The 54,469-nt window shown below is 40.2% G+C and overlaps 2 protein-coding genes across 13 annotated transcripts; both read left to right on the top strand.

The window, feature by feature from the left end:
- Positions 1-1,927: 1,927 nt before the first annotated feature.
- fam53c.L (family with sequence similarity 53 member C L homeolog) lies at positions 1,928-25,358 on the top strand. Of its 9 annotated transcripts, none has more exons than XM_041586239.1 (6): positions 1,929-2,325; positions 5,234-5,332; positions 5,496-5,698; positions 15,737-15,794; positions 21,039-21,796; positions 22,323-25,358. In XM_041586239.1, exons 3-6 carry the CDS (start codon positions 5,621-5,623, stop codon positions 22,548-22,550), a joined length of 1,122 nt encoding a protein of 373 aa, XP_041442173.1. In that variant the 5' UTR covers positions 1,929-2,325; positions 5,234-5,332; positions 5,496-5,620; the 3' UTR covers positions 22,551-25,358. The 9 variants fall into 9 exon arrangements, with proteins under 9 accessions (XP_018107768.1, XP_041442173.1, XP_041442175.1 ...); XM_041586241.1 differs by lacking the exon at positions 1,929-2,325 and adding an exon at positions 3,113-3,185; XM_041586242.1 differs by lacking the exon at positions 1,929-2,325 and adding an exon at positions 3,182-3,269.
- A 14,691-nt stretch (positions 25,359-40,049) lies between these two features.
- ctbp2l.L (C-terminal binding protein 2 like L homeolog) lies at positions 40,050-51,626 on the top strand. Of its 4 annotated transcripts, none has more exons than XM_018252285.2 (10): positions 40,050-40,190; positions 41,689-41,754; positions 43,084-43,238; positions 43,349-43,493; positions 44,272-44,478; positions 44,569-44,783; positions 45,354-45,484; positions 45,565-45,692; positions 45,855-45,975; positions 50,767-51,626. In XM_018252285.2, the coding sequence occupies exons 2-10, from the start codon at positions 41,706-41,708 to the stop codon at positions 50,927-50,929; spliced, it is 1,314 nt and encodes a 437-aa protein (XP_018107774.1). In that variant the 5' UTR covers positions 40,050-40,190; positions 41,689-41,705; the 3' UTR covers positions 50,930-51,626. The 4 variants fall into 4 exon arrangements, with proteins under 4 accessions (XP_018107774.1, XP_018107776.1, XP_018107777.1 ...); XM_018252287.2 differs by having other exon boundaries at positions 40,080-40,190; positions 41,693-41,754; XM_018252288.2 differs by having other exon boundaries at positions 40,093-40,190; positions 41,634-41,754.
- Positions 51,627-54,469: the final 2,843 nt, after the last annotated feature.

A 54,469-nucleotide genomic window follows, 5' to 3' on the forward strand; every position in this document is an offset into this window, starting at 1 on the left:
GTCTGGACAACCCCCCTGGGAGACCCATTGTGTCGAATGTAGGATCACTTTGGCAACCTTTGGCCATATACATCGACATGTTTTTGCAAGAAATTCTGCCAACTCTGACACCCTGTTTAATTGACACCACAGACTTTTTAAACAGATTAAGCAACCTCACAATACCATCGAGTAAATTTTATCTTTGTTCTTTGGACGTTAAGGACCTCTTCACGTCCATACCACACACAGAGGGGATTGAGTGTATACGTGGCTATCTGAATGGCGAGGAATTACCTAATTATAAAATTAATTTTATTTGTGATCTGTTGGATTTGGTGCTGACTAAAAATTATTTCTTGTTTAAAAACAAATATTACTTACAGCTACAAGGTTGTGCCATGGATGCCAACATGGCACCAGCCTATGCCAACCTGTTTATGGACTATTTTGAGAAAAAGTTTGTTTTTGGAAATGAGGAATTTTGTCATTTTATTCATACCTACATGTGATATGTGGATGATACGTTTATCATCTGGACAGGCACCCTAGAGAAGCTCCAAGAATTTGTGGTTTATATTAACAGTGTTCATTCCACTATAAAATTTACAATGGAGGTAAATGAGACCGAATTACATTTTCTTGATGTAAATGTTAAGTATGTTGATGCCACCTTTGTCACCTCTCTGTACACGAAGCCCACGGATAGGAATAACCTATTAAGAGCCACAAGTTTCCATCCACAAGGCCTCTTCAAAGGGCTTCCAAAAAGTCAGTTTATGCGAGTTAAGCGGATTACCTCTACGGAGGAACTGTATGCACAGGAATCACTACATATGGTTTCAAAATTTGTAGAAAAAGGGTACAGTGCATCTAACTTAATGTCTACGCGCAATGAAGTAGCAGCCATTCCAAGAGAAACCACTTTGGTTAGAAAGACTAAGGGTAACTCCACCAATCAGCGCATTCCATTCATTTCATCATTTGATACCAATGCAAAATCTTGCAGGAATATCATTCTTAAAAATTGGGGAATATTGCAATCGGATGACAAATATGGAAATCTCTTCAAACAGCCACCAGTTTTTTCCTACAGAAGAGGTAAAACTATAAGAGATCTGGTTAAGAATAAGAAGGTAACTGAGCAAGGACCCCCCTTTTCTATAAAAACAAATGGCACTTTCCCATGTAGGAGTTGCGGACATTGTACGGGCATAATACCAGGAGGTTCAGTCACTCACCCACAATCAGGTCAGAAAATTGAACTTAATGGATTTTACACTTGTGACACCAGCAACGTCATATATTGTTTAAAATGTCCTTGCGGGTTAGCATACGTAGGGCAAACCAGTAGACCTATTAAAACAAGGCTGAACGAACACAAGTCCGTGATCCGTAATTATAAACCACCCTTGGTTGCAACAAATGCTAATACAAATAAAGAAAAGGAAACATCGAAATTTGAGAGAAACTTTATTGGGAACACATTTCTTTAACCATGGCCACCAGGTTTCGCAGATTCGGTGGCAAATTCTGGAAAAGGTCACAATGCAACAAGGTTTGGATAAAAAGAAAAGGCTATTACAGAAGGAATGTTATTGGATATGGAAATTGCAGTCTAGATACCCTAAGGGGTTAAACGAAGAATTCAATATGTCCTGCTTTCTATAAATATGACTAACCTTTTTTATACATCTTTTACAGATAACCAGCAATGAGAATATGCCACAGGGACAGATACTGTTCTCCTCTCCCCATTTGTGTAGGGTAAGATAGTACTTGAATTTGTATATTGTTACATTATATCAATTATGCTATTTATCTAGCCTTAAGCTATTACGTAACAACTTTGTAACAAAATGAATTCTGTTTCTTTTTTTTTTCTGTTTTTGGTTGCTGCACTGAATTTTTTCTGGACGCTTCCAATTTTCCTGGACATTTCTAATTTGCGTTATGGACAATTATGTTCTTGAACTTTTTTCTACAGTCAAAGAAAATTTTTTTTTCTATTTCACTGTCCTTTAGAATTTTTTCACTGTCTTTTGGATAAATTGGTTTTTTGAAAATATATAATGGAAAAGTCTTCAATTTATATGGACACTTATAAAATACACCAATCGGAATAATATTTTTTCCTGGGACTAAAAGGGTTAAATTGTACTCAATTAATTATGCTAATTAACTTGTCACACGGTGTTAAATAGTTGCCTCACAGTGTGTTTTGTATGCTTGATAAAGGGGTTCACCCTGAAACTTTGCACCTCTGCAAAATAAACTTAGCAAGGGCTTGTACCTGCTTGAAAGAACCTTCGTGTGCCAGTGAATTCTTCCTTCGTTTGCTCCCAGGTAAGAACATTGTCACATGATGGTGTTCTGGGATATGTTGGCTGTTATCAGATTGTTTTGGCTGAAAGTTTTTATTTACTTGTTTTTAACCTGGTATTTCGGTAAACCTTAATGTATGACACTGCTGTATAATTCACTAGTCTAAACCAGTTTTCTAATTATGAGCCATTCATTTCCACCCCCTTGCCCAGGTCTTAAAGGGTGGTTCACCTTTACAGTAACTTTTAGTATGTTATAGAATAGCCAATTCTAAGAATTTTCAATTGGACTTCATTTTTTTTTTCTCTTTTAGTTATTTGCCTTTCTTTGGATTCTGCTCGGCTTTCAAATGGGGGTCATTGACCCCATCTAAAAACAAATGTTCTGTAAAGCTATACATTTTATTTTATTGCTACTTTTTATTACTCCTCTTTCTATTCAGGGCTTCTCCTGTCCATAGCCAGTCTCTACTTAAATCAGTCCATGGTTGCTAGGCTAATTTGGACCCTAGCAACCTGATTCCTGAAATTGCAAATTTGGAGACCTGCTAAATAACTTAGAAACCACAAATAATAAAAAATGAAAACCAGTAGCAAATTGTCTCAGAATATCCCTCACTACATAAGTTGCAATAAATGAAGCATAAAGCAGGCACCATAGGAACGAAAGTTGGCTCTGGGGAGTTCTTTGAATGCAGGGCCACAGACAACGCCGCTTACAGGCTCCTAAACCGCAGGGAAACGCTCTGCTCTATTCTAATGGCTGGAAACTACATATTCCAGCAACCTTTGCTTTCGCATAAGCTCTCCGGCGTGGGGGGAGCAAAAGAGTCGCTTCGGCTACGGCGAACCGCCCACGCTTAGAGCGCCTCTGGCCACAAGGTATGATTAGGCGTTTTGCACGCATTATTACCTTTGGCGGAGCTGGTGCTGATGCTTAAACCTCATCCGCCTCACCGGTAGCCGGTAGGTGTACCGCTATTTGCCCCGTCTATGATGCTGGATGGTTTTTCCCACAATGGGGACGGGACAGCTCATATACCTGACAGGGATATTGGGCCGACTCCGGGATGCCGAGGTTTTCTTGACCATCATCTCTCTGCTCGTATCTCGGAATACTGGGGAAGTAGGCATCATTTATAAATAAATTAGCCTATTGTAACAGGGTAATGTGAATTTTATCTCCCAGTCTGTAATGCTGTGGACAGCAAGCTTCCCCTATTTTAGTGGTACATTCTGGGTGGTATTTAATGGCGCTGCAGGGCCGCTGCTGGCTCAGAGCTGCTCCGGGTCACAGGGAGGGTCGTTGCTGAAGCAGGTAATTGAGGAAGAACAGGTAGGGTGGTAGAGGGAAGGTGAAGGGGAGGTTGTTAGAATCGCGAGGCTTCTGAAAAGCGGGCGGTACGGGACGCGGCCCCAATGAAGGCGCTGGTCAGGCCATCTCCTGAAGAGGGAGATAAACAAGCCGTTAACTCTTCATTTTCCACACTTAGAGATGGGTGGGGGTCCACTGATGCCCTCAGCGTAGAAGCTTGATTGTGCACAATAATATGTTACTGAGCGGCCAGGACAACTACCTTGTTGTAAATGGGTGACATATACATTTCCCTTCCCATCATCCTTCACACACAACATGTCAGCTTTCTAGAGCATTCATAGAGTTAGCAGAGAATTCTGTTTAAGATAAGCCTACTACCGGTTGTATTCAGTAATATGTACAGTACACCCATTGCAAACACAGACATTTATAGTCCTCTTCTGCCATTCAGTGTTTGCCTGGCTTCTGAGGCCTATGTCATGTTGATCTAAACCTTGTGGTCAGGGATAGAACATTATAATGTCCATTAACTTGTATTTATAAAACTGCCAACATATTCAGTAAGGCTGTACAGTAGATACGTGTAGGGTTGCCACCTTTTCTGGAAGAAAATACCAGCCTTCCTTTAAATTATTCTTTTTTTTCCTATTAATAACATTGAGATCAATCATAATTTTTACTGGTCAGGCCGATAAAACACTGGCCAGGTGGCAACCCTATATACATGAAATATACAGATTACATACAAAAACCGATTGATGTCGGAGGTAGAGAGGGCCCATCTTATTAGAGCTTACTCTCTTAAATCAAGAAAAAAACATTGCAATTATATACAACGTTTACAGTAATGATATCTGGAAGGATGGCTAATGTACACAGATAAGACACAGACATGTATTTTGACCATATGTTATTTGTTACTAGCAGGTCACTCTGCACGAATGAATGAAGTAATTTATAAACCAACTTGTATTTTTTTTTAGGAATCAAGCAAATGATGTCCCTTTATTTTTTGACACGTTGCAGGGTCACAACTGTTTATATATATATATATATATATATATATATATATATATATATATATATATATATATATATATATATATATATAGTAACAGTCGAGTGGAACGCACAATATATATATATATATATATATATATATATATATATATATATAGTAACAGTCGAGTGGAACGCACAACCAAAATTGCAGTGAATGCCTGGGTGCCAGTCCAGTATAAAGTAATATAGAGATCCACAAGTGATGGCACACCGAGGGAAACAAAGGAGTCAAAAAAATAAACTAAAGCTGTTTTATTACTTCCAACGTTTCGGTTCTAAACTCGAACCTTCATCAGGGAAAAAAGTTTTTTTCCCTGATGAAGGTTCGAGTTTAGAACCGAAACGTTGGAAGTAATAAACCAGCTTTAGTTTATTTTTTTGACTTCTTTGTTTATTTCCCTCAGTGTGCCGTCACTTGTGGATCTCTCTCTCTCTCTCTCTCTCTCTCTCTCTCTCTCTCTCTCTCTCTCTCTCTCTCTCTCTCTCGGAAGGGTGTCCATCTTGCAGCCTTCCAACTCTTGTTTTACTAAAATTGTGAATATCCTTACAGCTAGATATCTCTCCGGTGAAGAATTCTAATTCAGCAGATGGAAGGAAACAAATTGGACGTTCCTGATCTGCTGGTTTACAGTCCAGATATTACTTTTAGGTAAATTACACATCTTAGTCAACAATCCTCTCTAGTTTCTGAACTAAATTACTAAAGTAAAACACTGTTGCGTCGTCCAAGAATGTCACCTATTGCTATTGATCTTAAATGTGTACAATTGTAAGGCTGTTGACTGATATGTATGTGTATTTGGCTCATGCAGGATGGAATGATGGGGTCGATCTAAGCTTCCTCTTGGGTCAGGCCCAGTAGATCCTGGCACTTAAGGGGCCATCATGTGCTATAACCGTTACTAAAACGACAAATGAGCAGCCAGACCTGGCCATCATGATCTCAATGATTACAGAACAATTGCAGAAACAAAGTCTGGAGGATCTAAAATGCAAGTCTTTCAGCATAAGTCTGGTAAGGTGTTCTATCAATCTTCCATGCTTCCATACTATATCCATACTGCGTTTTTTTTTGACTTGAGAAAAGCAATTGGATGAATTAAAGGGATTTCTATCAATTTCAGCACACTGTCTTTGTTGAAAATGCTAAATGCAGTGTTTAAAATAAACGTTTGAAAGGAAACCGAGATTAATAAATACCCTGTACCCAGCTTTTCTCAACTATCATACCTATATTAAGACATAAACCTGCCCTAAAACTGGACCTCTTGCTTCATAAGCTTGTCAGTATCTGTAGACTTAGAAATATGATTGCCTTGCTACCAGTTATGGTGCATTTATATATAAAACTCATAAAGTCAGTAATAAAATACTTGGTGTGATCTCAATTCAGTAATGTGAACTCCATAATCTAGTTTACAGCATCTAGTCCGTGTGTGGGGCCATCTGACGTGCTTCCAGATCGAAATCTCGATCGGGCAGGTTAAAAAAACACATCTGTGCGTGTATGTGGTCCCGCCAACCGACCGTCGTATCGGATGCATTATGATCCGATCGTTTGGCCCACAATTGGATCAGCCTGATATCGCCCACATCACTGTCGCCGGATCTCTACGTCTATGGCCATCTTTAGAATTAAACCTCTTCTGGTTGCTTGACTACAGCTATCATCATGCATTAACCTTTGATAATACGCTGGAGATTGTTGGGATTTGTAATAGAGCAGCATTGTGGGAGGTTTTAAGATCATTTATCTTCCTTTTAACTTTATGCTATCCCAGTTTGATCTTAACAGGTTTAGATGTTCAAAGCCTGTACATTAGTAAGTAGCAAGTTCATGTAAGAACAAAAATAGTAGTTAATTTTGGTGTGAGATCTTCTGGAATGAACTTGACATTAAAAGGATTGTTTACCTTCAAGTTAACTTTTAGTATGTTATAGAATGGCCAATTCTAAGCTACTTTTCAATTGGTCTTCCTTATTTATTTTTTATAGTTTTTAAACTGCCTGCTTTTTAAATGGGGGTCACTGACCCCATTTAAAAAACAAATGTTCTGAGTGGCTACAAATTTATAGTTATTGCTGCATCTTTCTTTCAGGATGCTGAAATTGCAAACTGGAGAGCTGCGGCGCAAAAACCATAAATAATAAAAAATGAAAACCAACTGCAGATAGTCTCAGAATATCACTCTATACATCATACTACATATTAACTCAAAGGTGACCAACCCCTTTAAGAGTGTCATGTAAATGGTTCCTTTGTGTATATGTGGGGTTCAGGAGGTGTTGTTACGTATCTTTGCTTGAAATTTGTGTCCGATTTATAGACAACACACACACGAGTACCTTTCTGTGTTTTTGCAATCCTTTTCTGGCAGATTACACTTTGCCTCCCTCCAAAAAAGTAATTAGAATTATTTTCAAGTTACTGCATTTTTGCTTTCCATTCAGACTGACTGCAATGAAATAATTCAGACCTTAACTTTGTGCCTTCTGCTTCATTTGTTTCGCTTCCTCTTTGTAGGAATATTCTCAACATAAGTAAATAAAATGTTTTTGTACCAGTTATCTACTGCTGATTCCACTCACTCTGTGGTGGTGAATGGAGTGTTTCTAACACAGTTGCAGTTTAGCATAGGCCTTGTGCAGTGCTGTCGATAGGACTGCCATCAGAAATCTTGGAGCCCCATACTACATAGCAGGGGCCCAGGTTATTAGCGCACCACCTTTCCCATTGGACCCTGCCAGATAAGTCAAATGGGGAGAAAATTGATCCAACCCTCTATGTGGCACTCTCAGGCCCCTGATTAGACTTCCCTGTGAGGAAGAGGCATTTTTGGTAGATTGTCTTTTTTTTTGCACTTTTGCCTTTTATATTCTCCTGAAATTTAAGGGGTTGTTCACCTTTGAGTTGACTTTTAGTATGATGTAGAGAATGATATTCTCAGACAATTTGCTATTGGTTTTCATTTTTTATTATTTATGGATTTCGAGTTATTTAATTTTTTATTCAGCAACTTTCCAGTTTGCCATTGCAGCAGTCTGGTTGCTAGGGTCCATTTATTTGAATAAGAGACATGAACAGGAGAGGGCCTGTAAAAAGATGAATAATCAAAGGTAGTGTGAGATTTCAGGTAGCAGGAATCATGACCACGGCACTTTTGTAGCACAGAACCAACACACAGAGCCTTAATTCAGTCCAATTCAGCCTGGGCTGCTTTATTTGAAGCCGTTCACACAGACAGCATAAACAGAAGGTTTCAGCAGGTTGAAATAAAGCAAATAAAACGTATCACAGTCCAGCACTTACTGATTCAGCTCAGTGTCTGGTGTGCAAAGCAATGGCTCCAGGCTTGTAGTTTAAGGGCTCTTACACATGAGCGTTTTTACCTGCGCTCCCCTGCGTTCCGTTTTCGGCGTTCAGCCGCAGGGGAGCGCAGGAATAGACGCATTTCATTATTTCAAATGGGGCTGTACTCACACAGGCGCGTGTAGGCGCCGAACGCAGGAAAAATGCAGCATGTTGCGTCTCAACCTGCGTTCGGCGCCTACATGCGCCTGTGTGAGTACAGCCCCATTTGAAATAATGAAATGCGTCTATTCCTGCGCTCCCCTGCGGCTGAACGCCGAAAAACGGAACGCAGGGGAGTGCAGGTAAAAACGCTCATGTGTAAGAGCCCTAAATAGGCAAATCTGTAGTGGTATTTCTGTGTCACTCTCAGCTTGAGTTCACAGCAAGCTCCTCAGCCCCTCATACACACTGGAATTAGACACCTGATTAATTTATGGGCAGGTAGCTAACACCAATCCCAGGTCAGTCTGGAGTGGAATGGAAGGCCCGCCCAGATCCTTCCCTCCATTCCAGCCATGGATACCCTAAAGAAGAATAACAATGCCGTTTCTTAACTGCAATATCCTTCATCCAGGGCCCTTAACCCCTGAACTAACATGCATTTTCCTTTTAACATATCACAGTAGCCATAACAATATATTTGTAGCCTTACAGAGCATTTGTCTTTTTAGATGGAGTCAGCCATTTGAACTCTGCAAAGAGTCAGAAGAAGAAGACAAATAAGTCATAAAAGTAGTTTAGAATAAACCATTCTATAACATAATAAAAGTTAATGTAAAGGTAAACCACCCTTTGAAATCGGTCTCTGCAAGTACTATTTACCATGTTTGACAAATTTTCTCTGTCATTAAATTAAGGAAATAAAAAAATCAACCTGTTAAAACAAATTGTTTAAGCTAGTCGTAAGTCATAAATTTGCAATTCTGCAATCTTTCCAAATGTCTGCTGTAGCAACACTCTGAATTTTCCAGTTTAGTACATAGTGAAATGGTTTCACAATTGAACAATTGCAGTAGTTCTTTATACACAGATGCTCTACATAAGCATCACATTTTTTGAGATTGTCAGTGCAACAAAATTCGACCAGCTAAATTGCTACTTAAAGGAGAATTAAACCTGAAAATAAATGTGTAGACATGTCCCATCTTACAGTCATATGAAAAAGTTTGGGAACCCGTCTTAAGATTTGGAATTTTGTTTACCATTGGCTGAGCTTTCAAAGTAAAAAGTTCCTTTTAATATAGAACATGCCTTATGGAAACTAGTATTTCAGCAGTGACAAGTTAATTGGATTAACATAAATTATGCAATATGCATCATCACAAAATTGGATGCATACATTTTGGCACCCCAACAGAGATATTATATTAATACTTAGTTGAGCCTCCTTTTGCAAATGTAACATCCTCTAGATGCCTCCTATAGCCTTTGATGAGTGTCTGGATTCTGGATGGCGGTATTTTTGACCATTCGTACATACAAAATCTCTCCAGTTCAGTTAAATTTGATGGCTGTCGAGCATAGGCAGCCTGCTTTAAATCATCCCATAGATTTTCGATGATATTCAAGTCGTGGGACTGTGACGGCCATTCCAGAATATTGTACTTCTCTCTCAGCATGAATGCCTTTGTAGATTTTGAAGTGTGTTTAGGGTACTTGTCTTGATGGAATATCCAAGCCCTGCGTAACTTCAACTTTGTGACTGATGTTTGAACATTATCCTGAAGAATTTGTTGATATTGGGTTGAATTCATCAGACCCTCGACTTTACCAAGGCCCCAGTCCCTGAACTAGCCACATAGCCCCACAGCATGATGGAACCTCCACCAAATTTGACAGTAGGTAGCAGGTGTTTTTCTTGGAATGCGGTGTTCTTCTACCACCATTCAAATCTCTTTTTGTTTTGACCAGATAACTAAATTTTTGTCTCATCAGTCCAAAGCACTTTGTTCCAAAATGACTGTGGCTGGTCTAAATGAGCTTTTGCATACAACAAGCCACTCTGTGGCGTGAGTGCAGAAAGGGCTTCTTTCTCATCACCCTGCCATACAGATGTTCTTTGTGCAAATTGCACTGAATTGTAGAACGATGTAAAGATACACCATCTGCAGCAAAATGTTCTTGCAGGTCTTTGGAGGTGATCTTTGGGTTGTCTGTAACCATTCTCACAATCCTCCGCATATGCCGCTTTTTTATTTTTCTTGGCCTGCCAGACCTGGGTTTTACAGCAAATGTGCCTGTGGGCTTCAATTTCCTGATTACATTCCTTACAGCTGAAACTGACAGTTTAAACCTCTGAGATAGCTTTTTGTAGCCTTCCCCTAAACCATGATACTGAACAATCTTTGTTTTCAGATATTTTGAGCGTTGCTTTGAGGATCCCATGCTGTTACTCTGCAGAGGAGAGTCAAACAGAAGCACAACTTGCAATTGGCCACCTTAAATACCTTTTCTCATGATTGGACATGCTTGCCTATGAAGTTCAAGGCTTAACAAACTAATCCAACCAATTTGGTGTTGCCAGTAATCAGTATTGAGCAGTTAAATGCATTAAAATGCAAATTTTTGCACAGCCTATGAGGACCGCAAAGCTAAAATCTCACAAACAACTAGTAGAGCAGTTGGTATTGTTGAAAGATGGATGAACTGTGACCTGATCTTTCTGTGTTTATTGTGGCCATGCTGGAATTAAAGTGATATATATTTGTGGCTGTGTATCCAATTTAACCTTTAGTAGTGATGTGCGGGCCGGCCAGATACCCGGGGTTCGGGCCGTCCTTGCACGCTTCTTTGCAACAATGCTTTTATGGATGTAGATCATTATGGCACAAAAAGTAGACCTCCCATTAGTAAAGTATGGGCACTCCTGTTCTGGTATGTAGCATCTGTTTTACCTCTTGCAAATCATGCATTCATGTATGTGCCTGATGACCTTAAATAATCCTTAAATTGGGGGGGGTTAAAATAAGGAATTTTAGAGTTTGACCTTGAATAAAGTCACAACTCGAGAGAGAACTTCACTTAAGCAGTTATGGGGGAAGGCATGCGAAAGTTTGTGGCCAACTGTTTAACCGAAACCATTCATTCTAATGCAGATAACTTTTTGTAGATGGCCAGTGATCTTCTTAGATCTTATCAGTGCAGTGGAACTTTGCTTCTGATGGTTAGGATGTAGAATAAGCAAAAATTAATCTACAATGAATTAACAAATGTGGCTTGTAATCTTACAAGATTAAAGGAACGTTTCAGTATAAAAATAAAAACTTGGTAAATAGATAGGCTGTGCAAAATAAAAAATGTTTCTAATGTAGTTAGTTAGCCAAAAATGTAATGTATACAGGCTGGAGTGACTGGATGTCTAACATAATAGCCAGAACACTACTTCCTGCTTTTCAGCTCTCTAACTCTGAGTTAGTCAGTGACTTAAAGGGGGACATAACAGTTCAGTTAGTTTGCTTTTGATCCTTAATACACAGGTCAGATAAAAATGCAAACCAATTGAACAGTAATGCCCCCTTTGCCCCCCTCAAGTCACGGATTAGTTACTAACTGGTAACCAATAAGAGAACTAAAAGCAGGAAGTAGTATCCTGGCTATTATGTTAGACATCCAGTCACTCCAGCTTTTATACATGGCATTTATGGCTAACAAACTATTGAAATGTTTTTTTTTCTTCTTTATTTTGCAAAGCCTTTCTATTTCCCAGTTTCATCTTTACCCTTTTACACTGAACATTTCCTTTAAAGTCACACAAGGTGGTTTCTCTGTCAAGTAATAGAAACTGTCATGGTTGATTTTCAGGCCAGTAGCACACTGGATCGTTTTCAGGTGAAAAAAGTTTAGAGGCACAGGCATTTCTCTACTTTGTGTGACATCGACTCTTCAGTCTTGTAGGGAAAATCAGCTGTTGGGTGATCCCAGGTTGCATTCAAATATAATCTCATAATTTATATTACTGTTTCCTTGTAAGTTTTACAATATCAACAGTCCACTGCTGCTGATAAAAGCATTTGGAGGCTACTGGCCCTTGGCCCTATTAGGTATTATGAGCGCTTGATGACTGCATTATTTTAAAAAATAAATGTTACACCAGGCCGCAGGAGAGGTTGTGTCAGCCCCTGCCAAGTATTTAGGTACAGGATATTCAGACTACAAGCTACATCAGCACTCTCTTCTCCCCACACTGCAGAAGTTTTTCAAAGAGTCTGATGTTCCAAGATACAACATTTTCATTACTCTTGTCATGACTTGATTATGAAAGCAATAAACAAAAATGCTGCAATTTTTTGTAACCCTTAAGGTACACATGCTGACTGAGTTTTCTCTCTGGCCAATTGTTATCAGGAGGTTAGCATAAATGTACCAATAATCAATAACAATATAGATATATTTATGGCCAGCTTTACTGACTTAGATTGTGATGGTTCAGGCTGAGGTATTGGTGCTCAATTCCTTTATGCCAGTCTGGCAGATGTACATAAGAAAACTTAGATAATAAATTTGTGTATAACCATTTTAATTTAAAATTATAGGTTGCATTGCACAGCTTGTGTAGAGTCATACAAAGGAGAGTATATGTCTAGCTGTGTGGAGTATGTGGCTGTGTGCCTGATGCCACATACTCCCACAACCGAGGTACCCAGAATTTTTCATGCTAATGCAAAAGAAGCATGAATAATACTAGGAACCTCGGTTGTGGCAGTCAAATGCACAGCTTTGAGACAATTTATTTTTTAAACTGCATGATCAAGTCAGAAAGTGTGATCCATAGAGGAAGTCCCGTGCACACTCGGGGGCCCTTCAGTAATGGTTCCACCTGGTGTTTAAACCTTAAGGGAGATGACACTCCCAATTACAAATAGCAAAAAGATAGGAACGGCACACAAGGCGATTCAAACAGGGGACTAGCCCCTTGTGCGTTTATTGCTTCACAACGTTTCAGGGGCGTTCCCCCTTCGTCAGGTGACCGGATTTTTTTTCAGAATGCATTAGTTAATAGTGTTGCTCCAGCAGAATTCTGCACTGAAATCTGTTTCTTAAAAGAGCAATCAGATATTTTTATATTTCATTTTGAAATCCCAAAGCCTCTAATAAACTTCAGTCACTCTTTACTGCTGTACAGTAAATTGGAGTGATATCACCACCCCCCAACCAGATAACAGCTCCCTAACACAAGATAACAGCTGCCTGGTAGATCTAAGAACAGCATTCAATAGTAAAATCCAGGTCCCACTGAGACACAGTTACATTGAGTAGGAGAAACAGCAGCCTGCCAGAAGGCAGTTCCATCCTAAAGTGCTGGCTCTTTCTGAAAGCACATGACCAGGCAAAATGAGCTGAGATGTCTGCCTACACACCAATATTACAACTAAAAAAAATACACTTGCTTGTTCAGGAATTGAATTATACATGGTAGAGTAAATTATTTGCATTGTAAACAGTGTAATTTAGAAATAAAAACTACATAAAATCAAGACAGAATCCCTTTAAACATTTGCATTCACATTAATAAACCCATGGGTTGCATAAGACTATAGGCCTTTGTCTGTCTAATGCATGGCAGTACCACCTTCTTTTAATGGCAACCAGGTTTAGGCCCCTGACCTGGAAAGATGCTGTTTGAGGGCACTTATGGGCTGTACATTTAAGTCTCAGGAAAACTTAGCTGAAGTGTATATATCTGCTTTTTTCCTTTAGTATCTTGGGAAATGTCTTGTCCTTTGCCCTCCTACTACTTGTCATGAGTGTGTTTCTGTAATCATCTGTGATACAGCACTGATACACGGATATTGATTTCTCATGGTGTGTTTAGAATAAAACATAAATCACACCTTAAATACATTAACCACCTTTTAAGTGATTATTAATGTTCCTATTGCAGAGCTTTCTTTTTTTTTTTTGCTTTAGTAAAGGTCATTTTAAAGCTCAGCAGGTGTCCTATTCATTCATCTATTTAATTTTGGACTTCGCCATTAACCCATGTGTGTAGGACCCCCAGTGAACAACTCAAAAGCAACAAACACTGTTTCCAATTATATAGCAACTAATATCCCTATGATCCGATAAGGTGGCAGTTAAGCTGACTAGTCATATTCGTGCAATTCTCAAGCTGTCTGGCCAGTTCGAATCTCACTCGAAATCTATTAGAATCTATCCAGTTTTAACTGAATCTGCAGATTTTTGTCTTGTCTTTAGATCTGTAACCATAATTCTCTATATCCCCTTCCACTACCATACTGGGTATGGGCATGGCCTCCTGCTGCTCCCTACCATGCAACTCTGAATGATGGGGGAACTCCTATGTGCTCCTAAATGGCCTGAAACAAGTTATACAATGTAGGATACAACCTACAGAGTGCAAAAAACAGTCAACTGCTGCCTTTATTCTGCACACTGCATCCTGTAAAATAGTGAATATTTGGCTGGTGGCATGGTAAAACTTGAAAAGCATTCAAACTAATGTAATTGCCACAGAAATGTGGTCCAAGTAACCTAGGCCATTAATGTCCGTATTTTGAATGCAGACCATAATGATGCTGTATCTTTTTTAAAAGGTAGCATTTTCAGCATTTTGACAGGAGAATAAGGTCTTGCTTATGATGCATAAAACATATATATCTTCACTGCATAATGAGTTTATCCTTAAAGGACATGTAAACCCTTCCCACAAATATTTATTCAGTGAACAGTCTCTTTGAAATCTTCAGATACCTGTCACTCTGGTTGTTAAAAAGTTAACAGTAAAGCTGCAGCATCCCCTTAATCACTTAGAAATCCTTCTCCTTCCCCAACCCACTCTGTCCCCTCCCATTTGAATTTGCTTTGGCTGTTGGCTCATGAACATGCTCTTCTTCTCTGCTCAGATTACTAAACACACCTTCCAGTCAGCCAATGAAGAGAGAGCATTTCTGGTTCCCATAGCTGCTCCTATTTTTTTCTCCTAACCACCTCTCCTTAGCTCAGCTTAACCATTACAGTGTTTAACTCCAACTTTTTATCAAAGTATGTTGTGCCTGTGTAAACCTGCATTCTGCATTCCATGAACTTTACAGCATACATGTCCTGTTTGCAGATGTCAATGTTACTGATGATGTGTCAGAGGGAAAATGGCCGCCTGGTGAAAGCTGCTATTTGTTTTAGGAAAATGTGATGGCGCTCGCAAATGGAGGAGGTATATGCAGTACAAATGATGTGGCTTGGGTGGGGAAGATGTGCCCAACTTATATACATGCTAGGAAAATGTAGGCTTTACATGTCCTTTAAGAGGGCTATAACACTTCTATTGGAGGTTTTAATCATGTAATAGTTATTTTTATTATGTTTTATCTACTTGCGGTATTCAAAATTCTTATTAGTGAGTAGAAATATGTTGAAAGCATGAGAAGGTTCTTCTAAACATATCCTTCTAAACTGACTTTAATAACTTATTAAAAACACCATACCGCTGTATTTAAAATGTTTTAACGTTAGTTTACCCTTTAGCCATAGCATGGAAGTGCACCCATAACTTGCTTTGGTCTAATTAACGGCCTTTTATACTTGCATGCTTGGCACCATTGGGTGATGGGGAGGATCAAGTCCCAGACCATCCAGTCTTTCCCATTATCTCAGCCCAACACTGCCTGTGTCAGCTAAATAATGTCTTATGTTATCTTTCTTGCAACTCTGATGTCTTTCTTTCTCTCTTTTATACTTTCTCAGCCATTGCCTGATCATCCAGATCCTGAAGGGTGCAGCAGCCCTTACCACTTTGTGTCAGGTAAAATATAGGTTCTTCGTCAAGTAAAACAAAAAGTGAAGAATGTTTGTGGTGGGGTGCACACTTTTTAGACATCAAGTAAAATGTAAATATCCAACAACTTGTATACAGTTTTATTGACAGTTTGCATGCTTTGCGTGAAGTGTTTGCGACGTTAGTATTTTTTAAGAAGGGATGCACCAAATCCATCATTTTTGGATTCAGACGAATACTGAATCCTTTACAAAAGATTTGCCCCGCATTTAATCTGAACGCTAATTTTGCAATTGTGAATAGAAAATTGTCATATTAAAAGAAGTCTTCTAGGGATTCTGTCGTGATTTTTATGATGTAGTTTTTATTTCTAAATTACACTGTGTACACTGCAAATACTTTACTCTACCATGTATAATTAAATTCTTGAACCAGCAAGTGTATTTTTCACAGGTCACTTTGCCTGGTCATGTGCTTTCAGAAAGAGCCAGCACTTTAGGATGGAACTGCTTTCTGGCAGGCTGTTGTTTCTCCTACTCAATGTAACTGTGTCGCAGTGGGACCTGGATTTTACTATCTACCAGGCAGCTGTTATCTTGTATTAGGGAGCTGCTATTTGGTTACCTTGTTCTATTGTTAGGCTGCTGGGGGGGAGGAGAGGGGTGATATCACTCCAACTTGCAGTAAAGAGTGACTGACGTTTATCAGAGCACAAGTCACATGACTGGGGGCAGCTAGGAAAATGACTGTCTAGTCCCATGTCAGATTTCAATATAAAAAAAAATCTGTTTGCTCTTTTGAGAAACGGATTTCAGTGCAGAATTCTGCCCGAGCAGCACTATTAACTGATGTGTTTCGGAATTTTTTTTCTTCCCATGACAGTATCCCTTTAAGCCTCATGACTTCAGGGTTTTTGATTTGGTTCGGCTGAACACTTTGGATACTTCCAAATCCTGTAAGAGGTTCTAGGATTTGGTAGAATTCTGAACCAAATCCTGGGTTCAGCTTTGGTGCATCCTTGTTTTTAAGCTTCCATGTGTTAGGACTGTACGTTTTAAACTTTGTGGCCACCCATGTATAGTTTCAGGTTTCTCTAGTGAGGACTGTCTAACAGTTGAATGTATTTCTAAAGCCCATTGATTGGAGAAGACTGTATGTTTGTGTGTGTGTGTGTGTTACTATGATCTGGCGGGCAGGTCTACAGGATGGCGTTCAAATTCAGTCTACATGGTCTGAAGTCACATGGTTTCCAGGAGTAATATGACTGCCTCCTGTGCTTGTACCCTACTGGGTTGTCTGTTGCAAGAACTTGCTGCAGCAGAGACTTGAGTCGCAGGGACAGGGAGAATGCATAGGTTAAAGAAAATGTAGATCCTATGTTGCTGGATTCTATATGTTTGGAATGGAAAGGGTTAAAACCCACTAAAGTGCTTTGGATTTGTTAAAATAAAGAATGTTCTCCTGATCTTTTTGGAAAGGAACATATGCAGATTACTTTTTTTTTTTTTTTATGAAAAATATTGAGTTTATTTATTGGTGGTTTGGGTTTTCATCTGCTATATCTGTAATGCTACTGCATTTGTGCTGTAGCTGTGTTATTATCCTGACATATTTACAAATAATGCTCCACTAGGGCAGGGGCTACCGTGAATAAAGTCTAAGATTCCTATCTCACACGCTATTGACAGGTTTTATCATATGCCTGTATGTTTTTGGAGTGTGGAAATAGGGCAGAGTACTCAAAAGTTGCAAGGCAAAAGTAATAGCTACTGAGCCACCATGCTGTACAACAATTACAGTACATTGAGGGTAAGACATGCTTATTTTAATAGGCCCACTCTTTTTAAACCTTCCCATTTTATAGTGTCTCCATCAGGTTTTAAGGGATGGACAACAGCAAGACTAAATCTTGAATTACTGGTATAGGATCCATCCATATTGGTGGCAAAACAATCCTATTGTATATTTAATGTTTAAATGATATTTTGTAGACTTACAGTCTGGTGATTCACATTCACAAAAAGATCCTTAATCCGGAAACCTCGTGTCCAGAGCTTTCTGGATAATAGAATAATACATGGTACCAGTATAGAATCTAAGTGCAGCAGACTTGGTGCACGCTCTGCAGATGTTATTAGAGTTCCATCCCCAAGTGCTTTGTAATCGAAAGTGGCTGATCATGGAAGCTTTATAGTGGCTTCCTCAGAATTGACTCAAATTAATGTTTTTAAAGCTTTTCATTTTTACTCAAAAGGGTTGAGAATCATTTTCAGTGGTGCATGAGCACACACGTAGCAAGCAGAAAGCAGTGAGTAAGGACATGACATATCTGTGGGATTTAGGATCCACTGTTGACATATAGTTTGTTCCAATACTGTCCACTGCCAGTTCCAGTTCAACTAAAAGGAAAATGTAATGACATAAAGATGCAGTGGACAGTGGCACCCCCTAGCACATTATACAATGAGAGATTCTACTCTCTCTACCCACTATTTTCTCAGTTTCCCTATTGCTCTTTTTTTTTTCCTTCTCATATCATTCCTCTCTACATTTTCCCATTTTGTTGCTCTCCATTCCACTCCAAATTTGTATGTATTTCCACTTTTCTTGTGGTCTTTCATTTCTGTTTTATTCATGTTTTGCCTTCTGCTTTTCTCTTGTCCCTGCATTTCTTTTCTATTCTTTAACCCAAAGGAAAATGTCCTTATTTTCCTCTAAAGCTGTCGTTTTGCGCACATGTAGCACAAACAATGGTACTAGTTTGCTATTATTCTATCTACTGTTAAGACCCATCTCAGTCAACCAGAAATGTAATAGACTGAATTTTGACAGATTGCACAGACTGTTATGCTGTGGTGGAGCAGAATTAATTACTATTATGTTACTTCTATCATAAATCATGTATACTGTATATATTGTGAGGCAGTTCCTAATGTCAGGTAACCCAGTGCATCTAATGTGAAAAGAATATGGAAAACTACTGACTGCTAAAGGCTTGTGAATGGCACTGAGCTGGTATAAAACTGAATAATATCGTACACTAGTGATGTATGGGTCAAGAAAACCTCGACCCGCCCGCACCCAGCTATTCCCCCTCCATTTATAGACCAGACCCATTGATGACATCACAAAAGGGGTGGGTGCATGTACAAGCCTATAAAACTTAGAAGCTAGCAGTCTTAAGAGGTCAGTGTAGGGAAAGGAAAAAATCAATTGAATTCTGTTTCCTGGTGGGAGCCTCCTTGTTTGTATTTAGCCAAGCAATAAGCAGGCGATTTTGGCACAGGGAGTCCTCGAGTTACACACACCCGACTTACATACAACTCATACTTACAGACAGAGGCTATTACAGTAACATACTGTGGTTTGCTTGACCTTTATTAGCATTTAGCTTTAATGAACCACCTGCCCCAATGCCCTCTTGTGTGTGTGGTCTACTGTGGAGCACAGAAAGGTAAAAATAAATACAAACAACTGCCTTGTTGCATTTAATAAGTAAATGTATATGTTTCAACTTACATACAAATTCAATTTAAGAACAAACCTACTGACCCTATCTCGTACGTAACCCAGGGACTTCCTGTATTCAGTTTATGGCTCGCCATTCTACTTACACTGAGAGTATGAATCTGCACTCACACATTTACACTATCTATTGCTAAATCCCAGTACTTCCCTTACTGCTGTCTAAACCCCAGTCATGTGGCACTGGATGACAAATTTTTGTTGTAATACAGCAAAATATCAAGATAATATATCCTTGATATACCCAACTCACACATGCAGTGCCTCAGCAGTATCAACTTTAACAGCTTTTCTTTTTTTGGGTAAGTTTTTTTTTCTCATGATTTGCACACTATTTGTAGCTGATTTTTGCTATTCTTTTAGGCATATTTGCTCCAGTCTGATTGATCAGACTCAATGATTAAACAGGGCCCCAGATTTTCAGTTGGATTGAGATTAGGCTTTGATTAAAACTATTCACCTTTTTGGGTTTGTCTATTTTAGGCCAAGCTTCAAGATTTTTTTTTCTTTTAAATATGCCTGAAAGAGGTTCTCTTGCATAAACCCCATATATTCTGCATAATGCAATCTTCCTTCAATACTAAGATCCCATAACCCTGCGGATGCACCCCAACAGTATGAAGCTACCACCACCATACTTTACTGTATGTATGGGTATTTCAACCATGAAATGAGCTCTATAAACCTTAAGGGAAGAGTGGCCTAAAAGATTCCAGGTGTGATGTGATTAAATGTTTTGCAGTCAAATGACTTAAAGGGGTTGTTAAAGACTTAATGGGGTGGTTCACCTTTAAGTTTACTTTTAGTATGTTAGAATGACTGATTCTAAGCAACTTCAATTGGTCTTCATTTTTTCTTTTTTTTGAATTATTGCCTTCTGACTCTCAACTTTTGAATGGGGGTCACTGACCCCATCTAAAAAAAACAATTGCTCTGTAATTTTGTAAATGCATTGTTATTGCTACTTTGTATTATTCATCTTTTTTTTAGGCCTCCTCCTAGTCATATTCCAGTTTCTTGTTTAAATCCATGCATGATTGCTTGTTAATTTGGACCCTAAAAACCAGATTTCTGAAATTGCAAACTGGAAATCTGCTGAATAAAAAGCTAACTCTAAGCCTACAAATAAGAAACTAGGAAAACCTATTGCAAATTGTCTCAGAATATCACTCTCTACACCATACTAAAAGTTAATTTAAGATGAACAATCCCTTTAAGAATTATGCGTGGTGCAAATTTAACACTGCCCACTCAACTCAAACACCATACAAAACATGGTGGTGATGCAAAATACATGTTAATACTGCAAGGGAGCTTGTTTAATTCTGCAGAAAATACAAGGCAAAGACAACACTGGAGTAACTCTTGAACAAATAAGTAAATATCCCATAAATGTCCTACTTAAAGCGCTGATCCTTCTGCGAAACTATTTGAAAATTGAGATACACAATCTTAATCTGACTAACCTGAACAAAAGTGAGGTAAATGCAACTGGTAAATATAAGAATTAAGTTGTGGCTTACAAATTTGTTTAGTTCAATGAGAGAATTGGCTACGTGTCTAAACTGTGATGCACTGTGTAAGTGTATGTATTATGAGGGCAAGGGGAGTAATTTATAAGTAGCAGGGCTGGGAAGACTGAAAACATATCAAAATGAAACATGTAACTATCATTATCATATAGTATAATGCACACTGGTTTACTAGTGCTATTACTGTTGCTAATAAATCTGTCTTATTTTGCAGAAGATCGTTCTTGGGGAGTTATTAGTCATTGTCCAGGAATTGAACTTGAGGACAGAATCCAACTTGGTTGCCATCACCATTCTAGTTTGAGCCTTCATTTTCCTGTTTTAAGCAGGGAAAACTCACCACACCATAGAAGCCCTTCCGAAATACCTGAGGCTGGGAATTCCACTGCTCCTCCAGCTCCACCTACCAAAAGACACTGTAGATCTCTTTCAGTGCCAGAGGACTTATCTCGCTGGAGGCCTATTTGGAGGCCTAGTGGCTCTAAAGTTTGGACTCCTGTCAAGAGGAGATGTAACAATGGTGGTGTTGGAGCAGTTCTGGGAGTGCAGACTCAAAGCCCATCCCAAGGGGTCTCCAGTCTCAGGTTTCAAAATGAACCCCGTGCCTCTATACGCTGTATCCAAGCCAACAGCCCCTACTTCTTCAGCCTGGCATTGTGCCGTGAGTCACCAGGCCCATATACCCTGTCACCCACCAGTGTTTTCTGGGAGAACTCAGAAGGGCCAAGCTGCTTCCCATTGCAGCGCCGGTTTTCACTTTCACCTGTTCTCATCAAAGAGGCAGGACGGTTCCTCCCTTCAACCAGCAGCTCTCCACCGTCAACACCGGAGTTGGTACGGCGGCAGCAGTGTCTCCAGCGCAGCCAATCGCAACCTTGTGACTTGGATACCAGAAAATGCGGAATTAAAAGGAGGCATGAGGAGGATACACGATGGCACCGCCCTTCTTTGGATTTTTACAAGATGAACCAGGTAAAGTACAATGAGAATTGGTTTTAGCATTCCAAATGTGTATGCATGTTAAAGGGGTGGTTCACCCCTAAGTTAACATTTAGTATGTTATACAATGGCCAATTCTAAGCAATTTTTTAATTGGTCTTCATTATGTTTTGGTTTTTTTTTTTAATTATTTGCCCTTTTCTTCTGACCCTTTCCAGCTTTTAATTGAGGGGTCACTGACCCCATCTAAAAAACAAATGCCCTATAAGGCTACAAAATTATTAATTACTTGTCTTTCTGTTCTAGCCTTCTCCTATTTAGTTTCCTCTCATTCAAATCAATGCATGGTTGCTAGGGTAGTTTAGACCCATATTGCCGAAATTGCAAACTGGATAGCTGCTGAATCAAAAGCTAACTAACTCAAAAACCACAAATAATCAAAAATGAAAACCAATTGCAAATTGGCTCCGAAAATCACTTTTCTACACCATACTCAAAGTTTAAGGGGAACAACCTCTTTAAATAAAAAAAGTGCATTAAAATTATTTTTGTTTTTCAGAATGCTGGTGCTATGTGTTTTTTGGACAACTCAGATGAAGGCAGCTCCTCTCCCTTCATGGCTTGTCATGGGGAGTCTCCTTGCACTTCTGGGAGTCCTGCTCCTACATGCACACTGGCACTTAGAGAAGAAGAGAGAGGCCGGAGAGATCACGCTTCCTGTCCCCAGCCAATGCTCTTCCAGCATGACTTTGCAGACCTGGATTTAAATTTAATTGAGGAGAATTAGCACTCTCAGGAAACTTCAATCTTTAAATGGATAAAGGGGATGTCTGGGTGAGAGTGTCTGGATGCCTGCTGGTGGCCAACTCTGAGACCTGCTCAAAGAGCATTCTACTGAGCTTCATAACAGATAGGAATTGTGTAGGGGAGGAGGGTAAAAAAAAGCTGTGTTTTATTTATTTTTTCTTAAAGAAAATCCTGGGGCTAGGTCATCTATACCACTAAGTACATTTCTTCTTTCCCCTGGAAAGCTGGAGCTGACAACCACCTCTTTAATGAGTTACAGAACTTTACACAAAGGGTGCTGTGGGATTGATTTATTTTTGTATTGATGGCTTTTGGAGAGATGTGCTGACCTGACCTTATGGGATGGGGGTTCACTTGCAAATGTTTGCTTGTGATTATGTCTTCTCATTTTAGAAATTGTGACTGTTGAGGGGAAAATGTAAACAAACAAACTAGGAAATGTATTTTTTTGTGCACAAGGCTGATGCTTTATATTCTGAACAAGGCCCACATTATAAGAAAAATTAGTACCATACAGCATTGGATCCAAACCAGTGTTCTTTTAAAAAAACAACCCAGATTTTCGCCAATTGATTCTGATTATAAAACGAAAAACTTTCTGTTGTTGTAGGGTTGTGTGGCTTATTCTTCTTATCCCATTTGGTGGCCAGTGAAAAGGGGATTCTAAGTTATTGTCTCTTTTGTCTGTGTATTCACTAGATTTCTGCATAGAGTAGATAATTTTGACTGCACTGAACCTCACAGTAAAGTATTCCACATCTGTTTAATCTAACCCTTCTTTCTTTCAACTTCTCTCTTCTGTTTGTTTCTCAGAAACACGTCTGTGTTATTTATATTAAAGGATCAGTAACACAAAAAAGTTAAAGGTATTATATGAATTTCAATATATTTTGCTGTTACTGATTAAAACTGTATTTGCTTCACAAGCACTACTACAGTTTTATCTAAATAAGCTAATATGTAGCCTTGGCAGCCATTTAAATAGAGTCTATAGGACATGCATTTACATAGCAGATAACAGATAAACTGTGTAGAATACAATGGTTTTAAGGCTAATGTCACACACTACAGATACTGCCTGTGCAGACTTATGGAAAACCATCTGTTGCTGTGCGTACAGTTCGATTTTAGTCTAAAAATATGCTTTCTTGAGTGTTCTGTGTGCTGACAAGATTGACATTAAACGAATGTCTGAGCAGGCAGTATTGGGCATTTGTCTGCTATACAGGCCACCATGTATGAAATTAGCCTTTTATGAAAAGCTAAATGGGTCAAATGCCATTCATGATTTCTACAGAACAATCGAAAACCCTTTTCACATATATTAGAATTTTTGTTTTGTGAATCAATAATTATTTATAGATGCTGGATGAGCAGATGCAGACTTAAACTATTAAAATAACTTTATGTGGTTACTGTTCCTTTAAATACAGACTGTGTGCTGCTGGAGGTGCCATAAAGGCACTGTGAGGAAGCAAAAAGTAGGGTAAAGAAGGCAGCCTGTTAATTGTAGGCTTGTAAGTACTAGAATGTTACCAGTGCATTGAAGCCATGAAAACAATCAACAGGGGCTATTTCTTAATGTTCTGCTTTTAACAGATAACTGGTCTGTCATTTATTTACCAAATGATCATTCATGTTAGATATCTGTGTACATTTATTTATATGTTTTAAAGTCATGAGTCTGGTAAGGCAAATGTAGTGTTTTCACCGCCGGCAGAGAAAAATCCATAAACCGCCCAATTCCACAATTGAGCATTTTCTCCGAAATCGTCTGACAGGCAGATGCTAATCATGACTGGAAGCACAGTTTAGGCATTTTCTCAGCCGGCAAAGAAAACTCTAAATGTGACCTTCTTTCTAACTAGTGTCTAATTTGTATAAGATAAGGAGGATAGTAGATGTTGAAAAACGTGTTCTTCGCCAAGAGCAAATGTCCAACTGTTAATTTAACGTTTTGGTTTATTGCTATGTTTCAAACATGCAATTTAAAAGATTTTCAGCCCATTCAAAATACTGATGTTTTATGGCTGTGATAATGGTAGGGCTAAGAACTCCACCAACATTTCCAAATTACCTACATACTATGTGACCCACCAGTCACATAACCTAATAACTATTCTTATGATGAGCTAAATACTTACTCCAATGAGTGGTGAGCATATCCTAGATGAATAAAAATTCCATATGGCCAGATATTATTTAAGTTTACCAGCCCCACTGAGGCAAATATCGTTGACAAGTCCTAACCAAAACATGCTGTCTCTGTAAGCAAGAAGCAGCCTAATTACCCTATTTAACATCATCGTATGGGTGGGGTGCTAGAAGCCACATAAAGGCTTTGTCAGCCGTCATACTAACATGTTCCATCTTAAGCAGAGTGTTAGAATATTGTGAAAAAAATCTAGAGATTGAGTAGTGTCCTTCACAGATCATGTTTCTCTGTTGACATGGTGCCATATGCATGACTGGTGCTTTTCAGCCTAAAAAAAATGCACAAGTGTGTGATTTCAGTTGAGGTATTTTCCATTCAGGCTCCAAATCTACCTTTAATGAGTGTTCACAGACAGCTACCATTGGAGGGGGAAATGAGCATGCTTTTTTTAGGGGTTGAAAAATCACAGGTGGAGAAATATTATATGTGCCATAATCTGACAGTACTATAGCCATCAACATAAGTGCTTTTTAAACAGGTTAACTCTAACCACCACCTGTCAGACTTATTGAACCGTATTAAAGAATATTTATTGTTGAGCGTGGGATTGCACATGCAGCAACTGGTTAAAAAGAACACGATCTTGATTGTTTAAAGGAAAACTTTACCCCTCATACAATGTAGGTCTCTATAAAACTATGTTGCATAAAACAGCTCATATGTAAATCCCTGCTTCATGTAAATAAACCATCTTCATAATAATATAGTTTTTTAGTAGTATGTACCATTGGGTAATCCTAAATGGAAAATTGCCATTTTAAAAAATAAGGGCCACCCCCTGGGTTCGTATGATTCACAGTGCACACAAACATACCAAACAAACCATACATGTTAGGTCACATGAGCCAATTAACAGACAGAGCACTGTCTTTTGCTTCCACACTTCATGTTAAAGTTAGGGGCACATTTACTTAGGGTCGAAGTGAATATTCGAATTCAAAAACTTCGAATTTCGAAGTATTTTTTGGGTACTTCGACCATCAAATAAGCTAAATTCGACTTCGATTCGAAGTGAAAATGCTTTGACTATTCGACCATTCGATAATCGAAGTACTGTCTCTTTAAAAAACTTCGACACTTCGCCTCCTTAAACCTGCCGAATTGCAATGTTAGCCTATAGGGACCTCCTATAACCTATAGCCAGTATTTGGCTACATTTTGAGAAGACAAAGGATTTTTTTTGTAAAATCGTACAATCGTTCGATTCAAATTACGATCGTACAATCTTAAAAAATCCTTCGACTTCAAATGTCGGACTTTCCTATTCGATGGTCGAATTTCGAAGTTTTTTTCACTTCGAAGTTCGACCCTTGATAAATGTGCCCCTTCGAGTTGTAGTATTTTTGGTCAGGTGATCTCTGAGGCAGCACACAGACCATCACGAAATGGGGGTTCAAGGCAAGAGATGTAAAGGGCAATTCTTTAATATGTCACTTTAATATGCTCAAGTATTAATTTTGGGGGTATTGTTTTCCTTTAACACACTAAATCCTTGTTGCCAGTCTCTATACACATATAAACATTTTCTCTCTGCTAGTCTTTTGAAATTATTAGTGGTGGAAAATAAATCAATTAATTTTAACTGGTGGTCATCCAATCAAGTGCTTTCCAAGGGAGCTACATCTTCTGCTGGTTTGGTCAGAAGTGTCTGTTCTGCCCAGTTTTAGCCAACACATTTTTCTCTGTAACATTCATTGATACTTTATTTGAACACAGCCCAATGAATTTATTTAAAATTAAACATTGTGGTTGATTGGGTATTGTTGCTGAGGCAACTCACTGTCTATTGGATCAAAGCATTGCAAAGCAACTGCACTTAATTCACTTAGTAAGATTGTAGATTTGAGTGGAATTTATTAAATGCACTGTGGTATGTCATAGTAGATGATTTCTGAATGTAAATAACCATCACTAGCTTCCTTAAAGATGATTATTCAGTTAGTCTGCCAACAACTCCCAAGTGATCATCCCAATTTCTTAATCTTGATTTCATTGGCCAGCATCCTATGTGTTGCCGTTACAGCTGAAAATGGTGTAAATGAAGGAACCTGCGATGGTAAAAAATCAGTCAAACATGACCTGCTGCGGTTTCTCTCAACTAAGCACATTCCTGAGAAAACGGCAATAGTGCATGTGCTGCATTGTTCTCATTAATACAAACAAAACCATACGTTTATAGAAAGATTGCCGCAACGTGTTGAGACAATAGAGAGGTGCTCTGACAGAAAAATAATGTCAAATAAAAGCATCTTTTAAAATAGGATCCCCACAATGGTTCCCACTTTCAGTGACTGAGGAGCTGGTTCTGTCAGACTGTAACTCTTTATAAAGAAGTGACCATTTTGGTGAAAATAATTCTGGAACGTGTTATGTATATTTTTTATGTATTAAATATGCATATGGTTCTATTTTGCAAGACAGAGCATAGATTGTAATCCCTATTCAAGTTCATTTCGTTTTTCTTTGTGATATTTTGGTTCTTTATTTTGTTTTTTGGACATTTCATTGGCACAAGCATTTGTTTCATTGTGTTAAGCTCATCCTCTGTGAGGGTTGGGTGTTTTCCACTTGGAAAATGTAGTGAATTTTATTTGTTTTTTTAACTTAAACTGTGCTTAAATCGTTTTGGAAATAACATACACATTTTGGTGATTTTCCTTTTCATTCTGTAAGCTTCTGTTGATCACCAGCATTGTTCAGGATGTAACATTTGTGAAGTACTTTGTTTTTCTTCTCCTGTTTCAGCTGCATTTAAATTGTTTGCCCCAAACTGTCATTTAGTATTGGTTGTAGAAACATTAAAATGTTTGGAATATTTATTATTTTATTTATCTTTTTTGCAGTATTGAAATCTATAGAGAAGTTTTTAAGCATGCCATAAGTTTGGCATAAGTGGTTGTTATCCTTGCAGCCTAATTGCATATTCAGGCCTAGAGTCCTTATGATGACAGAACCAAGAACTACAATATTTGTGGTAAATCATTTGCAACATGCGGCTTCTTTTTCTTTTTTTCTGGAGACCATTGCTTATCCTACATAATACTACAAGAAGACCACTAGAATGTCTTAGTATTTATGGCACTTGCATCTGAATTATTGTTTTCAACAGTGAGACTAAAAATTATAATAACCACTGAGACATTATATTTGGGGGGTAAGAATTACGTACTTCTCATAGTATCTCATAGTTTGCTTTGTGGGACCAAAAGGCATAAGGTAATAGTACTTTCAGTCAAAGGTTTCTGTTGCAGATGCTAATTGCATTACCTCTTAATGGGGAATAATCCCCTACTGGTATGTTTGAAGCAGTAATGTAACTAGGTAGTGAACAGATGTTTTGTGCATAATGTAAGCCCAACCCTGACTAATTAGGAAAAGTTACAAACTGCTGGAATCAGAAGTTTGAAACCTGTTAAAAGTAATTATTCATATCTAAGGATATGTGGCTACACAATGCTTTCCATCCAAAAACATATTAGAGCTTATAGCCAAAGGGGTTGTTGGACAGCGGGATTTTTTTCTTTTGGGGAAACAGGTGCAGATTGCTTCCTTTTTGTTGTACTGGGTTTATGGCACACATGAGAGAGGGCATATTCTAAAATGCAGAGTTATATTCTCTTATATGAGACTTTTTTTGTGAGCTGTAAAATAAATATTGCCCAGCACCAGTGGCTGCAGGCTTTATAGAGCAGTGACGTGCTGTTTATTTGAGCTCAGAGGAGGGCTGTATGTTAACTGGAAAACTTGTGTAACTCAACAGTGATAATGCTCTACTAATACAGTTATAAAAGATCGTTAGTTCTTTCTTTGGAGACAATGAACGCAAACCGTTTAATAAAAACGATCTATTCAGCCAACTAGCTAAAGAAAATAAGAAATCTGTTTTGCTTTGGAGAAGGCATTTTTAGGTTATTTTTAAAGGAATTGTGACAATAGAAAAAAATTAATGAGCTAAAAGCTGTTTTTGAGCTATTATGTTTCAACTAGAAAGCTGTCTGTAAGCACACCAGCAATGCAGCAGTCTGAGCTAATCCAGGCCAGGGGTTAAAGGAGAAGGAAACCCCCTGGGCACAAAACCCCTCCCCCTCCCCTGTGTTGCCCCCCCTGGCCTACCTGTCCCCCTGGGCAAATGCCCCTAACTTGTTACTCACCCCTCTGCGCAGGTCCTGTCCACGGAGTTCACAGTCGCCATCTTCTCCCACACGCATCTTCTTCCTGTTTTGACCGGCGTCTTCTGGCGCATGCGCAGTAGGAACAGTTACCGGTACGGATCTACTGCGCATGCGCCGAATGTCACTGAAATCGGAAAACTTTGTGACATTCGGCGCATGCGCAGTAGATCCCAGAAGACGCCGGTCAAAGCAGGAAGAAGACGCGCGCGGGAGAAGATGGCGCCTGTGAGCTCAGTGGACAGGACCTGCGCAGAGGGGTGAGTAACAAGTTAGGGGCATTTGCCCAGGGGGACAGGTAGGCCAGGAGGGAGGGGGGGCAACACAGGGGAGGGGGGAGGGGTTTTGCGCCCAGGGGGGTTTGCTTCTCCTTTAAATGGCCTATGCTACTCCAATCAGAAGCCTTACTGCATAGGCTTCTGTCTGACCCCAGTAAGTTCCTTTCTCAACAGACTGACTGGTGTCATAGCACAATATTTGCAGTAAGGCTTCTGATTTGAATAAATGAATGCTAGTTCCATGGGCCAAGGCCTGTCGTGGGCATGTTTGCAATAAAATGTTTTTATCTTTTACAGAACAGTAAATTGCAAAAATAGGGAGCTAGCTTTGAGCATTAATTAATCAGTTGGTTTTAGGGTGGAGCAGTAAGAAGCCCCATAGCAAAGAATCTTTTCTTCATACAGCAGCCAACGTTCACAGTGCTATTTAGTGGTATGTGTCTGTTATACCCTTGAAATATATTCTAGTCCAAAGCAATTAATAATTCGCAGTGGAAAATGTGTGAGCTTGTTTGCAGGGTCTTTGTTATCTGGAAGAAACGTCTGCTTGTTGGAATGGTCTGCAGCACATCATATAGTTGCTTGGTTAGAGCCAGTAGGATTTGGAATTGTGGAAAACAAACCCCACCCAAATATATATCTAGTATAGGTAACTCTAAAAGAACTGGACTTGCTGAGTAAACATTGAAGACGTTTAACTACTCATCCGAGCTGCTTTTTCAGTTCAACTGACTGATGTGGGAAGTTCTTCCGAGCAGCTTCTTCAGTCAGTTGAAATGAAACGCCTTCAATGATTACTCAGTCCAGTTGTTTTAGATTTACCTATACTAGATATACCGTGACCTGGATGAATGAAAATCTTCATAGTCAAACCCAAATATATGAATTCCAGATACTTCTGCAAAGTGTTATCTTTGGCCATAGTGTATTTCAACATGCCACTATACTTAATTCTCATCTGTGTTTCAGATCTGCAATAAAATGCTTTGTTGGTCTTTGTGAGAAGCATCTCCCTGTGGTGTAGAGATCTGCCTCAGTTTCTTTCTCTCTTGCTATAAGTCTCTTTTCGGGAGGGGAAATGGTTTCAATGTCAGCCAAGCTACCAAGCTAATATTGTCTTTGTGGGACAAAAGACATCCTGCAAATCAAGCATTTTTAACAAATGTTTATGTAAAATTATTGTATGTGGTTAAATGACAAGTTTCGCAAATCTTGGACACATTAAGTGTGTTTACTGGAACAAAATAAAGTTTTTTGTTTATTAAAAAAAATACAAACTGTCAATTACTGATCAAAAAATCAGTCCAAGTGTTGATTAATCTATCTCTGATTATGGTGTAGAATGGTCTTATGAAACAAAATAAAGCAAGCTTCAAAGTGTACTGTTTGGGTGTGTTAGGCACATTCATTATTGGGGTTATTACATATAAAAGTCTATATTAACAGCATCAAAATATTTAACTGTCTGTGTAACAATTTATCGGAGTAATTCATCAGTCTGTATTAATCTGGTTCTTTTTTTAGTTATACTCTTGAATACTACTGCTGAATCCACATTTAAAAGGTAATTTTAAAACTGAGATTATTCATTCCCATAAGACTTTAGTAGGGCACCATCAATGAAGAAAAAAACAGTGTGTCTTTAAACCTTGTGTTGCATTTACTCATGTTGAACTAAATAATATATATTTTATTTATGTTCTAGTCTCTAGTCTCTTTCTACTTGGTGACTGTGTGCTTTTTGTCTGCTGTCTCCTAAATATGGGTGGTACTTTCTCCTTATGTATTTCACAACTTTTCTTATATTTTATCCTTGCTGGCTTTTGCAGAAAGTTTACATTATAATTATGGTCCAATTTGTTAAAGGAGAACTAAATCTTAACTAAAGAAGTAGCTAGAAATGTTATACATTATGTTTTGGGCTTTTGTACAAACCCAAGACAACCACAGCCTTTTAGCAGGGAAGATCTGTGCCTCTGAAGATGCCCCAGTAGTTCCCCAACTTCTTTTCTGCTGATTCACTGCACATGCTCTGTGCTGCTGTCACTTACTGAGCTTAGGGACCCACTCACAATATACAGTACACATAGAATAGAAATATCATAATATAAGGCTGATTAGTAATTAATGCAGATAATTACTACATGGCAGCAAGTGCAACTAGCATCAGAATATAATAATCCTTATTGTAGCATAAGCTTATATTACAGGCCAACCTCATTTTCTGCTTGATAATATATAACAACCCCTAAGCTTAGCTTCTCAACAGTTGCTCAGGGTCCATGTGAGGGTTGCAGACACTTTCCAGGATGGTGACCCCCTGAGACAAGTTTGAAGTCCTAGATCATTGCTGCTATTGAGAAGCTGAAACTTAAGGCTGATGCAAAAAGTTCAGTATATAAAATATGGCATTTTTAGCCATGTCCATTTTTAGGGTTTAGTTCTCCTTTAACACTACTCAAGCAGTACATAACACATATTTATAAAAATAATTACTTATCTGATGCCTTTTATTAATGACATGTAAAAGAAAGCTTTTCCACATGTAGATTTGTATTAAGCTGGATCACTTTGATGCAGGGAAGCCCCAAATTCTGGATTCAGATGAAACCCACAAACTGGCAGAATAATCCCTAAACCGGCCATAGATGTTCAGATTTTGTTTTGTGTACAACGAACGGTCAGATATTTATTGTTTGTTTCCATTCAACAATCTAAAACAAACCATTCAGATTGAAATTGTAGGATTATGTAGTAAAATTAACAAATCAGACAATGTTCTGGACATTAATTGACAGACTGCATTTATATGAAAGTTATATCTAGGAAATAGTTGTGACATATTGTCCAATAGGTTATTATCGTTATCTGAGAGAAATTTTCTAACTTGTCTGATCAACTAAACGTCCGATCATCATGGTACAAAAATGTTGGGATGATTATTCTCCGCACACAGTCCAAAAATGATGTGAAATTAAGGGGATTATTTATCAAAATCCTAATATTTCTGATTTTTTAAAATGAAAAAGTTATACCAAACTAGAATCCACGATTTGACCTTATTAATTATTAAAAAAGCACAATGTAATCAGATGGGGGGGGGAAACTCGATAAAATCTATCAAAAACCCGAATCATACAATCGTTTTCCCAAATAGTGCGATTTTTTTATTTCCCGAAAAGCCAGAATGTTTCAGATTTTTGCACGAAAAGTCCAAAATAGTCTTAATTTTCGGGCTAAATCCAGTGCAGACCACAGAATCCTGGGATAGGGACCACTGACTTATATACAACCGCATGTCTGAAATGGCGAATTTTCAGATTGGAACTTTTTGCAGCCTCGTGGTATAATAAATCTCGAAAAATTTAATTTTTTTTCCACTAAAAATTCAGATTTTATAGTAAGAAAAACTCAAATTTTTAGCATTCAGACTTTATTAAATAACCCCCTAAGTGTGTCTATGGCCAGCTTAAAGGAGAAGGAAAGGCTTGGTGCACTTGGGGGTGCCAAATGTTAGGCATCCCCAAGTGATTGTATTGACTTACCTGAAACCCCGGGCCGGTGCTCCTTTCAGCAGAAAACTGCATCGGCTCGGGGTTATACCAGTGAGCACCATGGAGCGATCCTCTTCCGTCTTCAAATTTCCGGGGGCAAACGCATGCGCAGTTGAACTAAATAGCCGACTTTTCAGTTAATGTTCGGCTTATTCTCTCTACTGTGCATACGCAGCTGCACAGGAGAAGGTGTTGCTCACTGGTATAACCCGGGCCGGTGCCGTTTTCTGCTGGTAGGAGCACCGGCCCCTGGGTTTCAGGTAAGTCAATACAATCACTTTGGGGTGCCTAACATTTGGCACCCCCAAGTACACCAAGTCTTTCCTTCTCATGTGGGTTTAACACTTTGTGAGCACTTCGATTTTACTGTGCTGTGTGCTGACAGACAACACACAGCATGCCAGAGCAAAGTGCAAAACAATACATAAAATACAGTAGGACACAAGGGTGCTTTTTATTTTTTCGATATAGCACTTAGGGGGAATCCACAAAAATGTTGGTAAAGGAAAATGTATTTGTGCAGACTTTCTTCACAAACCAAATTTCCATCGTTTTTTCCACCTCACAACTTTCAAACATTGTTGTTTAAAAATGTGCATGGCTATTTTTTTATTAGTTTTGAGAATCAGTCCCACCCACAATTTTTACAGACATATTTTCCACCAAATTGTCTCTGCCACAATGAAAATGTTGAAAGGTTATTCTGGTTTAAGTCTGTATAGAGAATTTTTTTTTTGCCACCCAATAGTCATTTTCACAGCACAATAATGACAGGTTTTTTTGTTTAACGTGTTTTGAAATTGGCAACATTAGGACAAATCCATTAAACTATAAGATACTTTCTGAGAATCTGTCGTGCTTAAGGCATTTTTACATTTTGGCAACAGTCACTTTCGCAAATTCCCCCAATAGAGTTGGCACATCTCTACCAGAATTGCATCAAACACATCATTATTTGGCCTCCTAAACTGTAACTAAAAATCACATGCAACTAACTACTAGTTCAATAGACTGCCAGTGATTTCAATAACAGTCGGTTTTCTGTGTTTTCTTTTAAGGGCAAAACTTTGCACTTTACAAACCGGAGTGCCTGTTCTTTTTGGCAACTGTACATATCAGGTCCTTAATACAATCCTGCAGTGCCTTGTAATAGTCCTGTTTTATTAGACAATGGAATTTAATTCTACCTGCTTAGCTGAGGTAACCAAAAACACAAAATTCTAGGGGCATAGGAACGCAGCACATTTTCCAAACAACAATCACCTGTGCATTCAGGTGATTGCCATTGATATCACTGGGGAGTTATTCTTGCTATTTTGTCATTTTCCCACATGCCTATTATTCACCCGATTGACAAAAATGCCCCGAACTGAGTAGTACGAATAGCCCTAAAGCTACTGTATGTCATTACATTACGGGGCCGATTCATCAAGGGTCGAATATCGAGGGTTAATTAACCCTCGATATTCGACTAGGAACTAAAATCCTTCGACTTCGAATATCGAAGTCAAAGGATTTAGCGCAAATGCTACGATCGAACGATCGAAGGATTATATCCTTCGAATCGAACGATTCGAAGGATTTAAATCCAACGATCGAAGGAATATCCTTCGATCAAAAAAACTTAGGCAAGCCTATGGGGACCTTCCCCATAGGCTAACATTGACTTCGGTAGCTTTTAGCTGCCGAAGTAGGGGGTCGAAGTTTTTTTTAAAGAGGCAGTACTTCGACTATCGAATAGTCGAACGATTTTTAGTTCGAATCCTTCGATTTGAAGTCGTAGGTCGAAGTAGCCCATTCGCTGGTCGAAGTAGCCCAAAAAACACTTCGAAATTCGAAGTTTTTTTACTTCGAATCCTTCACTCGAGCTTGATGAATCGGCCCCTACAAGTCAGAGCCTATAATATGATACCAGATTAACTACATTCCATTATATCTGGTGTAAATAACTCATTTTACTGTTATACCATGATGTGATTGTTTACCTTTAATTTACAAATTTATTGTTTAAACATTTTGGTGATGTGCAGAGCTGCATCTTCAGGCCAGAAAGGTGCTTAATTAGGATGAGTAAGGTGGACTTGCATCAGATAATCTTGTAGCGCCGTAATAATGACTGAAACCTTGATTGTTGGACACCCAGTAAATAGCAATGGGGGTACATGGGCCCATGTGCCAATAACTTATTGCGGTAACATAACTTTCTGATCTCAGTCCCACTTTTCTAGAGTGCTCAGCTATATGTACAGTTCAAAAAACAAAGAAAGATGCGGTTCGCATCGGAGCTCACCCGGATTTGCTGTGTCTGTCTGGTCGCAGCCTGTGCGAGACTCTGGTTACTTCGTGCCGGCATCCATAGCAGAATTCAACATGCTCTCGCGTATTCGGCGCAGATCCAGGACATCACAGGGACAACAGCGTTAAATGCAAAATTTCAGGCTTTATTTCATCATACACACAGGTAAGGGTTTTAGCGGTGGGTGTGCAAGGCTGACTTACGCGTTTTCTTGCCGGATCCACCGGCACTTCCTCAGAGACTCTGAGGAAGTCAATGGCAGAGGTCCATTGAACCAGTTCAAGATGTTAATTGCCTTTCTGACATTCAAGGTTTTTTTTCGAAGGAAGACTCATATCGAGTTTTTGGGTTGTTCTAATATTATTTTAGACGTTTAAGTTTTTTCATAAATAACCTCCTAATTGAGTAAATTCGGAACTATTAAGATTTAAAAAAAAAAATCACATAACTTTGAAATTCGACCTTTCATAAATCAAAGTGTTTTAGTAAAGCCAATTATCACTATTGTCTATTTTGTACCTTTGACAAGTAGCTGTTATTAGTAGCTCTGTGTGTCTGCACCCTAAAGGATATGATATATTACATAGGCTATGTAAAAAATAACCCTAATGTTGTAGGTAATAATGAATAATACATAGTGCTGCTTTCACTTGGGGTTAAAAATGAATATCATCAAAAGTGTCCCCTTTATTGGAGCTCCCTATAGATCTGCTACAGTTGCTGTCCAGAGTAGTTAGAGAAGTATAGTGCACTGGCAGATTCTTGATTTTACACAATATGTCTCCTTTAAGAAGCTCTGCTGGTCCATTACAGGTATAGGATGGCTGAGGAGATGTGCAGATCTGCTGATGTCAGCTACAGTAGCTGTGTATGTATACATTTACAAAACATAAATAGAACAGACAAGGTGAACGAACGCTGCAATAAATATGCACAGTTATAAAGATTAAGTGGCAGATGGTAAGAGACGCAGGATAATCTCAATCTCCCCAGTCCCCTGCAGGAAATGACTATACCTACAGTTGTATCATGGCAAAAGAGCTCTGAAAGCAATTTCAATATCAATCAAAGGGTTTAACACCCCTTTGGAAGTATGTGGCCAAGCTGAAACATGTATTAATGTTCATTAAGTATTTTATCTGCTTGGCTGCCCCACACCAAAAACAAAATGCTCCTTACAGTACTCTCCCTTTCACTGCCAGTTGCTTCTTTATTAAGAGCATTCAAACTCAAAACTCACCTAGTAACAAGGGTAATAATAATGAGGGTTGATCCCAATGTTATTAATAGGGAAAAAAGATAAATTTATAGGAAGGCCGGTATTTTTTTCAGAAAAGGTGGCAACCCTAAATCAACCCCCCCCCCATTGAGACCACCTAACCCGCCCACTCCAATTACCTTTTTTTTTTTTCATTTTGGCTACATAGGGTTGCCACCTTTTCTGGAAAAAAATACCGGCCTTCCGATATATTTATCTTTTTTCCCTATAAATAACATTTGGATCAACTATAATTTTTACCAGCCTGGCTGGTAAAATAATGGCCAGGTGGCAACCCTATGGCTGCATCAAGCCACAGCAGATCACATGCATGCTGTGGGCCTGGTATAGGGTTGCCAGCTGGCCAGTATTTTACCAGCCTGTCCGGTAAAAATTATGGTTGATCCCAATGTTATTAATAGGGAAAAAAGATACAGTAAATAGGAAGACCGGTATTTTTTTTCAGAAACCCTAAGGCCTGGGGAGGCAGGACCCATGAGGCCCTTGGTTGGCTCACTGTTTTTTCTGTTAGTGTCCCTCTGACTCAGTCCAACCCTGGTAGGTAGGGTTGCCACCTTTTCTGGAAAAAAATACTGGCCTTCCTATATATTTATCTTTTTTCCCTATTAATAACATTGGAATCAACCATCATTTTTGATGGCAACCCTATTGGTATGGTTGCCAATCTGACTGGTATTTTACCGGCCTGGCTTGATGCAAATTTTTAGATTAAAATATAGGAAAGCCGGTATTTTTTTTTCCAGAAAAGGAGGCAGCCCTAGACCCTGAGTCAGAGATAGTAAAAGCATCAGCAGGTCAGTGTGAACATGGGGTGGCTTTAGGGTTGCCACCTGGCCGGTATTTTACCGGCCTGGCCCATAAAAATGATGGCTGATCCCAATGTTATTAATAGGGAAAAAAGATAAATATATAGGAAGTAGGCATACCTCCCAACATTTGTGATTAAAAAAAGAGGGACAGAAGGTTCTGCCGCGCGCAAAATTTTTTGGCCACGCCCACTTTATGGCCACTCCCCCATAAGTCACGCCCATTTAACAAAAACATTCACAAAAATGCAGCTTGGTATGTTTGTTACCCTTTAGATAAGACTCTATTCACTCCTTTATCCTGCCTGCAGGGCCGTAACTATAGAGGAAGCAGACCCTGCAGCTGCAGGGGGCCCAGGATTTATAGGGCCCCATGAGGCCCTAATTCATATACAATTATAATAATACTTGGTAAAACACAAATTCTAAATGTTTTCAGGGCCTGAAAAATAATTTGCTATGGGGCCCAGTAATATCTAGTTACGCCACTGCCTGCCTGCATACCTTGCTTAGATCTACCCCTCCAATTACGTTACTCAGCCTTCAAGTCTCAGTGTATCTGTGAAACTCAATGAAAAAACAATATAACAGCACTGTCAGTGGTCAGAATATCAGATTCAAGAGTTAAGCTGTCAAAGAAACAGTTATATAGGCAAACAAGAGCCACTTCCCTAAAGCCACAGACCTAGGCACATGCCTTTAGGTGCCTATATATTAAAGAGGGATGTTCACCTTCAAATTCACTGTTCGTATGATGTAGAGAGGGATATTCTCAAACAATTTGCAATTGGTTTTAATTATTTTATTTGTTTGTTTTGAGTTATTTAGCTTTTTATTCAGCAGCTCTGCAGTTTGCAATTTCATCAGTCTGGTTGCTAGGATCCAAATTCCCCTAGCAACCATGCACTGATTTGACTAAGAGACTGGAATATGAGTAGGAGAGGCCTGAATAGAAAGATGAGTAATAAAAAGTAGCAATAACAATAAATGTGTAGCTTTACAGAACATTTGTTTTTAGATAGGGTCAGTGACCTGACCCCCATTTGAAAGCTGGAAAGAGTCAGAAAAAGCAGGTATTTAATTAAAAAAACATAGAATATAAATAATGAAGACCAATTGAAAAGTTGCTTAGAATTAGCCATTCTGTAAAATACTTAAAGTTAACTTATAGGTGAAACACACATTTAATGCAGCCCTGGTAGCACTGCAGCTACATGCTAGGCAGGCAAATCATGGCTAATGATAACTGTAGAAAAATTATGATTAAAGAATGTTTCATAAAAAAAGCTACCTTTTTCCTCAATTTAACCACCTAAATACAGTCTAGTGAAGTGAGATTAAATACTTCTTTCTGTGCTCCTCCACGCCCCCCCCCCCTTCCCCACACACAACTTCAGCTCTCTCCTGCTTCAACTCCCCAGACACTGAAAAAACAGACCACTAAATCTGCATTTTGACATACCCTTCTGGGGGGCGAGAGTCAAAGAAGAAGGCATGTGATGCGACTGTGTTGAGAATGTGACTCATTTCTGAACCAGCAGCGTTGGGGAAGGATCGGGCACTAAAGTTTTCCAGTGCACAAGAGCGCATGCAGGCTGTATGTAAAATGATATGTGCTCCTCGTGCAGAGCAATCCCCCACGCGCTGTGCTGCAGGAAAAAAAACCTACAAATACTCCCGCCCAATTCCAAACCACTGGCTGCGCTCCCTCCTCAGCAGCGCCAATCCGCGCCTTTATGCCGCCTGAGACGGCCTTCCGTTGCCGCCCCGACCCCTCCTCGCGGCGCTCACATTTTCTGCGCAGGAGGGGGTCGGGGCGCTGCACGACGCTAGTGCAGAGAGCGCGTTTGCGCTCTCTGCACTAGAAGAGCCGAATTTCCGGGTTGAAAACCGGAAATTCGGCTCTTAGTTACCAGGAGCGGCATTTTTGCCGCCCCTGGTAACCAGGGGGGCGCTGCCGCCTGAGGCGAGTGTCTCAACTCGCCTCATTGGTGGAGCGCCCCTGCTCCTCAGCTCACTGCCCTCTCTTCTCCGCGTCTCATGAGATTTATGACGTCACCGAAGTCTCTTTTTGCGAGACTTCGGTGAAAAACACAGGAAGAGCGAGAGAGACACAGGGATGCGGGACATTTGAGTCCACTATCCGGGACAGCGGGACAGACAGCCAAAAACGGGACTGTCCCGCGGAAAACGGGACGGTTGGGGGGTATGAGTAGGGTTGCCACCTTTTCTGGAAAAAAAATACCGGCTTTCCTATATATTTATGTGTTTTTCCTATTAATAACATTGGGATCAACCATCATTTTTACTGGCCAGGCCTGTAAAATACTGGCCAGGTGGCAACCCTAATTAGGGTTGCCACCCGGCCGGTAAAACACCTGCCAAGGGTGGGCCGGTGTTCATTGTTTTGGTGTTACTGGTCCTTTAAAGTAACTTTAAATGGGGGAGGGCAGCAGCAGAGGATCGATTACATCGAGAGCGTTCTCTTGCTGCTAAACTTTTGGCCTATTTCATGGTCATTCCCTATTTCTATGAGAACTAAGAGGCTAAATAGATGGAATAATAGATTATGTAAAGACAAGAGACTAGGGGAATAGCGGTTAAGTGAGTAGAGAAAGAAATTGTAATAGTTCTGAGAGTGGGCCCCTGGTCTAATGTTTTTTTGGTGGGTCCCTGGTGTCCCAGTCCGACACTGAGTTTATTGTCTGTTGACGTTGCGCTAAAATATGGTTAGGCCCCAGCAGGGCATCAGGATACCGCTGTATAAATCTCAATAGACTCTAGCAGTGCCCTTGAAATACCACTAGAGAGCGCTGTAAACGCTCCACACCGAGCGAGGGCGGTACCTCCCCTTGTGCATCCAGGAAGTGGCGTTTTTGCTGGCGGCTAGACAGGGGTCGCTATAGCTAAAGGGGTAAAGTCGTAAGCCAAAGCTGCTCGGTGATTATTTTAGCGATAACTTCCTGTTTCCTGTTCCATCCGCGGCTGAGAGCGCGACGGGGTCCGGAGGTGGGGAGGCGAAGGTGAGAGATGTACGGGGGGGGGTAGGCTTGCTGTTTAAAGCCGAAAGGACGAAAAAGGGGGCTGGGCGAGTTAGTATAGGGTGGCGGAAAGGAGCTCTGGGATGGAATAGGTGGGAGGAGGGGTGAGCTGGTGACTGGGAAACAGGGGGACTCTACGTATTTACATTATGCGTATTGTTAGGCTCCCTTAGTAACGACGGTCTATCCAACGCCTATCGCTCCCTACTTCGACAGGCAGCTTTACATCTCTGCTACAACTACTATTCTCATTCGGCCGCACTAGATTGATTGGCAGGGGGATCAGTCCCTGGCTCCGCACAAAACCCCGCGTCCCTTGTGTGCATAGGGCAGAGGTCATTAGCCTGACTCCCTTCAGCGGGTGTTAATTCCGCTACTGCCGCCTCCATCCTCCGAGCAAATGTAAACTGTGCTGGGAAGTGTACTTGCACCGCGCCAAAGACTCCTTTACATTGAATCATTCCTTAAAAACCATATTAAATATCTTACATAGAATTTGTGACATTGCACTTAAATCAGCATTTGTCTGATCAATGAAACAGTGCAGGTCATGTCAGATCTATAGGTCTGTTAATCACATGGCTTCTGCTACATTGTTTCAGGATTCACTGCCAAGTGCAAAAACAATTGCAATAATTGGCAAATTACCTGAAGACCACTGACGGTTTTTTGTTTTTAATGTAATAGATTTGTTGTGCTCACAAAGTACCCTGCAGTATAGACTTGAACTAAAGGGATTGGCCTTGCTTAATCTTGCCAAAAAGGGTAACTTTATTGATGTAAATAGAAGATTAAAGAACAGGGAAATGAATGCTTAAATATTGGGCCTTCCAGTGAAATAAATCAACTTACCCTGGCTGGTGCTCATCTTCTGGCAAAACATTTTGACCCCAAACCCCTGTGAAATAAGGTGTCCTTGTCCTTTAGCTTATACTCTCCATTCAGGCGCATAACTATGACTGAGGTTCTGTAGTTATCATCCTGCTCATAACTGATCCATTACTTGAGCACTCTCATTTATTTATTTATTTTTTTTATCCATCTATGTGCAACACAGTTGCCTTGTTTCTTTTGTTCCATTCTTTATTGGCAAGTATGCTAGTTTCCTGTTGTTCCCTGATATGAGATTCTAACTTCCCTCCCTTATCTGTGGGTGTATTTATTACTGTGCAAATAAAGTGCAACAGCAGATGCACTGGGTTGTATGATATGCAAATATTTTATAAGTTGAAATATTCCAACTTTTCGGTAGTGGTTGTTACTCTTTTTGTACTGGTCAGTGACGTACTATTCCTTTAGTTGATCTTTGCTTTAGGTTTACTGTCTGTACTGTAGATTTCTTCAGTTGCTGATTTTCAATGCTTTGTCTGTTGTCTCAATGTGACACACTCTTTAAAGTCTTCACACTCCACTTCTTGTCTCCAGACTTGTCTGTCTCTCATATTTCTGGCAAATCATTTGCTTACTTTGGTCCCGTCAGGTAGCAAGGAGAGAATAATGGATAAACACAAGGTGAAGAGGCAACGTTTGGATCGAATCTGTGAAGGTAAGCATCAGTTTCACTTTTACCTTTTGATTTGTTTATCCACGCTAAGGGCTGTCCTAAGCTTGTGGGCACACAGGCTGTTGCTGTTGTCAGCCAGCAAATGTTCGCAGGCTAAGAAAAGCAGATCTGCTCAGTGCCCCTGCTCCATTGATTTGAATCCGATCAGCCTGTGTGCGCTCACACACAGTGGAGTTGAAGCTGAGGTGAGCCCGGAGATGCCTCCTTTTGCATATTTGGGCTGACCATAGCCTGTGTGTGCAGGCTGATCACATTCAAATCAATGGAGCACGGGCACTGAGCAGATCTGCTTCTCTCAGCCTGCAAAATTACGCATGCTGACAACAGCCTTGCCTTCAGCTTGTGTGCCCATAGCCTTAGTCAGACACTGTGGTTACTGCTGAGGAAAACTGTATCTTATAGAGCTTGCACATTAACTGCTACTTTGTCCAGCTATTTAACTGCAAAGGTTGTGTCAGTTCTAGTGATTATGTTGGTGTCTGCTGTTGGAGATGATGTTGTTCATATGAGCTACTGAGCTACGGTCCCGCTCCCACACAGGGTGGGAGCGGGGCCGTATTGCCATTTTTCCGGTTTAGACGTAGTGTTAGCTCCCTAACACAAGATAACGGCTGTCTGGTAGATATAAGAACAGCACTCAATAGTAAAATCCAGGTCCCACTGCAGCACATTGTTACATTGAGTAGGAGAAACAATAGTCTGCCAGAAAGCAGTTCCATCCTAAACTGCTTGCTCTTTATGAAAGCACATGACCAGGCAAAATGACCTGAGATGGCTACCTACACACCAATATTACAAAAAAAAAAAAAAAAAAATACACTTGTTGGTTCAGGAATTCAATTTTATATTAGTAGAGTGAATTATTTGCAGTGTAATTTAGAAATAAAAATCATGAAAGAATCCTTTTAAGTGATTGGGCAAAATTACTGACTTTTTGTGTGTATCCATCTTTACAGATCAGTTCTGTAAGTCAGGTTGAATATTAGACTACTGCTAAAGTCTGGAGGAAAAACATGACCATTTCCAAGTAACCATAAGTTATTATAATTGCCTGAAAACATTCTATACTTTTTATTCACTTTGTTGGTATTTTTTGCACAGGTTTCTTGTAAGTGATCACATTCCTGCTTTCTGTGCATTATGGACACACACACACACACACACACACACACACACACACACACACACACACACACACACACACACACACACACACACACACACACACACACACACACACACACACACACACACACACACACACACACACACACACACCTACACCTGTTCATTATCCTTTTCTTTATCTAGGTATTCGACCACCAATTTTGAATGGTCCCATGCCTGCCCGTCCTCTGGTGGCCCTTCTGGATGGGCGGGACTGCACAGTTGAGATGCCTGTATTGAAGGATGTTGCTACAGTTGCATTTTGTGATGCTCAGTCAACACAGGAAATACATGAGAAAGTAAGTAGTGATGATCTACATGGTTTAGCTTCACAATCTAGTTTTGGTGAAAGGAAAGAATATATTGCTTTTGAGCCATTATTTTAAACTCCTTCCCCCCCCCATAACAGGTGTTAAGTGAAGCTGTGGGCGCTTTAATGTATCACACAATTTCGCTTTCCCGTGAGGACCTTGAAAAATTTAAGGCCCTTCGTATTATCATAAGGATTGGAAGTGGATATGATAATATTGATATTAAGTCAGCTGCTGAGTTAGGTAAGTAGTAAAATACATTTTCTCTTTCCTTATATTGCTGCACACAAGCAGTGTGATCTAAAACCCTGCCAACCAGGCAGATGGGTGCCAAAGACTGGATGATTTATTAGGATTGGATGGACATGGGATCTGACTGTTTGCAAATACACAGAGCAGAGCTAAACTATGCATTATAGTGCCAAAATTTGTTAGGTCTGTGCTAATGGGCTGATCCATTTGTATTTAATTGTAACTTCAGAAGATGGAGTTGTTAAATTGATACCAGTCCTTGTTCAAGTGTAGTTTACAATCTCCTTTCTCTATCAAATTCACTCAACACACATGCAGTATTTTTATTCACAGTACTGTACTACATGTAAAAATACTTGTGTGTTAATATGGCTTTTAAAGGAAGAATAACACCAAAAATGAAGTTTTACATTAATGAAAATATCATGTACTGTTGCCCTGCACTGGTAAAACTAATCCGTTTGTTTCAGAAACACCATTATGTTCTATGGAGCTTATCTGTTATTTGTTGTGTAACCTGAGCCTTTTCTCCTTTTAGTGGCTGCCCCGGTGCTACATCTATTTATATAAACAATAGCAGTGTTTCTGAAGCAAACCCAGCAGTTTTACCAGTGCAGTGCAACATTGCATTATATCTTACTTTAAAACTCTTTCACTTTTTGATGTTACTGTTCCTTTAAGGTAGTTTCATGTATTGGTACTAATTGGTTCTACCTTTCATTTGGATAATTTTCACTTTACACTTATATACATTTTTTTCTTCTTCAAGGGATTGCTGTATGCAACATTCCCGCTTCCTCTGTGGAGGAGACAGCTGATTCAACTCTATGCCATATATTGAATCTGTACCGACGTGTCACATGGCTACACCAAGCGATGAGAGAGGGGAACCGCCCAGCAAGTGTGGAGCAGATCAGAGAAGTTGCTGGGGGAGCAGCCAGAATTCGTGGAGAGACCTTAGGCATCATAGGGCTTGGTAATCCAAAAACAGCACCATATCCATTAACAATAAATGCACATCCATATTTGCAGGATATCTTGAACAAATTTGTATGTTTGTTTTTAGGTCGGATAGGGCAAGCTGTGGCTTTGCGTGCCAAAGCATTTAATTTCACAGTCATATTTTATGACCCTTACTTACCGGATGGAGTTGAACGCTCTCTAGGTTTGCAGAGGATGGCGACCCTTCAGGAGCTATTAATGCACAGTGACTGCATAACATTGCACTGTAGTCTGAATGAGCATAATCATCACCTTATTAATGACTTCACTATAAAGCAGGTAAATGTTCATATCCATTATAAAATTAAATTTTTAAATGCATTCTGTTGCCCCATTTGGCAGATATTGTCTGCAGTAACATCAGCAAATGTCACTAGGTTCTAGAGAACAGTGCATGTAATGTTTTTTCAGTGATACTCTTGACTCTAGTACAGGTATTGGATCTGTTATCCAGAAACCTGTTATCCAGAAGGCTCCTAAGTACAATAAGGCCATCTTCCATAGATCCCATTTTATCCAAACAATCCAAAATGTTCCCTTTTTCCTCTAATAATAAAACAGTACCTTTTACTTGATCCAAACTGAGATATAATTAATCATTATTGGAAGCAAAACCAGCCTATTTGGTTTAATGTTTAAATGATTTTCTCGAAGACTTGCGGCGTGAAGATTATGGAAAGATCTGTTATCCCGATAACTTCAGGTTCTGAGCATTGTGGATAAAATATACCAATACCTGTACTATTAAACTCTTCAAGCCCTCTCCTTGTCTTCCAGTAATCCATCATTACATTGCCAGCTTGCTAGTAGCAGTAGAATAGATGATACTGATTTTATTATTTTTTTCAGATGCGCCAAGGTTGCTTCTTGGTGAATACAGCTCGTGGAGGGCTGGTTGATGAGAAGGCATTGGCTCAAGCCTTAAAAGATGGACGAATCCGTGGGGCTGCTTTAGATGTTCATGAATCTGAACCATTTAGGTAGTTATTCTACGTGTAAACAAAAAAACATTGTGCAGCTTTATGTATTTATCTTTATAATACAACTTTTTTCCCCATAGTTTTTCTCAGGGACCCCTGAAAGATGCTCCAAATTTGATATGCACCCCTCACTCTGCTTGGTATAGTGAGCATGCTTCAATTGAAGCCAGAGAAGAGGCAGCTAAGGAAATTCGAAGGGCTATAGCAGGTAATGACTAAAGGCAATATAATATTGGAATCCCTTGTGAGTATAAATATTCTGTGCTAACTGGTATAAATTGATGGCTTATTGAATTATTCTCTAAATCTCTAGGGGTTTTTATTTTTTGCATTATATATGATTTGATCTTGTAAATTTCTATTTGTTCAGGTCCAATTCCAGATGCTTTGCGAAACTGTGTAAATAAGGAATATTTGCTAGCAGCTGTGCAGTGGTCAGGGATGGAACAGGCTGCCGTTCATCCTGAACTTAATGGGGCTTCAAGTTACAGGTAATGGACTTTTTTAGTACAAGAATTTTGTCGTGACATTTAAATTTCAAATTTCTGTTTTGTATCAGCTATTGTACTCCCTTCTTGAAGTAGCGGACAGTCTTTGTTTTCCAATGTGTGCTGCCACCTCCAGTTTCTCTTGCGGCCTCAGGGGACACAGGAACCACGGAGGTTAAGCTCCTCCCTCCAGGAGGCAGGATACTGATCAAAAAAAGTTAGACTCCTCCTTCCCCCTCTTATATACTCCTCATGCTTAACTCCCACAATTCAGTTTTTCAGTGTCCTGCTTCCAAGGAGGTAGGGCTTGGCTTCAGGAGGCCCCATGAAAGGATTGACTATGGTCAACGGCTAGCGTTGACACCCGGGGTGAGACTGGAGTCAGGAACATTCCTGTACTCCAGGGTTAGCCCCCATCGCGGGATCCTCTGCCGGGGTTTGTAAGCCTTATACTAAGCCGACCATCCAATCCATCTGGGATCCACCTACATGGCTAGGACCAAAGATTGGCCAGACAGAGAGGCTCCGGAGGGGGAGCTAGCTTCCCTGTTGATGGCCACACATCGCGGGGAATATCCAGGTAAGTAGGCTACTGGCTTACTATACCTACTGCGTAATTGTGTTCCCTCCCCTCACGGCGGCTGCCCCTTTCACCAGCAGCCCAGATGGACACAATTTACCTTCGTCGGGAGGGGCGGGACCTGTGTGACATCACCCTCCTTCTCTTCCGTACCGGCATTCGCGCCATTCCAGCGGCTTCTGGGGCGGGTGCCTCAACTGCCGCGCTCCCTACCGGAAGTTTCTCTCTGCAGCTTAACTTGCGGAGAGGCGTGGAACCAGAGCGCTCCTAAAAGAAGGCTAAGCAGCCTCATAGACACATCGGAGCCACAAGGTTTTCTCCTCTCGGCGGGGTGGCAGCACCAGGTCTCCTCCATCCTTCTCGGGCACAAGTCAGGTGCTATTAATTAATTAATAAAAAACCTATGGGCGCAGCTGCAGGGAACATGTTTCCCAGGGGAGGGAAGACTAAGGCCTCTGTAACCTACCTTGCCTGTGCCTCGTGCAAAGCCAAATTTGCCAAAGGTCAGGAGGGTCCTGTCTGCACAGCGTCAGGGGAGACCTTAAACCCCACCATAGCTCCAGAGGTTGTAGCTCCACGAGACTCTACCTCTGCTCTCACTACCATTGGGGGCTCTGCAGGGGCTTCTACTTCCCAACCTAGCACTATGGGGGATAGTCCCCCACCTTGGGCAGTGCAACTGTCCCAATCCTTGGCTAGCCTTCAGGGAATTGCAAACCTATCCACTTCCTTGGACAAGTTTGTTACCCAACTATCCGCCCAGCCTCAGACTAAACACAGGAAGGCATCGAGCAAGAGAAATGCTCCTCTGCCTACATCGTCAGGGGAATCAGGCGAACTGGTGGCAGAAGGGTACAAACTCGAATTTCTATCTCGCCCACCAGCGTGTTTCTTTCTCTCGAGTCCCAAAAAGAAGCCTTCCTCAATGACTACTCCAAGCGGGGGTCATCGTTCCGGTTCCAGAGGACCAACTCTTCCAGGACTTCTATTCCAACTTATTCATAGTACCCAAAAAGGACAGGGCATTTCACCCAGTTTTGGATCTAAAGGCCCTGAACAAGTTCATCAAATATCGGCGGTTCCGTATGGAGTCCATCTGTTCAGTTATAAGATCTCTGATCAAAGACAAATTCCTGGCGTCCTTGGACATCCAGAAAGCATATTTGCATGTCCCCATCACAGGTTCGCCTTTCTCCAACAGCATTATCAGTTCGTGGCCCTCCCCTTCGGCCTATCTTCGGCTCCGCGGGTATTCACCAAGATCATGGCAGCAATGACGGCGGTCCAGCGCCTTCAGGGCATATTCATCACGCCATACCTAGAGGACATTCTAGTGAAGGCGTCGTCTCTAGAGGAGGCCCAGAGTCATCTGGCAATCACCATCAGAACGTTGGAACAGTTTGGGTGGTTGATCAACAGGAACAAATCCTTCCTATTTCCCACACAGGTGATGCAGTTTCTGGGACTAATTCTGAACACATGTTCCCAGAGAGTAGTTCTACCTTAGGAGAAGCAGAGAAAAATGAGATGTCTCGCCCAATAGCTCATACAGACCAGAGCTCCATCAGTGCGCCATGCCATGCAAGTCCTGGGATTCATGGTTTTAACCATGGAAGCAGTTCCATTTGCGGTTTCACTTGTCCCCTCTACAATTGTGCATTCTGTGAAATTAGCAGAAGACTTCACTGAATCAGAGAAACACATTGGACCAAGAGACTCTGCAGGCCCTGCAGTGGTGGATGAATGCTCTACATCTGGCATGGGGCCGACGGTGGGGGGGGGGGAAATACAGTGGACAGTCATCACCACCGATGCCAGCCTCACCAGATGGGGGGCAAGGTTCGAACAAAGGTCGGCCCAGGGACAATGGTCTCCCGTGGAGTCTAAACTGACCATAAACATGTTAGAGCTTCGAGCAATCTATCAAGCATTGCGACACTGGGAGTCGTGTCGATATGGGTGCAGACAGACAATGCGACAGCAGTCGCATAAATGAATTGTCAAAGAGGAACCCGCAGCATCGGCAGAAGTGGAGAGGATCCTAACTTTGGCGGAAGACAGAGTCCCGGGGATTTCCACCGTGCACATTCCAGGCATTCTCAGTTGGGAAGCGGACTACCTCAGCAGCACCATCTAGACCCAGGAGAGTGGGAACTCCTCCCAGAAGTATTCGAGATGGTGGTTCACAGGTAGGGACAGCCGGAGGTCGACCTCATGGCGTCACGATTCAACAGGAAGACACCAAGGTTTTTCGCCAGAAGCAAAGACCCACAGGCAGAGGGGATCGATGCCATGACTATGCCATGGTGATTCCGGCTCGCCTACATCTTTCCTTCCATTCCAATGCTACCTCGAGTCCTAAGGAGGTTTCGTCAGGAGAATCTACGCCTGATCGTGGTGGCCCCGTTCTGGCCCAGGAGAGCCTGGTTCTCGGACCTCATATCGATGTCGACAGGAAACTGGTTCCATCTTCCTCGGCGCCCCGACGTACTCCGTCGGGGCCCTATACTGCATCACAATCCAAGTCTACTATCCTTGACGGCGTGGCTGTTGAGACCACCATCTTGAGAGGTAAAGGTTTCGCAGATACTGTGATCGACACAATGATCAGGGCAAGAAAACCATCCTCAGCCAGGGCATACGACTGAGTATGGAAGGCCTATGCATCCTGGTGTGACTCCAGGCGAGCAATCTTTGATCAGTTGGATCTCTCTTTTTCTTCCTTTTATTCTTGCAGAGAGGTCTCGAGGGAGGTCTGAAATTGTCGTCTCTAAAGGTAAAGATCTCTGCCTTATCAGTGCTATTCCAGGAGAGGTTAGCACTAAAGGACGACATATTAGTGTTTCTCTAGGACACTGCACACGTGGCTCCACCATTCACAAGACCAGCCCTGACATGGGATCTTAACCTGATGCTGAGATCCCTGCAAGTGCAACCGTTCGAGCCGCTTGAATCTGTAAACCTCACCATTCTGACATGGAAGGTCGTTTTTCTGATGGCTATTGCTTCGGCCAGGCAAGTCTCAGAGCTGAGTGCTCTCTTCGTTCACGGTTTTTCATTCAGACAAGGTAGTTCTACGAAACAGTGCCATCCTTCCTTCCCAAGGTGGTGTCTGCCTTTCACGTCAACCAACCTATTGTGGTGCCATCATTTTGCCCTAATCCAAAGAACGACAAGGAGGTTCGTCTTCATTCTCTTGACGTTGTCAGGGCATTCTCTACATACAAAGAGAGAACTTCTACCATACGAAAATCGGATTCATTGTTTGTGATTCCCTCAGGCCCTCGGGTGGGGACAGCGGCATCCATGGTTACAATTTCGAGATGGATCAGAGAAACGATCTGTCAGGCATATTTAGCCGCCCACAAGAGCCCCCCGTAGGGGGTCATAGCTCAATCGACTAGGGCCTTAAGTACCTCATGGGCATAGAGGAACGATGCCTCTGCTGATCAGCTATGCAAGGCTGCTGCATGGTCCTCCATACATGCCTTCACAAAATTCTATCGCTTTGATACCTATTCTTCTGCCGAAGCATCATTTTGGCAGGAAGAGTCGTCTCTTCAGACTGAAGCAGGCAGTTGGTCTCTGTTTCTCACTTCCTGATCTACAGGATAATGGGAGTGCTTTGGTAAGTCCCTGTGGTTCCTGTGTCCCCCAAGGCCGTAAGAGAAAAGGAGATTTTTAGTATAACTTACAGTTAAATCTTTCTCTCTAGGCACTCTGAGGACACAGGAACACCCGATGTGAAACAGGTCCTTTGTTGGCCATACATGGGAAATTTTCCTGTGGCTTCACCCTTTGGTTATTGTATAAAGTTCCTTGTTATTCTGCTTGTTATTAAACTGAATTGTGGGAGTTAAGCATGAGGAGTATATAGGAGGGGGAAGGAGGAGTCCAGCTTTTTTGATCAGTGTCCTGCCTCCTGGAGGGAGAAGCTTAACCTTCGTGGTTCCTGATGAATTTTTCCTAAATACTTTATAAATATTTAGTGTAAATGCCTGAAAGAAATTTCTGTTTGTGATTCTGTCCCTTTATTAAGAAAAGTTAATTGTTCTTCTGGTAAATATCCATTGTCTGTGCTACAAGGTGTCTTGGTTCGAAATGGTGTACAATAATGTATTGCCCTCATTATGAAAAATTAAGCCTTCTTTAACTCTGTATTTCCCTGTGTCTAGTAATAAAGTTGTGTACACATCTGTTTTCTGTTTTCACAGATTTCCCCCAGGAGTTGTGGGTGTAACAACCACCGGACACCCATCTGCAATAGAAGGGCTGGTTGCCTCCTCGCATCCTCTCATACCTTCTGTCTCTCACACCCCTTCTCCTGGACAAACCAGCAAACCTGACCCAGACAGAGAAATTCCTACTGATCAGTAGCAGATTAGCTCTACTTTCTGACTCCCGTACCCTTCCCTTTCTCCTGAACTGCCCCTGCCCATTTTTTTTCCTCCTTTATTTTTATCCAAATTACCACTCCCATATTTATACTGTCTCCCATTCACTTTGAGGGAGAGAAGGAATCCAGGTCTTTTCAGCAACTTTACTGTGGTGAAGAATGGAATCATGCTGCAAACCCTGAGGTGCATCATCTCTCCTAACAACGGAAAGGAGAAAGTTCTTATCAGTTTCTGGAAACCTTTAGATATTGCCTTTCAACAGATAATATTTTTTAATCTATTTAGTTTTAATTAAAATACAATACGGGTGGGTTATACTTCTTTCTGTGTGCTGGGGCAGGCTGATCTAATCTGCTTCCACTAGTTTTGGGATGTCCATCCTGTTGCCCTTTGCTGTACTGCATATCTCAGAATTCTTTCAAGTTGAAGTTTGGGATTTATAGTTCAACTGTTAGCAAACCACTGTTTGGACATCCCTCAGCTAATAAAAGACAGGCTCGGTTGTCTCAGGGAGCTTGAGGCATGGCCAATTTTAACAGTAACAGCTGTCTACTTGTCCAAAATGTACTTTAGCCATTTCACTCAATTGTTTTACTCTGGCCTTTCTGTACGAGTTGTTGTTGTTCTCCTCTGGGTTATTTATCCATAGCCATTAAAATTCAGTTTATTTATTGCTATTTCACTAAAGGTGTTTAGTGATTGTGAGATGAATGGTAACAAGCACAGAGATGCTTAATTCATGGGACAGAAATAGTTAAAAGCAGACTGCTCTTATGCGAAAGCCTGTGTTGTGAAATATAGTATGTAATGTTTACATACAGTGGTGAAAAATTACAAGTGTCGTGTTCTGTTCTATCCTAGGGTTAACTGCATGTGGGTGCTTTCTGATGTTTGTCAGATTGTAATCCCCTGCTTACCCTGTGACCAAGATGATTTCACATAGACTTTCCTCTGGCATTTCATCTATTTTAATCGGGAAAAGTCACTGAAACACACGCAGAAAATCACAGACTAGAGATCACCACAGTTTGCCAAAGTGAAATGCTACAGCTCCCTATTCACTTGTATATCAATTTTAGGGAAATTTCACTTTGTTGAGCTCTAGTTTGACTATTTGATATGTCCCATTACCAGAAAATGCCGTGTGTCCCATTATGCTAAAGGTTCATTGAAAGAGTGCTAAACATGAACGCAGCAGTTAGCTGTTTAGAGCAGCAAAAATAGCTAATAGTGGTTACTGGGTCTGCAAAATAACCTTTAGCATAGGGAACTCTCCAACACATATTAAGATTAAATTAAGTAAATACCTTAATTCAAAAAAATAAAAATAATTAAGGCCTCAGAATGTATTTTTATATATATTTTTTTTTAATTATTTTTGTACATCATGCGTAAAGGTGAACTTCCCTTCAAATGAGAATTGTGTTTCCCTATTTTGGTACAAATATCAAGTAACCTTCACTGATAAGAGACAGTAAAGCAGGCATCATATGCAGCTTAGTGTACTACAAATCACCAGCTCTACATATAAAGTTTGCAAAAAAAAAAGTTTAAATCCATTATAGTGTACTTTGCTCTTGCAGTACATACTCCATTTGATAGCTAATAATTAACTGTGAGAATGGTGCTACTCTTTCTCCTTGGTTTCTTAAATGGAGGCAAATGTCAACTCAAACAACGGCCCTTCCTAGAAGTACATACTTCATCATTTATAAGGCATGCATTGTGCAGACTCAGGAATGCATCAATCCTAGTGCTAATTTCCTTTGAAGGAAGCTTGAGCCTTTTTAGTATTCTAAAATTCAATAGTCTACTCACACGCTGAAGGTTAAAATTTCCTATAGCTGTTTGGAATTTTTTATTTTGTGATGTTATTCAGGTGCAGAGACTCCGGCCATGAACAACAGAATAAAAATCATAAGCTTTACTTGTATGAGAACATAATGGGAATGTGCATTTTACTTAATTTGTTGGCAAAAAAATTCTATATATCCATTACATTAACGCTTAATGTTTTAAGGGTTAAAATAATCTTTAATAAATTTTCACAGATTGTATAACAGCAGATATTTTCTAATGGGGGGGATAAAAAATGTTTGACTTTTTTGGTGTTCGTGAGCTATATTAACTTGTACTGATTTAGACAAAGCGTGGTTGTGTTGGTTAGTTCCAGGAGATGTTAATATTGCAGAAATAAGGCTTCCCAATTCATTATTGCACAACATAAGTTTTCATAAAAAAGTAGTTTGTTTAAAGGAATTGTTCAGTATAAAAATAAAAGTAGTGTTGAGTAGTGAAGTAGTGTTCTGGCTATTATGTTAGACATCCAGTCACTCCAGCCTTTATAGACTACATTTTTGCCTAACTATCTATATTAGAATTTTTTTTATTTTGCACAACCTATTTACCCAGTTTTATTTTTACACTGAACTGTTCCTTTAATTTGACATAATAACCTATTTCTGTATAGTTAGTTATTTATTGGATTGAGACGTATTATTCCCCAGTAGAATAAGTGGTCCTTAGGTTTTGGTTCTGTGGAAGTTTGTGTGTTTACAGCTGTGCATGCAGAATCCAAATTACTGGTTGGCCCATAGATTGATAGGATATTTGTGGTTTGGGCTGAAGTGCCAGACCAGCTAATGTCCCCATACATGCATAGAATATGGTTAACAGTCAGACATTTCCAGGTCATTGTTGAGTTGTAATTTAGAAAATGACCAAATTTCTTAAGGGTCAGCAATCACTTTTAATGGATTGAAAATTCTAGTCTGTATCAGGGAATTCATTTGTCATTAAAAACATGGCCATGCATTTAAAAGGCATGAGCAATTGTGCCTAAAAAATGTAGGTCATGACAGGGATTATGTTACATTTCTCTTTGGAAAGTTTTTTTTCCTCTGTTTATCTGTTAAGTAAATTGTTTTGTTCTGCAAGTTGTGTAAAAAGGAATGGTTTGTACTAAAAAGGTTGCACACACCACATCAATGCATTGAACACACCTTTAGCAATAAGTGTTATGGCATCGTGACCTAAATGCAGTAAAATGAAGAAGGTAAATGTTTGTAGTAAATTTTTGCTAGTGTAGCGTCAATGTTTAATGAGAATGAAAGCTAAACTGTATTGTATAGTACAGCGCTGGTGTACTGATTTAGTATGTCATCACTACACTGGAATGTATTTGAAAGGGGGCGCTTGCTGTGGCACTGAATATTTTCCTTGGAATCAAAGTAAATCCCTTTAGCATATATCATGTTTCCTGTCTTGGTTAGCAAGGCCTGCCTATAGGCATATTCTCAAACCCAGACTTTCTGTAGGCAAGGACTGCATCAGGCAGCTCATGCAGTTCTCTGATGGGTCTGCATAGGCCCGGGGGGGGGGAATCTGGCAAAAATCTGCTTTTTGGCAACCTTGGCTCGGATTATTTGGTTTTATTATATTATAAGCACTTATCTTTAGATTGGGACCTCTGATAATTGTCATTCAAATAATTGCCCCATTTAATCCTTATGAAACCAAC

The sequence above is a fragment of the Xenopus laevis genome, chromosome 3L, assembly GCF_017654675.1.
Source record: "Xenopus laevis strain J_2021 chromosome 3L, Xenopus_laevis_v10.1, whole genome shotgun sequence".
NCBI lineage: Eukaryota > Metazoa > Chordata > Amphibia > Anura > Pipidae > Xenopus > Xenopus laevis.

Bases quoted from the DNA above. Each gene is read 5' to 3' on its own strand.
- ctbp2l.L (XM_018252285.2), top strand. From the start codon at position 41,706: ATGGATAAACACAAGGTGAAGAGGCAACGTTTGGATCGAATCTGTGAA. The intron at 44,784-45,353 runs GTAAATGTTCAT...TATTTTTTTCAG, and splicing joins ATGACTTCACTATAAAGCAG to ATGCGCCAAGGTTGCTTCTT. The intron at 45,485-45,564 runs GTAGTTATTCTA...TTTTCCCCATAG, and splicing joins CATGAATCTGAACCATTTAG to TTTTTCTCAGGGACCCCTGA.
- fam53c.L (XM_018252279.2), top strand. From the start codon at position 5,621: ATGATCTCAATGATTACAGAACAATTGCAGAAACAAAGTCTGGAGGAT. The intron at 5,699-15,736 runs GTAAGGTGTTCT...ATACTTTCTCAG, and splicing joins AGTCTTTCAGCATAAGTCTG to CCATTGCCTGATCATCCAGA. The intron at 21,797-22,322 runs GTAAAGTACAAT...TTTGTTTTTCAG, and splicing joins ATTTTTACAAGATGAACCAG to AATGCTGGTGCTATGTGTTT.